The sequence below is a fragment of the Tripterygium wilfordii genome, chromosome 17, assembly GCF_013401445.1.
Source record: "Tripterygium wilfordii isolate XIE 37 chromosome 17, ASM1340144v1, whole genome shotgun sequence".
Classification (NCBI taxonomy): domain Eukaryota; kingdom Viridiplantae; phylum Streptophyta; class Magnoliopsida; order Celastrales; family Celastraceae; genus Tripterygium; species Tripterygium wilfordii.
Genome location: NC_052248.1, coordinates 5,391,598 through 5,463,365, shown reverse-complemented (window position 1 = coordinate 5,463,365; position 71,768 = coordinate 5,391,598). Strand labels below are relative to the sequence as shown.

The following is a 71,768-nucleotide window of genomic DNA, read 5'->3' as shown; positions in this document are numbered from 1 at the left end:
ACTCAAGACACAATATATATGTATGTAAACATGGCACATATACATGCACACACACGACCTATAATATATACACACACCATATATATATATACTCCACGCCATATATATATATACACACATACGGACACAAACAAACCCATATATATATACATACACACCATATATATATACACACACACAGACACAACATATATATACATGACCATATTGTACATAGACACACACCTGATATACATATACAAACCCATATGAACACATATATATGCAGAGACCAATGCATACACAAAATACAGGAGCACAAATACAGGAGACTGAGTCTCAAATATAGACAAGATCTCAAGTTGTTTATCATCAAATGAGATCGAAGAAATGGAAACAGGTTGATGTGAACAACACGCAGCATGAACAGATCCAAAAAGAAATCAATATAAGCATACAAATACACAAGCAAGAGCATATGAACACTATAAACAGAAGCCAAAGCTGGACCAGCAGCATGAACATATAGAACAAATAATACATGAAACCCGAAAAATCATAGAGAATCAGGGAAACTAGAAAAATCAAGGAAACCAAGTTGCAGAGTATGAATCAAAGATAAAGTCAGAGAGATATGGAGATACAATGATGTTTGCCGATTATTACCTTCTTAGAGAAATGGGATATGAAAAACGTCTTTGCTCTCTATGTTGCAGCGACTAAGTCTCCTCCAAGAACACTTCCTTTTGTTCCCTTTTCTTCCTTGCTCTCCCCTTTTCTCTCACACGAAAACCTCTCTCTTTCTCCTTTTTCTCTTGATCTCCCCTCTAATTTGTGCAGCTCTCCGGTATATGACCTCTTTCTCCCTTTTATCTCTACTGCCACTCTTACACCTTTTCTCCTTTCCCACACGTCTCCTCTCCTATTTTCTGCCAAAATCTCATCTCTCTTACACTTTTTCTCTTCTTACACGTTACCTCCTTTTTGATTTGCTCCTGTGCAGCCGCCCTCTCCTGCCACACGAGATCTCCTTTTTGATTTCTTTTCCTGTACGGCTGCCCTATTACCAAGAGCCTCTAAACCCCCTAACATGTCCCCTCAACTTTAAAATCTACTCTCCTTTTTATACCCCTGCCACCACACGTTTTCTCCTCGTTTATTTCATTTTTCAATTCATTATATATATTTTTTTATTTCATTTTTATAGTGTGTTGGCGCACACTATCACCTTTCTCTTTTTCCTTTTTGTTTTCATAATTGGGATTCTATTTTCCTTGTCTCAATGATATCTTCGATTTCATTTTTTCTTTTATTATTATTTTGGCTGGACGAAAATCAGTTTCTACAAAAACAAAGAGATTTTACGTGGTTCAGCGTTGAGCCTAGGTCCACGGTGTAGAACGATATGGTATTTTTATTTATCACTTGTGATTACAGTGTGAGTAAGAAATCAGAGTCTCCTCTCCTTCCTCAAAAGCCTCTCCCTTCCAGAAGCTTAATGAACTCCTTTTGTGCTTTTTTTGAGCAGTTACCAACAGTTGTAGCAATTGGAGAAGTTCATAGCAGTTTGGAGGAGTTTACGGTAGTTTGGAAGAGTTTGCAGTAGTTTCGACTGTTACCATTTAACTAGGAACTGCCTTATCTTCAGTTTCGTGCCTTAGTTATCGGTTCGGCCTTACTTGTATCGGCTTTGTATTGCCTTTTTAGGACCAAGTCCTTTTTGGACTGTATGTTCTTGTCTGATTGTTGTTGGGCTTCGTGGATCTAGCCTCTGTTGGGCTTTTATGTTTGGTCTAGCCCGTTTGTATTGTAAATAGATTGGGTTGAATAGGACCCATATAATTGGTTGGGTTGAACAGGACCCATGTAATTAGTTGAGGTTGAACTTGACCCCTACACTTTGCCTTCTATTTTTAAGTTTGATTTAAACTTAAAAATATTTTGTTTGGGGTTGTGTCTTCTTTAGAGTTCTTCATCTCTTCACTTCTGTTTGCAATTTTTGTATCTTCGACTGTTGAAGTTCTTCTGCAATTGCAATTTTAGAACAATGAGAGTAACAGTAAAGATATCTCTTTCAAGATAAATCATAAATACTTCATTCATGGTAATAAATATGCAATGGTATAACTTTTAACAAGACCAGGTACGAATAACATCATTTATGATATTCATTGCATTCCCAACATGGGCTGCAAGGTCTAAAAGGGATTCTTATAATCGATAAACGTTCTGATTTCGAGAATGACCCCAAGAGTTATCACGAACTCTGTTCAACGCATCTCTAGCTACTCGAAGCACGTTCGTATAAGATTGGTTTCGTTCGTATTAATTTTGCAGATTTCTTTCGGCCTCCTCCAGAAGTCCTTTCAAGCCTTCAATGGAGTTTTGAGGGTTTTCCTCGTACAATTCTTCAGATACTACAAATATCTCAACGACAGAATCGTCTGGTTCATCGTTGTTTCGAGATGTGGAACCTTCCCCTTTGGTCCCTGCCTTTTTTGAAGACGATGGATCTTTGTTTCTTGCCTTTTTTGAAGGAATGGGACTTTCTTTCTCATCCAATGCTCTTTTCACAGGAGTTGAATTAGAAGAACTCATTTTGCTAGGTGTTGAGAGATTTTTTGAAAGGAGGAAGGAATGTCCTCTCCTTCCTTCTCGTCGTGTATTTAAGGGTGAAGGAATCACGTTCAAAGAAGTAGTTATTTTTGAAGAACGTGGGGAAGCTAAACAGTTGGACCGTTTTAAGAGATTATAGTGTCTCTTCGTATTTTGGAACTGAAAATAAATGACTCAGATATCCCGCCTTCTATATTCATGGTAAATCATTTCTTTTCAAGAAAACAATATGGAATTTCATGGAAAACGTTTTTGAAATAAAATTGAAGGAAAGAGAAAATAAACAGGAACTTTAATCTAGGGTGTAAAGAACACCATCTATTCCATCTACAACAGATTTAAGTTGCACTATGATCTCAGTGATTGCTTCGTGTTATTTGTCTGGATCATGACTACTTACTTGTTTGCCCCATGACATATATCGAATGCCCTGTATGGCATACTTTGAAACCATGAGTTGTCTTCTATAGTCTTGAACTTTGTCGATTGTTTTCTCGAGTCTTCTTTTGGTTTCCATCAAAGCTCCTTTTAGAGATTCAATGGTTTTCTGGTGATCTTCTTCATATACTTCTTCTCTTATAAGAGAGAAGTTGAATCTGGGATCATTTCCATCTTCATTTCCCTTAGAAGTAGAACCTTTATCGATTTTGGATTTCTTCGCGAGTGGATAGTTGGGAGTATCCATCCTCAAAGATTTTTTGTGAAAAATATTGTTTTCTCTTAATTCCTTGTTTTGCATATTTATACAAAATGGAATATGAAGGAAGTTGTGATAGATAATGGGAAGATGGACGGTTATGAAATTAATCCACGTCTCTTCTCGAGGAGTTGTAATGCCTTTTGGTTGCTCGAGTGTTAAATGTTAATTTATTAGAATTGATGTTAATTTATTGAAGTTGAGTTATCTTTGGAACTTTGTGAAGCTTTGTCTTTCTTTAATAGAGCTTCATCTTCGAACGAGGAAATTTTTGTTTCGTCTAAGAGCTTTAGGTTTGACAAAGATCAAATAAACATGGAATAAGATTCAGAAAAAGTTAATATACAAACTACTCAAGCCTTTAGGGTCTTGACCATAAGGCGTGATACATTCTAACTAGATTATTTTTCATCAAAAGATTGATGTTTTGTAAAGCTCGTCGTAGCTTCTGAGGATCCTCCTCCATGACAGCATATTTTGACATATCCCGAAGCAGATAAAGTGAACTTCCTGCCAACTTGTAGGCTCTGGTAAGTTCCATTATCCTCCTCTCTGCTTCATGGAGGTCTTTATCCAAGCGTATCACCAGATCTTGCAGATCGGAGACATGTTGGTGAGGATCATATTCATCGGAAGGTTGAGACGGTCCTTCGTCTGAATTGGCTGACGATTTGGACATTATTTTTCGATACTCAGGCCTAATGGGAAGTTGGGAAGAACTCATGATTGTAGAAGTTTTTTGTTTTGGCAATGATAATTCTTTGGTTTTTCCTTATTGTATTTATAGGGAAAGGAGCACAACATTAGGAGTTAAATCGTGTTTCGATTCAAACTAGTCTTTAAGGAAATGTGATAATGTAGCACCGCCATTTATCGAGAAGTTACTTTTGATCGAACGGCTCTAATTAGTTCGGGGAAGAACGATTTTCGAGGAGTTTTAACTTTTGAATTTTGAATTTACTATTTAGTCCTTGAGGGTTTTTTAATGGGTTACTGTAACCACCCACTATCTCAAACTTCAAGAACACGATTCTTTTTTCGGAACGTTTCTTGACTTCTTCTTTTTCGAGTTTTCATTCATGGCTTGGCTTGGCTTGGTTCCGTTCCTCTGAAGAATTTATCGATAGGTTTGAGAAAGAAAATGAAAGGGACGAATCTAATTTTGGTCCCCCGATCATTTCAAGTGAAAGTCAGGCTATTATGGATACTCAAGATGAGTTTCCTGAAGGTGATATATCTGAAAGAGAACTAGGAGATCAAACCACTAGTCTTAGGGTTTCATCTTATTCCGAATCTGAAGGAGGATTGAGCAAAAAGGTGATTAGTCCTTCCAAGGTAAGTTTTTTACCAAACACTTGTTCAAAGAGTAAGATTCAAAAGGTTTTTGAAGAAGATATAATAGCGGATAAATTAGATCTGGATAGCTATAGAGCTGAATTTGAAATTCCTCCAGAAATAGAAATGTGAGTTCCTGCTCCTGGTGAGTCAGCTTCTTATGAACTTCCAGAGTGGACTGTTGTGTATGTGTTAGCATTGAGGTGTGGGTTAAAATTTTGTTTAGGATTAGTTAGATCCGTATTAAGATTGTTTGGAGTTGCCCCCTGTCAACTCATGCCTAATTCCTGGCGTATTCTGCTGTCTTTAGAAGCTGTAAGTATGAAATTCAATCTTACTTTTGGCCTTTACGAATTTCTTGCTGCTTATTCTTGGCAAGAGAATAAAAAGGATGTAGGTAGATTTATGTTATCAAAGAAAGATAAGGAAAATTTGATTGCTGGAACTACATCTAGTGATCATAATTGGCAAAAGAGGTATTTCTTGGTGAGGAAGGAAAGTCTTTTGGAAGATGACGATGCTATTCCTAGTTCTTGGAGAATTCAAGGTATAATCAATTTAAATTTTCTTTATATATAATTCCCGCTATGAGCAATTGTTTTGTTATTGCAGGAAAATCCCCTAATATTACTATTACTAAGGAAGCTCAAAGGAATTGTCAATTATTTTTGACGACGATTCCTCATTCTGAAAGAGATTGGAAACTTGTTTCATCAAAGTATCTTTTTGGAAGTAAGTTGATGAAACGTTTATGTTTTTGGTTTTGTTTCTTGTTTCTAACAATTTCCTTTCGGTTTTTGATAGAACCTCATATGGCCCCAAGAACAATCATTCCTTTGACTCTCAAAGAGATTGCTGAGAAGAAGAAAATCCAGAGAAGTTCTAAGGAAAAGAGAACAAAGAAGAAACATGAGTGTAGCTCAAGACTTCACAGTGAATTGGGAAAAATCGATGAAGTTATTAAGATTCCTGAAGTTCCTGAAAGCAATGTAGATGATGACTCTACACTTGTAAGGAAGAAGAAACTCAGGCTATCGTCTCCTTCTTTGGTAGGTGAAAGTATAGGATTGAGCAAGGAAGCTGATGACATCATTCAAGTTCCTGATAATGAGGTAAGAGAGGAAACCGTAAGAAGGGAAGGAAAAGATCCTGTTTATCCAATTTCACCTCTAAGAGCTCTAATTGAAAAGGAGTTGAGACTGTCTGGTGCTGATCTTCCATCGAATCTTCCGACGAGGAGCTTCGAAATGTCGATCCCTAACATTCCCCTTTATTCAAGGCATGCTGAGTTATTCCCTGATTTACGTAAATTGGCTTATCCCCTTGGTTTTACTCCTCCTAAGTTGGATCTTGAGGATGCTTCTCTTTATAGTGTTGCTCATGCTTTTCAGGTATTCTCAAAACTTAATTTACCTTTTTATTTCAATGTTAATTTAAGATTAACCTTCGTCTTTTCTTTCAGGCTTTATCAGTTTAGCTTTACGTTGATAAAGGAATCGGAAATTTAAGGGAGGAAATAAAAAGTCTTTGTCTTTCCAGCGGATTATTACAGGCTGATATTGAAAAAATTTCAAAGGCCGAAGAGCAAGAAAGGAAATTAAGGATGGAAGCCGAAGCTCAACTAGAAAAGATAAAGAGCGCTGCTGCTAACGCTTCAAAAAAAGCTGAAGATAAATTTAATGAATTGGATAGAAGGCACGTCGCTCTGAAAACTGACTTTGAAGATCAGGGTAGGCAATTGTCCAGCATAATGCAACAGCAGAAAGATACGGAAGAGGAACTTTCAGCTTTCAAAGTCAAGCTTCAAGAAAATGAAATCAAATTGAAGGATCTGCAGGAAGTTGATTCTAAATTGAAAGATTGTGAAATTGAGTTAAGCGCTTCTATCGAGAAAGCGAATCGGCTATCAGATGAACTGACAGAATCAAAGGAAGATGCCGATTTCTATAAAGGAGAATGCGCTCTTGCTGCTGGTAAGGAGATAATCAAGGCTTTGGGGGAAGTGATGATGCAATATAAGGCCGGTACCTTAAATGAGGAAGAAGTTGATCGAATGATCAAAGAATATGAAGAATTTAAAGTTATCGATGCAACGCAAACTTCTGCCTCCGAATTATACTTTTTATTGTTGCAATCTTGTATCTCCCTTTTTATTTTTGTAACCCTAAATACAATCGTAACTCTTTTACCTTTCTTATCAATTGAGGTTTATGACTTTAACTATTTGCTTAAGATTTTAACTATGATCCAAATAAAAATCTTAGAATAAAATTATGCTTAAATAAAGAGTTAAGTGTACATGACCTTTTAGGAAATTAGAGCACATCAAGCTTCGTCGCTTTGACCTTTGTCCAGATTTTGACATTTTATATAATGTGCCAATGGATCCTGCAATAATCAAGTATAGAACAATGGGGGTGATGTAATGCGGTCTGTTAGACACTTATATATGCTAAGCATATATATGTATATATTCAACTCGATTGAGAAAATATATACATTTTAGTGATTCATCATCCAGATCCCTATAATAAACATATATATATATATATATATATATATATATATTTAATTTTTTTTAGGAAAGATATAACCTGAGATGTTTTGCATTACAACTGTTGTTAAGTATCTTTCCTTCTTTGGTTTGCAATCTGTAAGCACCATTACCAATGACATCTATGACTCTGTATGGTCCTTCCCATATGGCCCCCAATTCTCTAGAATTCAACTGTTGCGTGTTCTGGAAAACTTTGCTCAAAATCCGGTCACCAATATTGAAAATTCTTGAGTTAAATGTTTTGTTGTAATATTTTACGATCCGATGCTTGTAGGCTGCTATTTTAACAGATGAGATATTCCGTCGTTCCTTAAGCATATCTAATTCTTCGGTGAGGATGTTGTTATTCTCCTCATCTTGCTTCCACTTAAATCGTGCTGTTAGGAGGCCAACTTCAACTGGTAGCACTGCTTCGGTTCCATAAGTTACAGAAAATGGAGTTTCACTTGTTGAAGTTCTTGTTGTTGTTCGATATGACCACAGAACCCCTGGGAGTTCGTCTGCCCAGGCTCCCTTTACGTTTTCTAGTCTCTTCTTCAAAGTGTTGACTATCGTCTTGTTAGTAGCTTCTGCTTGGCCATTCGATTGTGGATGTCTTGGCGATGCAAAACAGAGTTTTATTTTCCACGTATGACATAAGTCTTGGAGTTTATGACTTATGAACTGAGATCCATTATCGCAGATGAATTTATAAGGAACTCCAAATCTGTAAATTATGTTTCTCCAGATGAAACTTTTAACCTCTTTGTCCCGGACTTGTTTATATGCTTCAGCTTCCACCCATTTTATGCAATAATCTGTTAAGATTAATAAGAAAACTCGTTGCCCTGACGCTGGAGGAAGCTTTCCGACGATATCCATTCCCCATCTCATGAAAGGCCATGCAGATGAAATTGGGACTAGCTCCGTTGGTGGTTGATGTGGGATCTATGAAAATCTTTGACATTTATCACATTTAATCACATATATGGCTGCATCGCCACGAAGCGTAGGCCAATAATAACCAGTTTGCATGACTTTACTGGCTAAGCTTCGTCCACCTGAATGGTTTTCGTAGACACCTTCATGTAGTTCTGCTAAGGCATACTGCGCTTCTTCTTGAGATAAACAATGTAGCAAAACTCTTTGATATGATCTTTTGTAGAGAATACCATTAACTATCGTGTAACGTGATGCTTTACGTTTTAGTGCTCTGGCCTCATTCCTATCTTGTGGTAACACGTCATCCTGCAAGTATTGTATGAATGATGTTCTCCAATCATCATCGTCTTCAGTAATGACAAACGATTATTCCACCATGGAATCTTTGTTTATTACCGATGATTCCAAATAAATCAATGGGACCTTTTGAGTTGTTTGCACTTGGATTGCTGATCCTAAATTCGCTAGTGCATCTGCTTGCTGGTTCTCTTCTCTAGGAACTTGATTAATCTACAATTTTTTGAATTCAAGTTGCAACTACTGTACTAACTCCAGATAATCCTTCATTCTCTCATCTTTTGCTTGATATTCTCCATTCAATTGGTTGACGATCAATTGGGAATTCAAAGTCACGTGTACACTTTGAACTTTTAATTCTTTTGCTAGTTTCAGTCCCACAATCAAAGCTTCATATTCTGCTTCATTGTTTGTAGCGTGAAATCCGTAATGTATAGCTTGAGGGAATTGTTCTCCTTGTGGAGAAATTAAGATGATACCTAAACCGCTTCCCTTTGCATTACTCGAACCATCAACAAATAATTGCCAAATAGCTTCATCGTCTTTGTTGTTTTGATGCAATTCTTTGTGAGCATTATCCATCATTCCTGGGCTAAATTCAGCAATGAAATCTGCCAGAATTTGGGCTTTGATTGCTGTTCGAGGTTGATATATGATATCATGCTCGGTGAACTCAATTGCCCACTTCGTTAATCGTCCAGACAACTCTGGTTTATGTAGTATTGTTTTGATCGGAAAGCTTGTCACCACCATAATAGGATGACTTTGAAAATAAGGACGAAGCTTTCGTGCTGCAGTGATAAGTGCTAAAACAAGCTTTTCCATTAAAGGATACCTTGTCTCAGTATCTAGCAAACTTCGACTAAGATAATATACCGGATGCTGCCGACTGTTTTCTTCTCTTAGCAGTACTGCACTAATTGCAAATTCAGAAACTGTTAAATAAAGATAGAGTATCTCATCGGTTTTTGGCTTCACGAGAATTGGAGGATTGGTCAGATATCTTTTCAATTTCTTTAATGTCGTCTCACATTCCTCTGTCCATTCGAAATTAGCTGATTTCTTCAATGCTGTAAATAGATGATGACATCTTTTGGAAGATTTGGAGATGAATCGATTTAGTGTTGTAATCTTCCCTGCCAGCCGTTGTACATCCCGTATTTTTGTGGGAGAAGGAATATTAAGTATTGCTTGAATTTGATCAGGGTTTGCTTCAATACCCTTTTGTGTAACGATGAATCCCAAAAATTTTCCTGCTTTGACTCCAAATACACATTTGAGAGGATTTAATTTCATCTTATGAGCATCGAGAATTTCAAATGCTTGTTTAAGATGCTCAATATGATCTTTGGCTTTCAAAGTTTTCACTAGCATATCATCGATATATACTTCCATCGTCTTTCCGAGCAGGTTGACAAACATGCGATTGACAAGCCGTTGATATGTTGCTCCCGCATTTTTCAATCCAAATGGCATCACCTTATAACAATAGGTGCCTCATTTGGTTATGAATGCAGTTTTTTCTTGATCTCCCTGGTGCATCAAAATTTGATTATATCAGGAGAATGCATCCATAAAGCTAAGTAATTCATGCCCTGCTGTTGCATCCACAAGTACATCAATATGAGGAAGTGGAAAAGAATCTTTTGGGCAAGCATTATTCAGATCCGTGAAATCGATACAAACTCTCCACTTCCCATTTTTCTTCTTTACCACGACCACATTTGCAAGCCAGTCTGGGTATTGAACTTCTCGAACGAATCTAATATCTAACAGCTTTTGAACTTCCTCATTGATGACTTTATTTCTTTCAGGAGCGAACCTTCGTCTCTTCTGCCTCACTGGAAGGAAGTTATCATCGACTTACAACTGATGAGTGATGATTTTTGGATCAATTCCAATCATATCTGCATGTGTCCAAGCGAAAGTGTATTTATGATTTTGCAAAAATTGGATTAAATTTTCTCGGAATTGACGATCCAGGTTTGCTCCAATCTGAATCTTCTGTTCTGGATAATCAGGATGAATGATGATTTCTTCTATCTCCTTTTTAGCCGGTTCTTCTTGATTGCTCAGAATCGGCCCTTGCTGTAATTGCTATAAAGCTTTGGTTTTTCCTTTCAATGCTTGTTCATAGCAACTCCTTGCCTGACGCTGATCCCCATATATTTCTTGTTGGAAATCGTATCACTTGATGATAAGTTGATGGTACAACACTCATTGCATGAATCCATGGTCGTCCAAGTATCACATTATATGGAGATAAACATGAATAGTAAATTTACTGAACTGCCATCATCAATCATGATTCTTTTAACTTCACAATTGGCAATTTGCAAAGTAATTACCAAGGCATCATCATGTAGATTTAGTAATCTCGTCATCTCATTGTCTGTGAAACTGATGACTTGTCTCGTGAATTGTACCATCGGCTTGTCATTCCATACCTCAGAATTATCTGTTTGCTTGACATGTTTCTTTGCCGATGAGCGTGTAATTCCGCTAATTTCTGATTTGCCGAATATCATGTTAATCGTCTTTTCTGGGGGAGGTGGTTTTTGTTCTTCTTCTCGTCTTTCGGCTTGGACCATTGTTGCTTTTCCTCTTTCAGATAGTAAATCCCGAAGGTAACCTTTCTTTAACAATTGGATTACCTCCTTTTTTAGGGTAAAACGGTCATCTGTTGTATGCCCATAATCGTTGTGAAATTCACACCATTTGGAAGTATCCCATTGGTCTAACGGTTTACGAACTTTGTCGGGCCATCGAACAACGTCTCCCATTTTCTTCAATACTGATAAGACTTCATTTGGTGGGATCACTAAATTATATTCAAGAGCTCAGGGTTTTTTCTTGAAATCAATCGGCTTGGGATCTCTGCGAGGATAACGTGGAGCCTCCGAACTTACTTGCTTTTGCTCGGATTTCTTTGGCGGCTCTATTGGTCGTTCCGAAAGTCTTCCTTCATCTTCTTCTCATTTGATTTGAATGCTTGCTCTTGCCTGTACTTCTTGGAATGACTTACATGGAAAACGAGTAAGCTTTTCATACAATTTGCTTCCAGGAAGAAGAGCCATGCGAAATGCATTGACTGCAATCTCGTCTAAGCACCCCGGAATCTCCAGTTTCTCTTTATTGAATCTTGTTAAGAATGACCGCAGAGATTCTCCTTGTTTCTATCGTAGTCGATATAGATCATCAGATGTTGGAATTATTTTCTTACTGCTTGTAAACTGTACCACGAATGTGTCGGCCAATTGTGTGAATGAAGCAATTTGCCCTTTTGGAAGATTAAGATACCACTTCAAAGGATGTCCCACCAAAGTTGAACTAAATCCTCAGCACATGCATGCTTCATACTTATTAAATGGGAATGATACCAAAGTCAGTCGCTGACTGTATTGATCCACATGATCTTCTAGGTCAGTGGTACCATCATAGGGTTTGATATGTGGTATGATGAATTTCTTTGGGAGCTCTTCCATGGCAATGGCATGAACAAAGGGAGATTTGAGGAAAATGCGATTTTTCTTTATAGGTGGCCGCATGCCTGGTATCCTGAAGAATGCTAACTCCATTTTTTCTAATCTTTTGTCGACACTTCGCTGTGTCATAATTTTTGGTAATGTTGTGGTTATATTCGACCCTGCATCAACTGTGGGGATAGCCGAAGATGAAGTTGGTATTGGAAACAATGGTGCCATGGATTGTGCCGTTGGCCTTAGGAATTGAGTTGACATTGATGCCAATGATGATTCCGTCTGATGCACAAATCCTGGCAAAGGAACGCTTGCATTGGGAATTTGCGTTGTTTGTCCATCATTGGGTCGAACTGAAGTACTTGGGATAGTACTTGCAGGAATGGTTCTGGTTATGTGAGGACTTGAAGATTGATTCATAAGATAAAGTAGCTTTTGATTTTCTCTTCGAACGGTCAAGTTTTCTTGCTCCAATTGTTGGACCCTTCTTTCATGTTCGTCGAAGCGTTGAATCAAAGCTTTCATCTTCTCGTTTACAGCATCATCCAGTGAATCTTCTGAGTTTGCCATTCTGATAACACTTGCCCCCTATCTGGCGCACCAAATTATTGATGTAAATTATCGACAATCGAATTGTTGAGAGTGAGTGGGTAAATGTAAGACAAAACAAAAAGATTTTACATGGTTCGGCGTTGAGCCTAGGTCTACGGTGCAGAACGATATGGTATTTTTATTTATCACTTGTGATTACAGTGTGAGTAAGAAATCAGAGTCTCCTCTTCTTCCTCAAAAGCCTCTCCCTTCCAGAAGCTTAATGAACTCCTTTTATGCTTTTCTTGAGCAGTTACCAGTAGTTGTGATAGTTGGAGAAGTTCATAGCAGTTTGGAGGAGTTTACGGCAGTTTGGAGGAGTTTGCAGTAGTTTCGATTGTTATCATTTAACTAGGAATTGCCTTATTTTCGGCTTCGTCCATTAGTTATCGGTTCGGCCTTACTGGCATCGGCTTTGTATTGCCTTTTTAAGACCAAGTCCTTTTTGGACTGTATGTTCTGGTCTGATTGTTGTTGGGCTTCGTGGACCTAGCCTCTGTTGGGCTTTTATGTTTGGTCTGGCCCATTTGTATTGTAAATAGATTGGGTTGAACATGACCCATATAATTGGTTGGGTTGAACAGAACCCATGTAATTGGTTGAGGTTGAACTTGACCCCTACAGACTCTTTGCCTATACTATTTGTTTAAATGATCATACAAATTTCATTTGTTATGAAATATCATATGAACATTTTTACATATTTAATATGGTTTATCACTATTGAAACTTAAAGAAATTTCACTATTATGATTGAAAACCTCACTCATTTAAAGAAATTTCACTATCATTTGTATGTTTGCTATAAAATTTTCTACGAATATTCTTACATGCTTAATATGATTTATCATGATTGAAACTTAAATAAATTATACTGTTATGATTGAAAATCTCACCGATTTATTATGATTGAAATTGAATTTTCAATTATAAAATTTCACTGCTTTCAAAACAAGTAATATCATTATTTTTTTCTTTTTATTTTAGTTTTTTTTATTTTCTTTTTTTTCTAGATCTACAATTCTAGATGAATTTATATATATTGATATGTTTTTGTATGTGTTGTGGAAGAAAAAAGAAAGAAAAATTAAAACTATTATTTTTGTCAGATTTAATGGGGAATAAGTCGTTTTTTGGGTTAAAAATAATACCGCTATCACCAATAGGTAAGAGTCTTATAGAGAATTGAAAATTCTATGAAATCCATATATAATGGGAGAAAATCAGAGATCCTAACAGAAATTGCAGAAAAATATTAGTGAAATTTCTTGTTTGAGTGATCATATACACTCCTTTTGCTATGAAATTTCGTATGAACATTCCAATATGCCTAATATGATTTATCATGATTAAATTTGAAATTTTCAATTATGATTTTTATACGAGTAACCAATGCCAAAAGTAAAAAGTTCTCTTGTTTAAATTAGTGTTTTGTTTGACCAGTTTTTTCGGTTCGAAAGATATAGATAGTGGGTCTCATTGGAAAGAGCTTTCCACGCTAATTCTTGATATACAATTTTTTTGAATCTGATCGTATGATATTTTATATATTTTTATACCTCGCTTTACACTTATTTTTGTCTCTATTTATTTGAATGGGCATGGATATTACATAAATACTCTTAATTTTGGATTGTAGATTAATTTGTACAAAAGTGGAAAAGGCTTCTTTAAGCCCATCATATAAACCCATGTTCAATGCTTGCCTTGAGATGAATCCAATACAAATAAGGAATGAAGAATACTTGCAGATCAAGAAAGAGAGAAGAAAGGAAATAAATAGAAGAACATAATAAAAAGTCACGGCTTGCTAGTGTTACTCGTGAGAAACTGTCAAGGAAAGGACAAAGACAAGATTTTGGAAAGCGAAAGAAGTGGGGCTGGCTGTTGACAATAAGAAACGTGAGAGAAGGAAGGCAAAAAGGAAGCTTTGGTGTGAAGTTGAAGGAAATACTTTGGCAAGAAAGAAGGAAACAAAGAGACCGAGTCGTACCAGGAATTAGATTTGAATTTTGGCATTAATTGAAGGAAACATTGAGCTATTATAAAAGGGGAGGCATATTCTCTAGCTTTTGTTCTTGTTTTTGTCTCTAGCTTTTCTCTTTGTTATTGTTCTTGGTCATGGCGTTCCCATATTTAGTTTCCTTGTGTTCTTATAACATGAGTAACTAAACCTCTTTGCTAGGGCTTGATGTAGCCTAGTATGATTATTGCAAGTACTTCAATTAATTGAATGCATAATTTTGGTTCATAATTCTTGTCTTTAATTTCTATGCTTATAATCTATTGTTTGTTTGGTTGGTTGGCCACCAATTGAATGCTCAATTAGATTCATCTAGTTAGAACTAAGGAACCAACCGAATTCACATGTCTTAGTAAAACTGGAATTAAGGAAATCAATTGTCGACTGCCATGAACAAGGTTTAGGAGATTGATTGGTTGTTATAGTTCTTTAGATCATAATGCATTGTTAGCCTTGGGTTAAAAACTGCGAACCGAACAAGATTAACCCTTAGTTAATAATATTTGTTGGCATCACGAATGAACGAACTAACATATTTTAGAAAGAGTCAACCCTTGAATCGGAACCATAATTGTGTGTTTGTTAATTGAATGCTTGTGATAGGATTACTAGGTGAAATCATTGCCCTAGCGTTCTTCTCTTATTGGATACAAAATCTTAATTTTATTTCTTTGTCTTTATTTTATTTTATTTACATCAATCATTCTTCATTTTTCCCCAAATCTCAATCATCGACCTCATACTTCCATACATTGTACTATTCATAGACTCTTGTGCACTTGCGAGAAATATTACATCAAGTTTTTGACGATGTGTATTTTGAGAGAATGTTTTGAAGTTTGTTTAAAGGAAAAAAATTGACGATATCAGCATGACATCACATAATAAAACAAGGAAAACATGCTGTATACATGTAAGGGTGGTATAATATTTTTAATGAAATCCTTATTGATCTATAAACCTATGAATGATTTATTGATAATTAACTCAATATTCAATGAAACATGTGAATTGGAAGTCAGTGACTTTCTTATTCAAGAACTAAAATACTATAAATTCACATCTTATACTTTAACATCCTTTATATTGTTTATATATAATTACATTTCAACCTTACCAAAAAAAAAAGCACACACAACTTCAAACTTTATGGCAGATATTTACAAGAAGGTAATTCTCATCACTTATAAGTTCCATGTCCTTTTCACAAATCACAAGAGCCAAAGGAAATTCCTTTACTTGTTTGATCAGAAGTTGGAGAAGTTGAGGTTGATTCAGCATTTGGGTTCAGACCAGCCACCTGCATTATGTTCTCAATCACTTTCACCACCTCCCCCATTGTAGGCCTATCAACACCTGACTCTTGTACACAGTTCATTGCCAAATCCACGAACTTTTCTAGACCTTTAAGTTTAGGACCCAACTCCAGTTTTTGATCAAGAATTTCATGGAGGTTGTATAATTCTTTTGTTCTGTCCATTGCTATCCTTACCACTCTAACAATATATTGCCCTTGTTCTAACGGCCTTCTAGCTGTTATTAGCTCCAACATTAGCACACCAAAGCTAAAAACGTCACTTTTCTCTGTCAATTGCTGTGTCATAAAATATTCTGGATCCAAATAACCCTGAACCCAATGGATTTAAACAGATTTAATTTTCTGGGAAAACTTCAAGGGTAGAAAAAATGTTCAACAAAATCGATTTTAGTGCAAGATTATGAAGAATATAAAGTTACTAACCATTGTCCCTTTAACTTGAGTACTAACATGAGCCTTGTTGCCATCACTTGCAAGCTTGGAGAGACCAAAGTCAGCAACTTTTGCATTCAAATGTTCATCCAGTAAAATGTTGGTTGATTTGATATCCCTATGGATAATGGAAGGGGATGCAAGCTCATGCAGATAAGCCAGACCTCTAGCTGCACCAAGGATTACTTTAAGTCTTCTCATCCAATCCAGATTGATTCCAGTTTTCCCTGCTTGGATAGAAAAGGAATTCACAGACGAAAAAAAGTACGAATTAAGCATTTGAGAATTTACGTGAAGCATCAAGGGATATCAGATTTCAGATAAGACGCGGAGGATGAAGAAGAAATGCTTGCAAATACCTGATAGACAATCCCTCAGGTTACCATTTGTAATATATTCATATATCAGCATTTGGTCGCCTTGTTCAAAGCAGAATCCAATAAGGCTGACGACATTTTTATGATGGACTCTTGAAAGAAGTTCAATCTCAGTTTTAAATTCAAGCCCACCCTGCGTAGATCCTTGTTGAGCTCGTTTTATTGCAATCAGTTGCCCGTCAGGAAGAGTTCCTCGGTAAACCTGTAAGAGCATGTTGATAGATTCTACTTCTTTTGGGAATTATCTGCACTGGGAATAATTTAGAATACATAATTGCGAGATGGATAAAAAGAAGGAGAGTTAACCTTTCCATATCCACCAGTTCCAATCTCATTGCCCTCTAAAAAGTTATTGGTGTATTTCTTGACCTCTTCAAAAGAGAAGAATCGTGCTCCTTTTAATTGAGGAATGCTGCCACTACTCTTACTCGACTCCCAATTTGCTACACTCATGCAAAACAAAGCAATGAAAAATCCCAAGACATGGATCTAATAATCTGAAAATATAAGTAAATGGTAATCCCAACTCAAGACATTTACCGAAAGGGTTCTGTTCTGTCGCACTTTTCGCTCTCTTCTTCTGACAATAAGCATAAATCCCTACAAAGAGCAACAGAAGCAGCAGGAGAACAACAACACCAACAGCAGCTCCAATGACAATGTAGATGCTTGTTGACTTGTGTGATCCCAGAGATTCCCCTAGACAATGCATGAGAGAGATTGAGTAAGATAAAATACAAGTATTCATTTTTGTTCTACTTTGATTGTGTAAATACCTGAAAAATGCTTATAGGCATCAGCTTTAAAGTAGAAATTTCCAAAGAATTCTGAGGGCTCGAAATTATGGTTGCTAAGTATGAAACCAATCTCAAAAATAATAGTTCGATTGAAACTATCTTGGCCGGATGGGAAGAGTTCCAGAGTCAATTCAAGGTAATCAAATGGATTCTTTCTTGGATTACGTAGAGAAACTGAATCCACTGCAGCTTTAGGCAACTGAATAGAATTCATAAGAAACTGCTCTAGAGTAACATAGTACGTTTTGTTTCCCAAGTTGGAGAACGAAGGAGCTCTAAAGATTAGAGTTCCCGTATATGGAAATGCACATCGACAGTTGGGGCTCGAAACCTGGTCTGCACTGCAAGGGGCAGGGATGCAGTTGTTTGGTGGTGTCATGTATGGTGATGAATCAACTTCTGGAGTCGTGCAGTAACTCTTAGTTTGTCCAATTTCATCACAAATTGGGTTCCCAGCAAGTCTGCAAAAGTCAAAAGACTAGTCAGTTCTCCAGCATTCAAATGGGTTCGAAATTAACCAATATAAGTTGATGTCTATGGCTTACATCAATTTAAATTTGTCGTCTCGTGGTCTTTGTGTGAAGGCAGAAATGAGATTGTTCTGGAAATCAATGAGCTTTAGTTGATCGCTATGACTAGTTCCAATATCTAGAGTGCCATTGAGGTAATTGCGCCTCAACACCCTGTTGACATATTAGAAAGCATGCACATATATAATTCCTTTGCTTCTTGATCTTTTTATGTTTGTCGGTATCCATTTAAAGCAAGGCTTGAGATCAAGTTGGTACTCACACAGTCTCTAGATTGGGGAGGCCGAAAAGGCTGACAGGAACTTCTCCTTGAATTCTACAATCTTCCATCATTCTACCATATAATAATAGAGTATAGTTACATAGAAACTAAAAATATTTTCTTTATCAGCATGATATGAAGGGAGGAAAACAAGGAAGCCATATGCACACAGAGGGAGAGATAGGGAGAGAGAGAGAGAGGGAGGTACAATGTTGTCAAGGACTGAACGGTTGAAAACCACGATGGCACATCTGAGGTATCAAGACTATTATTGCTCAAATCCCTGCGAATCATGGTGTTACGGAATGAAAATGAAAAACAAGCAAAAAATGCCATAGAGCTAATTAACAGCATATTCTGAGAAATCATGGTGATGCAGAATGTTGTAGTTATGTCCATGTACTGAAGATTGCGGAAATTTCATGCTATTAATTTCTTTTGTTACTTACAAGTAGTTGAGAGAGTTCAAACCAGTAAGGTTTGGCAAAGGGCCACTCAATTTATTGTTAGACAAATACCTGGAAAGGATCAACAAATTACATTAAGAAAACTGATAAGAAAGGTCGGCATTTCGGACTCATGACAAAAAAGTATAAAATTCATAATTTTTTCCATATGTCCATTTTTTATTTGCTTACAGCTCTTGCAAACTTGTGAGATTGTTGAAATTTGAAGGGACAAAACCACCTAATGAATTCCTGTCTAAACGTCTGTGTAAAACACACAAAAGTCAACACCATGAACCCTCACAGAAAAAGAAAAATACAAGATAGACTTGTGTAAGAACGTAATCTAGATACTCACAGAACCTCCAAAGTCTTCACAAATACAAGGGTCGAAGGAATGCTTCCACTGAGTTGGTTGCTGTCAAGAAGCCTGCAGTTTGATAGGGAAAGATCATACATTGATAAGTAGGCAGAGCTAACATATGCTTGAAATTCTATGGGTTTGTTGTACATTTGGGACATGCGATTAATGAGTATAGGATAATGAGAGTTGACTCTATAAAGATATTTGTTTTGTTGTACCAATCCCTACATTCAATATAGTGAAAGTGATAAAGAGAATGGGAACGATTGCCATTTTTGAATTTCTCTCCCTCCTCCAATGTATCCGGTTTCCCTATTACACTTCCCACTATTTTGTTACAATCAAGTAACGTCATTTATTGCTTCTAATACAGTCTTCCATGAAAGGACCAGACTATTGAGGTTAATTTCCAGTTCATTTTTCACAAGAGATAAATACTAGATGGAAGTATCAAAATCTATTTGCGAATCAAGGGACTAGTTAGCTTGTGTGTTTACAAAGTCTTCGAGTAACAGTGAACACTGAATTTTTCCAAGCTCGAAATATATGGTGTATATGCTCCAGCTTGAGGAAGAGTCATCGACTTTATGGGGTTATTCGAATTACTGTATCAAGTTCAACATCATATACCCTACATAATGAAAGTGCGAGGGAAGGAAACAAATGCATGTCTCCAGGGAAATAATTTGAAACTTACACATGTATCAAAGTCATATTTGAACTGAAAAGCTGAGACGGGATTGGACCCGAGAGCTTATTGTTTCCGAAATGACTGCAGATAATGATGAGGAGGTTGCATGAAAAGGATGCCAAGACATAAAGATCAATTTGATCAAAATTGCAGGAATACGACATACAAGTGTTTTGCACGGACGAGCATATCAAGACCAGGAGTAGTCCCATTGGAGACGGGGATAGGTCCTTCGAGTTGGTTGTCAGTGATGTCCAGCAAATAAAGATTCGTCAAATTTCCAATGGTAGGTGGAATTGCTCCGCTGAATCTATTACCATTAAGATATCTACAAATGACAGCAAAAGAAAAATAGTTCGTTTTCTATTTCTGAATGCATTGATGATAAAAAAAGAATAGCATGTACATTTTTTGTGCAAGTTCAAATCCTTACAGAACGACAAGCTGCGGCAGAGATCCAATTGACTCGGGAATATGACCAGAAAAGCTGCAACCAATTAGGTTTCTGGAATGAAAGAAAAATCCTGCGGGCTAAGGATCAAGATTATATATGATTTTGATGTCTACTACTAATATGTCAACAATCAATTTTCTTACAAAGTTGTTAACTTCTTCAAATTCCCAATTGATGAAGGGAGAGAACCATTGAGGCCCTTGTTGGAAGAAAGGTCCCTATAAATAGACAGTGTTCATCAAAAACAAATCCTTAAGTGAAAAAGAAAATGATTAACTTGAACAGCAAGTGAAGGGTTTATCAGAAAAATACAATATCTGTAATTCCGACAATGTTGAAATATCCCCCGTCAGCTGACCCTCCAATCCCATGCTTGACAAAGTTCTGAAATTGAGAGCAAAGTTGGTTAATACCACAAGCTGAAAAAAAAAAAGCAGTATCAGCCATCGTCTGGCAGAAACAGAAGGCTAAAGATCACCGTCATCTTACATGGAAGTCACACGTGATTCGGTGCAATTTATGCCTACCCAATTCTCTCCACATGGATCTATCTGTCCCCAACTAGGTGGGGTGTTGTGCCAAGCATCCTTGAGAGACTTTAAAGCAATAACTGCATCAGAATCAACCATTGAAGTGAACTACATTGAAAGATCAACCATATCCATAACAGAGCAAAAACAAAAAGTAGAGCTCAGTAAGGAACTGAATTAATACTTACAATCACCATTATCAGTCTGTGATGCAGCTATAAGAGAAATTTGGAAAAAAACAACCAGCAGAAAAACTTGATTTCTTGTTCCCATTCCTCAGCAGAACCTCAAGAGTCTTCTTTTTCCTAGTCTTTGATATTCCAAAATTTAATATCAAGCCATACTAAATGGTACTTCTAATATATCCAATCTTCTAATTTCCTTTTTTCGTGGGGGGAAATATCCCTAGCGTCTTCTTCATTTCAGTTTCAATATCTGTCATAAAGAGTGAATGGTATTTCATTGTAGGGTCTTACTTCAAGTCTGAAGATGATAGGGAGAAATTAAGAGGTTATCGCAGTCACCATGGTCTGCCATATCTGTTTCAAGAGAGAAAATTATTGTAATGTTCATCAATCATTTGGCTCTGAAGAATGTGTTATTCAGTAGAGGAAAGTTCCTTTACAAAATTATAAAAAGCAGTTGACACTAGACAGAAATTTTCAATTCAACAACCTACCACAAGCAGAAGTGCCACTGTGTTGAAGACTTTTTACTTGAAAGAAATTACGCATTGACCTAAGTAGTTGAAGAAAGTAAACAAAAATGAAAGGAAAACATTTTTTTTGGGTTATCCAGACAGATGCTCAGCTGAGCATTCAACTTCCAACTTTTAATTGCAAAAAGATTCCTTCTTGACAAGTCTAAGGTTACCCAAGTTGTCTAGATCATAAGCAACATCTCCTAGAGAAAAAATGTCCAGTTGATTGAATGAGACAAATGCTCAATTAATTATCGTTTAACAAAATAAGAAATGTAAACCAATCAATCAATGTGTTTGTTTGACAATATTTTTTAGCAATTAAAACTAGTTTGAATCCTTCAATAATAGTTCTATTATCATGGGGCCAAGAAAATAATGTGATCGTGACCTGCTCATGTCTTTATTACAAAGTAGAAACAGCTAATTAACTTAAATTTGGGCTTTTCACTTTCCAATTTAACTTTAACATGCAATGAACGGATAGATTTGGTTGGCATAAACATGTAGATTCTTTTTCTCAAGCTTATTTGGTCCTGCTCATGTCTTCACAAGTTAGCATTTTGACATGGCTCAAGATAGAATCAATTTTGGACACCACCAAAAATATGCATGGAGAAATAAATAAAGAGGATAGCTCTTCTCTTCCACCAAATCCAACAGTTAATAAGCCTAACACTTCTTCTAGAAAAAGATCGTGGGTGTGGAAACGTTTTGATGTACATTAAAATTAAATTGGTAAAAATAGGGCACTTTATAAATTATGTAGTAAAACTTATGCTGCTAATACAAAACAAAATGGTATTGGATATTTGGGTAACCATTTGGTTAATGTTTGTTCCACTACAACAATGATGTCTTTCACAGCACTTTTAATGTGCCGGGAATAAGCAAAAAACATCGTTAAAGGTATTTATCGACGTTTCTCTAAACGCCGAACAAGCGCCGTTAATATTCATGCCATTAATGATAATGTGCTGCTTCGACAAAACGTCATGATGATGATATTTAACACGACACTTTAGACACCGTCGTAAAAGAGAAAGAAAGCGCCGAGATCTATAGAATAAGATTGTTTTTCACAGACGGGTAAGGCGACGTTTATTTTTTATGTTACGACGCTTCTCAAACGTCGCAAAAATATTTTTTAATTTTTTTGTAACGATGCTTAGAAAGCGTGGTAAAAATGTTAAATTATTTTATTTTATTAATTTGAAAACGCTTTAAAAATGTCGTGAATTAATTAAACTTGTAACCAAAAATAACAGATTTAATGGTTCCTCACCTTGGTTTTTGTCAGATTTGAAGGAAAATAAGTCATTTTTTGGGTTAACAATAGTGTGGCTATCACCAATAGGTAAGTCTTATAAAGAATTGAAAATCCTATGAAATCGATATATTATGGGCGAAAATAAGAGATCCTAACAGAAATTGTAGAAAAATAACAGTGAAATTTCCTCTTTGAGTGATCATATGTACTCCTTTTGTTATAAAAATTCATATGAACATTCCAATATATATGATTTATCACGAATAAATTCGAAAATTTCTCAATTATGATTTTTATATGAGTAACAAATACGAATAGTATGAAGCTCTCTTGTTTAAATTAGTGCTTTTTAGTTCCGAAAGATATTGATAGTGGGTCTCATTAGAAATAGCTTTCCATGCTAATACTTGAGATACAACTTTTTTTTTAATCCGACATGCATTTTTGGGAGAATGTTTTGAAGTTTGTTTAAAGGGAAAAAAAAAAACTAATGTTGTCAGCATGACATCGCATAGTAAAACAAAGAAATACGATATTTTTAACGAAATCCTTATTGATCTATAAACCTTGCATGGTTGCATGCATGGCTTTTGATAATTAACTAAATATTCAATGAAACATTTCAATTGGAAGTAAATGACTTTCTTATTACAAGAAATAAGATACAATAAACTCACATCTTTTACTTTAACATCCTTTATATTGTTTATATTGTTAATAATTACATTTCAACCTTACCAAAAAAAAAAACACACACACACACAGCTTCAAACTTCATGGCATATATTCACAAGAAAGTAATCCTCATCACTTACAAGTTCCATGTCCTTTTCACAAATCATAAGAACCAAAGGAAATTCCTTTACTTGTTTGATCAGAAGTTGAAGTTGATTCAACATTTGGGTTCAGACCAGCCAGGTGCATTATGTTCTCAATCACTTTCACAACCTCCCCCATTGTAGGCCTATCAACACCTAACTCTTGTACACAGTTCATTGCCAAATCCACGAACTTTTCTAGACCTTTAAGTTTAGGACCCAACTCCAGTGTTTGATCAAGAATTTCATGTAGGTTGTATAATTCTTTCGTTCTGTCCATTGCTACCCTTACCACTCTAACAATATATTTCCCTTGTTCTAACGGCCGCCTTGCTGTTATTAGCTCCAACATCAGCACACCAAAGCTATAAACGTCACTTTTCTCTGTCAATTGTTGTGTCATATAGTATTCTGGATCCAAATAACCCTGAACCCAATGGATTTAAACAGATTTAATTTTCTGGGAATTTAGTGCAAGATTATGAAGAATATAAATTCACTAACCATTGTCCCTTTAACTTGAGTACTAACATGAGCCTTCTCGCCATCACTTGCAAGCTTGGAGAGACCAAAGTCAGCAACTTTTGCATTCAAATGTTCATCCAGTAAAATGTTGGTTGATTTGATGTCCCTATGGATAATGGAAGGGCATGCAAGCTCATGCAGATAAGCCAGACCTCTAGCTGCACCAAGGGCTAGTTTAAGTCTTCTCATCCAATCCAGATTGATTCCTGTTTTCCCTACTTGGATAGAAAGAAATTCACAGATGAAAAAAAGTACAAATTAAGCATTTGAGAACTATGTGAAGCATCAAGGGAGATCAGAAATGCTTGCAAATACCTGATAGACAATCCCTCAGGTTACCATTTGTAATATATTCATATATCAGCATTTGTTCACCTCGTTCAAAGCAGAATCCAATAAGGTTGACGACATTTTTATGATGGACTCTTGAAAGAAGTTCAATCTCAGTTTTAAATTCAAGCCCACCCTGCGTAGATCCTCGTTCAGCTCGTTTTATAGCAATCAGTTGCCCGTCAGGAAGAGTTCCTCTGTAAACCTGTAAGAGCACGTTGATAGATTCAACTTCGTTTGGGAATTATCTGCACTGGGAATAATTTAGAATACATAATAGAGATGGATAAAAAGAATGAGATAGAACCTTTCCATATCCACCAGTTCCAATCTCATTGGCTTCTAAAAAGTTATTGGCGTATTTCTTGACCTCTATAAAAGAGAAGAATCGTGCTCCTTTCAATTGAGGAATGCTGCCACTGCTCTTACTCAACTCCCAATTTGCTACTCTCATGCAAAATAAAGCAATAAATAATCCCAAGACATTGATCTAATAATCTGGAAACATAAGTAAATGGTAATCCCGACACAAGACATTTACCGAAAGGGTTCTGTTCTGTCGCACTTTCCGCTCTCTTCTTCCGACAATGAGCATAAATCCCTGTAAAAAGGAGAAACAGAAGCAGGAGAACAACACCGCCAACAACAGCTCCAATGACAATGCCGATGCCGATGCTTGTTGACTTTTGTGATCCCAAAGATTCCCCTAGACAATGCATGAGAGAGATGGAGTAAAAGAGAGAGAGGAAAAACAATACAAGTATTCATTTTTGTTCTACTTTGATTGTGTAAATACCTGAAAAATGCTTGTAGGTATCAGCTATAAAGTAGAAAGGTCCAAACAATGCTGGGGGCTTGAAAGTCTGGTTGCTAAGTATGAAACCAATCTCAAAAACAACAGTTCGATTGAAACTATCTTGGCCGGATGGGAAGAGTTCCAGAGTCAATTCAAGGTAATCAAATTGATTCTTTCTTGGATTACCTAGAGAAACTGAATCCACAGCAAGTTGATGCAACTGAATAGAATCTATGAGAGACTGCCGTAGAGTAACATAGTATGTTTTGTTTCCCAAGTTGGAGAACGAAGGAGCTCTAAAGAATAGAGTTCCTGTATATGGAAATGCACATTGACAGTTGGGGCTCGAAACCTGGTCTGCACTGCAAGGGGCAGGGATGCAGTTGTTTGGTGGTGTCATATATGATGATGAATTAGCTTCAAAAGCCGTGCAGTATTTCTCAGTTTGTCCAGTTTCTTCACAAACTGGGTTCCCAACAAGTCTGCAAAAGTCAAAAGAGTAGTCAGTTCTCCAGCACTCAAATGAGAAATTAACCAATATAAGTTGATGTCTATGGCTTACATCAATTCAAAATTGTAGAGTACTGGTCTTTGTGTGAAGGCAGAAATGAAATTGTTCTGGAAATCAATGAGCTGCAGTTGATCACTAAAGCCAGTTCCAATATCTAGAGTTCCATTGAGGAGATTGCGCCTCAACACCCTGTAGACAAATTAGTTACCACCAACGTTTTCATTTATTAGAAAGCATGTACAAAATTCCTGTGCTTTTTTTTATTTTATTTTGTTATGTTTATTGGCATCGATTTAAAGTTAGGCTTAAGACCAAGTTGGTACTCACACAGTCTGGAGATTGGGGAGGCTGAAAAGGCTGCCAGGAACTTCTCCTTGAATTCTACAATCTTCCATCATTCTACCATATAATTAATAGACTATGGTTACATAAAAACTGAAAATATTTTCTTTATCAGCATGATATGAAGGAAGTAAAACAGGAAGGAAAAAAAAAAGAGCCATCAAAACCATAAAGCACTATAAAGGGAGCATTACATGTTAGTATAGTTAAACATCAATGAAGAACATGTTGGCATGTAACGTGGTTAAATTTGCAAGGAAGCTATACACACACAAGAGAGAGAGAGAGAGAGGTACAATGTTGTCAAGGACTCTATGGTTGAAAGCCACGATGGCACATCTGAGGTATCAAAACTATTATTGCTCAAATCTCTGCAAAACATGGTGATATGGAATGAAAATAAATAACAAGCAAAAAAAAAGCCATAGAGCTAATTAACAGCATATTCTGGGAAATTTAGTATTCTCTAGAACTCCTAGGAATGTTGTAGTTATATCCATGTACCAATGACTACGGAAAATTCATGTTATTAAGTTCCTTTGTTACTTACAAGGAGTTGAGATAGTTCAAGCCAGTAAGGTTTGGCATAGGGCCACTCAATTTATTGTTAGACAAAAACCTGGAAATGATCAACAAATTACATTATAAAAAAACTGATAAGAAACCCATTCGTGCCTACAAGGAAAAAAAGAGTATAAAACCATTTTTTTTCCATATCTCCACTTCTATCTGCTTACAGCTCATGCAAACTTGTCAGATTATTGAAGTTTGAAGGGACAGAACCACTTAAAGAATTCCTGTCAAAACGTCTGCATAAAACACACGAAAGTCAACATCATGAACTTCACAGAAAAAGGCAAATACAAGATAGACTTGGGTAATAATGTAATCTAGATACTCACAAAACCTCCAAAGTCTGCACAAGCACAAGGGTCGAAGGAATGCTTCCAGTGAGTTGGTTGCTGTCAAAAAGCCTGTTTGATAGGGAACATCATACATCGATAAGTAAGCAGAGCTAACAAGTGCTTGACTTCATTGTGTTGTACATTTAAGGAATATATACAAAGCATAAACACCATAAATTTCTGAATAAAGCAAACAAGAGAACTTGAGTATATTTGGGATATGCAATTAATAAGTGTAGGATAATGAGGGTTGACTATATAAAGATATTTGTTTTCAATATAGTGAAAGTGACAGAAAGAATGGAAACTGATGTCATTTTCGAATCTCTTTCCCTCCTCTAATGTATCCAGTTTCCTTATTATAATAACCTTGAAATTCATTCAGATGTATCAGAGCACAAGGTTTAACAAAAATGATTTCTCTCTATCCCTGAATCTGATTTTCAATGCATTCCTTCTTCTCATATTTCTTAAAGTTATTTTTTTTCCTTGATTGTGTGCGTGAGACCAGTTTCATGGTGTGATCTGGTTGAAGGTTTGGATAGAGAGTAACCATATTTCTTAGACCTTGGGCCCCTATGTTTGTCACTTTATACCTGATTATCATGTACATAATCAGTAGCTGCTAACACTGATTGCACTACATTTCAGTTGGATATAAGAATGTTTTCTTAAACGGCTATATTCAAAATGAAGTCTATATGGAGCATAAAGGCAAAAAACTCCCGTGCACAAGATGTTGGGTGAATTGACCTTTTTTAGTGTTAATCTAACTTGTGTTTACTTATGTCCTTTTATGTCTTTTCCTCTAAGGAGGTTTATGTCTTTTCCTTTGTATCCTGTCTAGGGTTAAGCATGCATGTTGTTACGTTTTGATGTAAGCCGCTCAACTAAAGATCATGCTAGGGTTGTCAAAAACTATCCAGCAATCTACAAGATAATCTTTTGGGCCCTGTTCTTATTTTTCTGTGATTAATACCTAATAGTGGTATCGGAGCAGGTCTCAAAGCTGTGATTTGAAGACTAGGAGATGTCTAGCTCAACTGATAAAGCGTCATTGATACCGGTGTTCGCTGGGGAAGATTATTTGGCATTGAAGGTGAAGATGCGAACTTACCTGATGTCAGAAGGGCTCTGGAGCGTCATTACAAAAGGATATGTGGAACCTGAAGATGATAGCACACTTGATGAGACGAAAAAGAAGGAACTAGAAGTTGTTCGAATGGTAAATGCAAAAGCTCTCTCGCGTATGTAAAATGGGGTTAGTTCCACTATGTTTTCAAGAATTATTAAAGCTACTCAAGCAAAAGAAGCCTAGGAAATCATTGCGAAAGAGTGTGAGGGTGATAGGAAAACTATTGCTGTTAACCTTCAAAACTTGAGGAGAGACTTTGAAAATCAGAGAATAAAGGAAGTCGAATGTGTGTGAGACTTTTATGCTAAAGTAATTGAAGTTGTCAATCAAATGCGAACCCTAGGGGAAGAAGTGCCAGATCAGAAGGTGGTGCAGAAACTCTTGATAAGTTTACCCGAGAGGTACAATGTCGTTGTGGCTGCGATCGATGAATCCAAAGATCTTATAGTTCTAAAACCAGAGGAACTGATAGGGTCTCTTGAGGCACATGAACATAGAAGATCAAGAAGGGACGAACAAACATCGTCTCTGGAATCAGCATTTCAAGCCAAGGTGAATGTAAGAGATGAACAAAGAAGGGGGAAGTCATCCAACTGGAAAAAGGAAACTGGATCTGAAAGAGGTATGGGTTCTGGTTTTAACTCTAAATTACCTTGTGATATTTGTAAGAGGTCAAGCCATGTGGCTGAGGACTGTTGGTTCAAGGGTAAACCACAATGTCATAATTGTAAGAAGTTTGGGCATCTGTAGAAGAATTGTCGTTTCAAACGAGGAAATAGAGCTAATTTTGTTAAGGCTAGTTCAAAAGTTGAAGAGAATTTGTTCTTAGGAATTGAACAGAGGTCTGGGAAACAGTTGAATGCCTGGTACCTTGACAGTGGGTGCAGCAACCATATGTCGGGGAACAAAGACCTGTTTGAAGAAATTGATTTCAGAATCACATCCAAAATTCATTTGGGAAATGGATCAGTGGTGGAGGCAAAAGGCAAAGGGAGAGTGAAAGTGCTCAATGAGGGAAGCACTAAGTATATCAACAATGTATATTTTGTTCCAGATCTCAGCTATAATCTCTTGAGTGTTGGACAAATGATAGAAAATGGTTACAAATTAGCATTTGAGAATGATGGATGCAGGATTTTTGACAAAGAACATGAAGACAGTGAATTTATGTTTGTTGAGATGAGAGATCACAGGAATTTTCTGGTGAATTTTCAGTCGACAAGTGGTTTGGCACTCAAAACTAGTGTTGAAAAGAACAAAGTCATTAAGCTATGGCACAAAAGATTTTGTCATCTGGATGTGAATGGTTTAAGGCTGCTTCAACAAAAGGAAATGGTTACTGGTCTGCCACAAATTACTGATGATGGTGAAATGTGTGAAAGCTGCATACTGGGGAAACAACATCATACACCCTTTCCTAATCAAGGAACCTGGAGAGCATAAGGGATTCTTGAACTAATTCATACTGACCTGTGTGGTCCCATGCAAGTTCCTTCATTCAACAATTGCACGTATTTCTTGACCTTTATCGATGATTATTCAAGAATGATATGGATCTTCTTCCTTAAAGAAAAATCAGAGACATTTGTGTTGTTTAAGCAATTTAAAATCCTAGTTGAAAAACAATGTGGGAAGTTGATCAAGAGAATTAGGAGTAATAGGGGAGGGGAGTATACCTCTGATAGTTTTGAAAAATTCTGTCAAGAAGAAGTGATTAGCAAGCAACTTACAGCGGGTTTTAGTCCCCAGCAAAATGGGGTGGCTGAGAGAAAAAACAAAACTATCATGCAAATGGCGAGGACTATGATGAGTGACAAGAAATTACCTAGGAAGTTCTGGGCTGAGGCAGTTAATACTGCAGTATATATTTTCAATCTTTGTCCCACAAAAGCGGTGAGCATGAAAACCCCTAAAGAAGCCTGGTGTGGATTTAAATCCTCTGTGGATCACCTCACGGTGTTTGGGAGTGTATGTTATATCCATATACCAGCAGAAAAGCGAACCAAGTTAGATGAGAAAAGTAAGAGATGTATCTTTGTGGGATATAGTTCCAACTCAAAGGCATAGGGTGTATGATTTAAAATCAAAGAAATTACTAGTCAGCAGAGATGTTGTAGTTGATGAGGGATCAAGATGGAAGTGGAACAATGATGATGAAGCTGATTTAACTCCAGGGGGAAGACTGTGTAATGAAGATGAATTGCTTATTGAAGTTTCTGCTGATCAAGAAGCTGTCACAATTCCAGAAGAAAATGATAATGTCAAGTAATCACAGAGGAAGAAAATGAAGTTGAAGAAGATGGATCCCCACCTAGAAAGATGAAGAATCTATCTGATGTGTATGAGTCTTCTCCACCTAGAAAGATGAAGAATCTGTCTGATGTGTAAGAGTCTTGCAATTTGGCTGTGAAAGAACCTGAAAAATATACTGAAGCTAAAGAAGATCCAGCATAGCGCAAGGCAATGCAAGAGGAGATCACAATGATTGAAAGGAACCAGACTTGGAGCTTGGTGAACATACCACAGAACAAAGAAGTGGTAGGTGTCAAGTGGGTTTATGAAGCCAAATTGAACCCAGATGGAGGTATTCAGAGGTATAAAGCTAGATTGGTCGCAGGGGGTTCACTCAAATTCCAGAAGTGGACTTCCATGAGACTTTTGCCCCTGTGGCAAGATTAGAAACTGTTAGAATTCTTCTGTCTATTGCTGCTCAATGTAAGTGGAGGGTTCTTCAGCTTGATGTAAAGTCGACTTTCTTAAATGGCACATTGAAAGAAGAGGTGTATGTGGCACAACCAGAGGGTCTTGTGATTGAAGGAAGTGAAGATAAGGTGTATAGATTGCATAAAGCCCTGTATGGTCTGAAGCAATCACCTAGAACTTGGTATGCAGAGGTGGATAAATACTTCAAGGAGAGTGGACTTCAGAGAAGCAGGAATGAAAGCACTCTGTATAGTCTGAAAGAGAAAGATTATGTGCTAGTAGTATCTATTTATGTAGATGACCTCATTATAACAGGAAATGATGAGAGAATGATTGAAAGTTTTAACGAGAAATGAAGAACAAATATGAGATGAGTGATTTGGGACTACTGAAGTACTTTTTGAAGTAGAGCAGAAACAAGACGGAATTTTCATCTCTCAAGCTGGCTACATCAGGTCTGTCTTGAAGAAGTACAACATGACTGATTGCAATTCTATGGTAGTACCTCTCTGTGTGCAGGATAAATTGAAAAAGGAGGATGGGCATGAAAAGGTGGACTCTGGCAAGTACAGAAGTCTAATTGGGAGTCTCTTATACATAACAACTACAAGGCCTGACATTACATTTGCTGCAAGTTTACTCTCTACGTTTATGCAGGAGCCTAGCAAAAAACATTTTGGTGTTGCTAAACAAGTTCTGAGGTATTTGCAGGGCACCAGTGATTATGGGATTTGGTATGAGTCTGAGAAAAAGGTTGGTTTGATTGGTTATTGTGACAGTGATTTAGCAGGCTGTATGGATGACCAGAGAAGTACATCAGGTAGGTTTTTTGGTCTTGGTACAGGGATGTGCACATGGAGTTTAAAGAAACATAATAGTGTGGCACTCTCCTCTGCTGAGGCAGAATATGTGTCTGCATCAAGAGCTGCCACACAAGCAATCTGGCTTAGGAGGATTATGGAAGATATAGGGTTTGTTCAAGAGGAAGCTACTGGGATTTATTGTGACAGTAAGTCAGCCATTGCAATAGTTAACAATCCCGTGGATCACAAGTTAACAAAGCATATTGCCATTAGGTATCAATTCGTTAGAGATGTGATAGAAGAAGGAACAATCAAGCTGGAATTTTGCAAGACAAGAGAGCAGTTAGCTGACATCTTAACCAAGGCTCTTCCTTGTGATCAATTCTGCAATCTGAGAAGGCAACTAGGGGTGATATCAAAAGCTCAATTCAGGGGGAATGTCTTTACCTTTTTAGTGTTAATCTGACATCTTTACCTTTTTAGTGTTAATCTGACTTGTGTTTACTTATATCCTTTTATGTCTTTTCCTCTAAGGAGGTTTATGTCTTTTCATTTGTATCCTGTCTAAGGTTGAGTATGTATGATGTTCTGTTTTGATGTAAGCCGCTCAACTAAAGATCGTGCTAGGGTTGTCTGAAACTATCCAGCAATCTACAAGATAATCTTTTGGGTCTTGTTCTTATTTTTCCGTGTTTAATACCTAACACAAGACTCACATAATGAGTCGGGTCTATGCAGACCTTACCCCACATATTATGTGGAGAGGTTGTTTCTAGAAATTGAACTCGTGACCTCTAAGTTGCACCACTACAACTCTACCATTGGGCCACATGTTCACTATAAAAAAGAAACTGAGAAGATTATAGTAGAGACATGTCCAAAACATATATTGAGTTATATAACAAGTTAGATACAATAGATGAAAAAAAATATATTTATAGCCAAGCTAAACACAAGAAAAGGAAACTAGGGACCAAGATCATGGAGAAGTTACTTCAATGAGCTGCTTAATGGCGGTCACAGAAAGAACATCAAAGATATTCATCTCTCATGAGAATAAGAATTCTTAGTATATAAGATGTATTATGGTAACTGAAGTGAAGGATGCCTTAAGCAGGATAAAAGGGTAAAGTTATGAGACCTTATGGAATTCCAATTGAAGTGTGGAAATACGTAGGAAATGTAGGTATAGTATGAATCACTAAGCTATTTAATCAAATTATTAAGACCCGTAAAATGTCTAATGAATGAAAGATAAGCACTATATTACCGATATACATGAACAAATGTGATACCCAAAGTCATAACAATTATAGAGGCATCAATGTAGAGCTAGCGGTGCAATGGTGAGAGAATTTGTATAGGAGAGTAGGAATCAAAGAAAAAGACTTAAAAAACATTACTTGAAGTAGTAAAAAAGAATACAAATTCAATAAGAGTTGATGAAAATATGATCCTAAAATGAACAAATAGAGGAGACAAATACACGCGGTGGATTCCTTTAATTTTCTCATATACTCATATAGCCAACCCCAAATTTTTGGGACAATGACTCAAATGAAGTCTATATGGAGCACCCACTTAGGTTTGTTGCTTAAAATGAGTATCCTATCACTATGTGATGTCTTAAGAAAGTATTGAATGGTTTGACGCACTCACGAGGCATGATTCGAAATTTTTTGATATTCTATTGGAGTTTGGGGTTGAAAAATGTCACATTATTCTAATTTGAAAACTTTGATGGATGATCTAGAATTAATTGATAATCCTAAAAAATATTGACTTAGTTGGTGGTTTAGAATTCTCACCATTAACAGGTCAAACATCTCCAATGTAGGTAGTGTTATCAATAAGTTTTTTAGGCTCCTTGAGCACACGGGGAGGCTGTTATTCAAGTTATTATGTATTTGAAGAAAGCTCCGAGTCTTCGGATATTGTACAGAGAAAATAGATATCACAAAACAGAAGGTTTTATGGGTATAAATTGGGAAGACTCCTTTCTGAATTGACTATCTACCATAGAAATATTGTACCTTTTCAGGTGGCAATCTAGTCACTTAGAAAAGAAGCAGACAGCAGTGGCAAGATGCGGAAGAAGTTTGCACATATTTCTAGGGAATTGACATGGTTGTTTGAGAAAATTGGTGTTTCTACTCGCCCACTTCGCACTCTTTTGTTACAATCAGTAGCTCTATTTATTGCTTCTAATCCAGTCTTTCATGAAAGGACCAGACTATTGAGGTTGATTTCCGGTTCATTTTTCAATAGAGATATACTCAATGGAAGTATCGAAATCCATTTCCAAAATCAAAGGACTAGTTAGCTGATGTTGGTCATCAAGTAACAGTTAACATTGATTTGGAAGATTTGTTCCAAGCTGGAAATATATGTGTATATGCTCCAGCTTGAGGGAGAGTCATGGACTTCATAGGGGTATTTGAGTTACTGTATTAAGTTCTACATTATATACCCTATATAATGAAAGTGATTGAGAGAAGGAAACTAATGACATTTTTGTTCCCTCTCTCCATTCGCTAATTTCTCTGGTTTCCTAACTATGCAGACGCATTTTTCCTGAAAAGTGAAAAGAATGCCTAAAAGAAGGAAATATTCCAAGAAGCGTGCAAGTTATCAGTGCCAAATATCTCCAGAAAAACAAATTTGAAACTTACACATGTATCAGAGCCATATTTGAACTGAAAAGCTGAGGCGGGATTGGACCGGAGAGCTTATTCTTTCCAAAATGACTGCAGGCAATGATGAGGAGGTCGCATGAAAAGGATGCCAAGATATAAAAAAAATTACAGAATAAATATCAATTCGGCCAAAATTGCAGAAATACGACATACAAGTGTTTTGCATGGACGAGCATATCAAGACCAGGAGTAGTCCCTTTGGAGAAGGGGATAGGTCCTTCGAGCTGGTTGTCAGCGAGGTCCAGCCAATAAAGATTCGTCAAATTTCCAATGGTAGGTGGAATTGTTCCGCTGAATCTATTAGAATTAAGAGATCTACAAATGACAGCAAAAGAAAAATAGTTTGTTTTCTATTTCTGAATGCATTGATGATAAAAAAAAAAAGGAATAGCATGTACATTTTTGGTGCAAGTTCAAATCCTTACAAAAAGACCAGCTGCTGCAGAGATCCGATTGACTCAGGAATATGACCAGAAAAGCTGCAACCAACTAGGATTCTGGAATGAAAGAAAAAACCTGTGGGCTAAGGATCAAGATTATATATGACTTGGATGTCTACTACTAATATGTCAACAATCAATTTTCTTACAAGTTTGTTAACTTCTTCAAATCCCCAATTGATGAAGGGAGAGAGCCAGTGAGGCCCTTGTTGTAAGAAAGGTCCCTATAAATAGACAGTGTTCATCAAAAACAAATCCTTAAGTTAAAAAAATGATTAACTTGAACAGCTAGTGAAGGGTTTATCAGAAAAATACAATGTCTGTAATTCTGACAATGTTGAAATATCCCCCGTTAGCTGACCCTCCAATCCCATGCTTGATAATGTTCTGAAATTGAGAGCAAAGATGGTTAATACCACAAGCTGAAAAAAGCAGTATCAGCCACCTTCAGGTAGAAACAGAAGGCTAAAGATCGCCATCATCTTACATGAAAGTCACACGTGATTTGGTGCAAGTTATGCCTTCCCAATTCTCTCCACATGGATCTATCTGTCCCCAACCGGGTGGAGTGTTGTGCCAAGCATCCTTGAGAGATTTTAAAGCAATAACTGCATCAGAATCAACAACGTTATACTTTTGATAGAATCGCTGAAAAGATGAATTCTCCATAAGAGTCCGTCACAAATTTTATGTGAAATGGAGTTTCAGAAACAAAGAAAGGTAACAACTAGTTATAGCTCTTGAATATAAGCAGGATCCATGTTAAAGCAATTTTCAGAAAAAGAAAAAAGAAAACAGAAGCTAAAGCGATGCATATTATGGGAGCATATCCTCTTTTGAGGTTTGAAAAAGTATTTTACAGTCATAATGCCTCGTCGGCATTTATGCATGCATGAACGTACTTAACCAACCAAAATCTATTGAAGTGAACTGCATTGAAAGATCAACCATAACAGAGCAAAAAGAAAGTAGAGCTCAGTAAGGAACTGAACTAATACTTACAATCACCATTATGAGTCTGTGATGCTATAAGAGAAATTTGGAAAAAAACAACCAGCAGAAAAGCTTGATTTCTTGTTCCCATTCCTCAGCAGAACCTCAAGAGTCTTTTTTTTCTTAGTCTTTGATATTCCAAAATTTAATATCAAGCCATAGTTAATAGTACTGATATATCTCAAGGCCTGTAATTTCCACAAGTCCCTTTGTTTTTCAGTACAGCTATATCATATCGCTTTTGTGCTTGTTGTCTTATTAGAGGACTCTTGTCTTATTAGAGGACTCCTGTCTTATTAGAGGACCCAGGAAAGACCATATCCAATCTTTTAATTTCCTTGACAGAAATTTTCAATTCAACAACCTACAACATGCAGGAGCAGTGCCACTGTGTTAAGACTAATTACAGTAGCATTTCCCCCCATTTCCAATCATCTGTCAATGGCCATATACATATCTCTCCACAATCATATGTGGTGGTGCCATCGAAAAATTAAGCATTTACCTCAGTAGTTGAAGAAAGTAAACAAAAATGAAAGGAAAACATTTTTTGGGTTATCTAGACAGCTGCTCAAGCATTCAACTTCCAACTTTTAATTGCAAAATGGGTTCCTTTTTGGCAAGTCTAAGGTTGCCCAAGTTGTCTAAATCATAAGCAACATCTCTCGGAGAAAAAATGTCTAGTTGATTGAATGAGACAAATGCGCAATCAATTACCCCTTTTGAGGGTAATTCCCAACTGGCCCCATTTCAGTAGACAAGGGCACATGGATGTTGAAACTGGGCTAATCTTGTGAGCTTGAGTTGGGTTTGGTTTGACTTTTCAATAAGAAAGACTCGCTAAGCACAAAGATTGAGCTGATACTTCTCTAAGCACACGCATCTGGATCCACAATGGAGCCTTGCTTCTTTGATTCTATATATTTCATTGACACTCTTGTGATTCTTGTTTTTATTCTAGGAAGTTTATTTGGCTTGAGAATTGGGACTTTGACTTCTTTGAGAGAGTAAAAATGTGGGCATCATTTGCTGCAATGTTTTTCAAGTTACGAATAAAAAAAGAAGTTACCTTTTAACTTCAGGAAGTTGCAGTTTTGGAGGCTGAATGCAAAGCAGGTGTGGATAAGAAAGTGAACGGGTTGTTATAGCTGTCGTTGGCGGCGGAATTCGACCTGGAGAAGATGGTGTACAGCCACGGCCTGTTCATGATGTCATCCAACCGCTGGGACTCTCTCTCCAAGACCTTCTCCCGCCCTTTGGGCCTCTCAATCTTTGATGACGACGACGATGATGATTCCTCGGTCATGATTCGCATCTCCCACCGTATTGGCAGCCCTCAGTCGCTCCATATCCGCGTTCGAACCGCTCACTCTCTTTCCCCTAAACAGCGGCGAACCATCCTGGCTCAGGTGGCCGGGATGCTGCGGTTGTGCGATGAGGACGAGGCTCTAGTGAGAGGGTTTCCAAACATGGTGAAGGCAATTTCATTGCGGAGACAGTGTTTGAAGTGATTTGGTGGTCGATTTTTCAGGTCTCCAACCTTGTTCGAGGACATGGTCAAGTGCATTGTCCTCAGCAAGTGCCAGTAATATTGCTTTTGCCTGTTCATATATGCTTTCACCGTTCTTGCTCTTATTGTGTATGACAAAATCACCAATCGAGTTTTTTGATAGCGGCGTACACTACGTATCTTTGATACCGATCATCATAGTTTGTCTGAATTGAAAAACTCAATGCCCATATAATGTTTAATCCATTTTTACACAATTCATTATCCGCTTTGTAAATCATCAGTTCTTCTATATCTCTATTTCCGCGTTTCTGTTAGTTGTCTTCTGTGGACAAGGAGACCTTCCTATATTCTGTCTCACGGGAACAGAAGTTTGTAATTCTAGGATGGGTTGAAGTGTGTTGCACCCCTCGATCTTAACAGAATAAGAATAAGGTTGAACCATTGGGTTGAGAAAAAACTCTCGTTTAATTTCTTTATTGATAAAAGGACAATGTTAAAAATCTCCAAAAGTCCCTTAAATCTATGTGTCATTAAAATAATCATTAGTCATTGATTAAAAACATACATATAGGTTTCATTTCACATCCAACACTCCTTATTAAATATGGGTATTTTAGAATCACTTTTTGGGGATCTCAAGTATTATTTTTGATAAAAATAAGTACAACTCCATCGGCTTATATAGTCAAAGCAAACAACCCAAAATCAAAACTACCTAAGCTAGACTAATTAAAAGAAAATATCAACAATAATATAAATACTAAACAAATACTAAAAAATAAATACAACTCTACCGGCTTATATCGCCCAAACAACCCAAAATCTACTCTAACTAGAAGACCAAAACTATATAGAAAACTATTTTATACCTAAGCTAGAAAAATTAAAAGAAAATACCAACAAGAATATAAATATTAAACAAATACTAATGGGAAGTAAATATTAATAATATAGGAAACTAGACTAATTAGGACTTGTCTTTCCTTGGTTCTCATCAACGTGTCAAAACTTGCTGTCAATCCAAATATGTTTTTGATATGGGATTTTGCGCATCAATTTCAAGGGTTGCCTTCCTGAAAAGAACTTGAAATGGATGCATTGATATTTTCATTGGAAATACACTATGCAAGAGCATGCTTTACAAGCTAAAATGAACATAATGGTGCTGATAATATCAAAATACCCCTCTAGTAGTACACTGACACATGTTCTTCTCAACGGATATGCCCTGGGGAGCACCTCGGTAGGGTTAAAATGGGTTACCAAGAAAATTGTGCATGATAGATCGGTAAACTATTCAGTAATTAATATAAGTGAATTTTTAGAGGATCAAACCCCACAAAACAAGTCCACGATCACAAAAAAAAAAAAAAAAGTTACTATAGAACAATATAGAAGGGGAAATTCACACAGGTAAAACTCTCTCTCACATTTCATTTTTCTACTATTTGACTAGAGAGAGAGCTCTCAATACCAAGCAATATCTCTAGCCTTTTTTCTACTAAACTTACTGAGCATTGGAGTGCCCCCTAAGGTACACCTCGGGGAACCCATAGTTCATGTTTATTATCTATGCAGAGAAAAATAACTACTCAACAGTTCCTAATCTAATCAATTGAGGCGACTGCAGTACCAAGCAAAAATCTATGAGCAATCAGTTATGTGGTCCGATTCTACACATCATCAGTTTGGCGCCTTTTGTGAAAAGGGACTAAGTAACTTCTTCACAAAACAACTCACTATAGTTAGACCAGGAATACACACACTACCACCTTGGGACCAAGCGCTCCCCAAGAAACTAACCTCCAAGGAGAAAAACCCGAGCAATCTAATGCTCTCGTCACCTAGGAACAGTTTTCTATGCTAATTGATGGTCAAAAAAATCCAAAATTATCGACTCGATCGACCGAAATGATCGTTCGGTCGGTTCTAATAAATTTTTTCAAAATCGACTAATTGGTTTTTTGCAATTTGAAACAATAAAAAATTAAGGTGATTTTTAATTTTTTTAAAAAAAATTGAATTAAAATCAAACCGACCAAATTAATAAATAATATATATATAGTTAACTTATATATTTATATATTTAGGTAATAGGTATAAAAAATTGAATTAAAATCGAACCGACCAAATTAATAAATAATATATGTAGTTAACTTATATATTTATATATTTAGGTAATAGGTATAATGTAGTCTTCTTTGCTACGGACGTTCGTAAACAAAAATTTTTACGAACTCCTGTTTCAACCGCACGATTGGCATGTCAGGACTTTTGTTGTGGCCCACACTTGTTGCAGTAGTTTATTATAACACATGATTGCGGACATCTGCATGTGAGAATTGGTATAGGTATAATTTTATATATTTATATTTATATTTTAAACATTAAATATTATGAATATGCAATATGAACCATTATCTTTTGAATCAATAGCCCAAATTTTAAGGCAAACCTAAAAGGATACAAGCCTAAAACTCTTCCTAACAATGCCAGCGGCGCCTAACTTTCTCTCTAAGACTGTGATAGAGACACTAGGGAACAGTGCTTCACTGTTGCTCACTCGCTCAAAAGTATCTCATACTCCTCTACGAGTCTACAACTCCGTCTCTCATAGTCGCATACGCATCGACATACGGTTAGTCCCCATGTCTCGCACCAATTCACGGTCAGTTGCACTCTCACCGACACAACGGACCTCCATTTTCAAAATTTCCCAATTCGTAACTCGTAAGTTTGCTTCAATTAAATCGAGTCTTTGATTGTTGTGCTGATGACTTCTAATTTTCTATTGGATAGAGTCAATGATAAGGTTCCTGATAAAATATTGGATATTGACATATTTATTGGTGGTGGACATGTGTATGTTTTGATTTTTCTACTGGTGACTTGTTGTTTGGTTCATATTGTTTTTGACATTTTGTTTGTTTTACCAGAGAAAATAAGAAATGTAAACCAATCAATCAATGTGTTTGTTTGACAATATTTTTTAGTAATTGAAACTAGTTGCAATCCTTCAATAATAGTGTTATTCTCATGTGGCCAAGAAAATAATGTGACCTTTGGTCCTCTTCATGTCTTTATTACAAAGTAGAAATAACTAATTAACTTAAATTTAGGCTTTTGATAGCCCTAGAGAAAACCTTTCACTTTCAATTTAACTTTACCATGCAATGAACGGATAGATTTTGTTGGCAGAAATATCTTAGTCTGTTTGGTAGAGCTTATAAGCTAAGTTATAAGCTTCAAAATAAGCTCTGCCAAACACCCAACATAAGTTAGCTTATAAGTTCTAATAAGCTCCAAAAAATAAGTTTCAAATTGAAGATTATTTTAGAGTTTATGTTTGTTTTTTTTTTCATTTTTTTGTTTCTTCTTTTTTATTAGGATAATATTACATATAATACTATAAATTTTTTTATTTTATTTGTTAAATTAAACTTAAATAGACTTTTTAAGAGCTTATAAGCTAGCTTATTCTATAAGTTTTGATTTAACTTTAACATGCAATGAACGGATAGATTTTGTTGGCAGAAACATGAACGGCCTAGTCTGTTTGGTAGAGCTTATAAGCTAACTTATAAGCTTCAAAATAAGCTCTGCCAAACACCCAACATAAGTTAGCTTATAAGTTCTAATAAGCTCCAAAAAAATAAGTTTCAAATTGAAGATTATTTTAGAGTTTATGTTTGTTTTTTTCATTTTTTTGTTTCTTCTTTTTTATTAGGATAATATTACATATAATACTATAAATTTTTTTATTTTATCTATTAAATTAAACTTAGATAGACTTTTTTAGAGCTTATAAGCTAGCTTATTCTATAAGTTTCGCGAAACACCTAAGAGTTTATTATTTCACAGCTTATAAGTTAGCTTATTTTGACAGGAAATAAATTTTGACAAATAGAGCTTAGATTTTTTTTCTCAAGCTTATTTGGTCCTGCTCATGTCTTCACAGGTTAGCATTTTGACATAGCTCAAGATCAAGAACCAATTATGGACACCACCGAAATATACATGGAGAAATAAATGAAGAGAATAGCTCCTCACTTCCACCAAATCCAACGGTTAGTGAGCCCAACACTTCTTCTAGAAAAAGATCGTGGGTGTGAAAATATTTTGATGTACCTGAAAATCAAATTGGTAAACATAGGGCGTTTTGTAAATTATGTAGTAAAACTTATGCAGCTAATACAAAATAAAATGGTACTGGATATTTGGGTAACTATTTGGCTAATGTTTGTTCATCTCTAGAGAATTCGTTTAGGGCTAAAGTCAAAGAGCCTCAATTGATGAAGGGGCACACTACATTGAGTTTTCAAACCTTAAAGCCTAGTGAAGCACCACCTATATTGTTGACAAAATCATTTAATCCTAAAAAAGCAAAGCGAGCCTTAGCTCTGATGATCATAAAAGATTAATTGCCTTTCAGACAAGTGCAGGGTAAGGGGTTTAAAAAAATTACACGTGAAATTTTTCCTAGAATAACTAAAAAGTGAAAACTAGATACTAGAGGGTGGTAGTGTGATGACTTTATTATTGTTGTCTGACCGATTGTGATTTGAGTTGTATGAGTATTGTGATAGCCTTGTTGTTGTCGGACTTTTGCAGTGATTGTGCTCGCGACACTCCATCATGAAATGTGATCCCTGTACGAGATTAAAATATCATTTTTTGTTACCCACGTGATGATACGAGGTATTTGAGCGTCACGACCTCCAGTGGTGGTTTCAGATTGCCATGTGCTACCTATGAATGTCGTGGATGATTTTGAGTGCTACGACCTCCGATGGTGGTTCCAGATTGTCATGTGTTGCATTTGATTGTTGTTGATGGCTTTGGGTGCCACGGCCTCCAATGGTGGTTCTGGACTGTCGTGTGTTACCTATTGTTGCGTTGGATTGATTGTTGTGCTGGAGGTGTTGTGATGTGTAAGATTGCATAATATATTGCATGGTGATATGTAATGCATTGTTGATATTGATTGTGGCACGATCATATGCATTATTGTTTGTCATATTTATTCTAGTTGTTCGGTTATTTGCTCTTTATCTAGGAAGCACTAGTATGATAGTTACCATAAGGCACCCACAGTAGGTGCGTTTGGGTCGAGATACGTATTGGGTGTGGCAACTGTCACATTTAAAATTTTTTGATACGGGATATAGCTTCAATTCAATTGATCAAAAGAGCAAGTAGTGGAACAGAGTATGAAAGAGAGAGAGAGATTAGCTCACATTGAGACTCTATGAATAGTAATATGAAACAGAGCGAAAAGAAAGAGAGTTGTAAACATATGTGAAAGTATTCTTGTTAGGGTTGGAAGCCAATGACCACTCTGTTCAGATTGCCGTGTAAAATTGATGAGGATCAAGGTCGCAAGCTCAAAAATGCTTACAATCGGGCTAGTCGCTACAAGATGAAGATGGATCGAGCCCAGTCGAGTCAGTCGGATCTTGGGCCGGTTGGCCAACAAGCTGGGAAGGATGTTGACTAGGACAATACATCAGTTGTTGATGTCTTGCAAAGTTGCTAGTATTGTGTTACTGAGTATTCTATTACTATTATAGTTAAGAGTAGTATGAGTATATTTAGTTTCCTTATTTGCTAATAACAACCGAGTATAAAGCTGCTTGATAGGAACTAGTCTTGTTTCAATTCTATAAGTATTAGGAGTTACCTTTGGTTGTAATAGCTATAAATACGATCGTCAACAGTAATGTATTCAATTAATTAATATCAAAACTGAGAACTCTTTCTCAAACTCATGTCCCTTATGCAAAAGTTCGGTTTGAAAAATAACAATTGGTTTCTTAGGTTTCATCAAAGATGCACAACCAAGCAACTACTTTTGTAATATTGGCTGAATCACCTACGTTAAAGGTTGGTTCAACAAATATAGTATGGAAGTGGAGAAGCTAAACATTGAATATGATCTTCACACTGTTTTACCAGTACCTATAGAAAGTAATAGGTTGTTTTAGTTGTTGAAATCGCCGTTGTTGTAAGCCGATGTTGGAACTTGGTGATGAAAACCTTGATCTTCATCACTTGGTCATCACCAAAAAAAGTGTTGAAACTTGGTCTTTTTTATTTATGCACATTATTACTATAAGATTTTTGTTCGTGAGAATCATGCTAGCCATTGAATGAATGACACATGGAAATTTTGTCAATATAAGATAAACTTGTCAGAGAGACTCTTTTTATGGTGACCAATGACACGTGGTTTCCATTTTCATTTTAGGGGGTATTGACACCCTAAGATTTAGATTTGCACTAGGGCTATCCAAATTAATCGCTCGGATCGAATCGAACCTAACCTAACCGATTGGTCGGTTATCATCAAAGATATGTTAATGAAGACAAATCGAAAAACAGATCGAAACCCCAAAAAAAGGGACCAAACCGTCAATAACCGACTGATTGATTGATTATTTTTATGTCAAAAAATCGAAAGAAAACAGTGGACCACCCTAATTTTCACCCCAAACTTTTTTGAGATACGTGCCAATACCAAATTTTGAGATATCCTACATATATATAATTAATTTCTCAATTGTTGAACACGTGATATATATATATATATATGTATGTATGTATATAATTAAAACTTACATTATAGGATGACTCAGTCTTACATTCTAGGATTCAACTTTTGTTATGATGTTGTCGTTTGAGCTTCCGCATGATGGACTTTGTTTTGTTTGTTTTGAACATTTCTATTATTTATTTTTATAATAAATGTACCCTGAGGATTTTGACAAAATTTTTAGTAGTCGATGTAGTTTAGTAATTTGGCAGACACCCCTCCGAGATCTGAGATGGGCATACCACCTCTCCAAAGAAAGCAAATTTTTCAATCATATTCTTTGAACTTGTTGATTAATTTAACTATTTTGGTTGAACTTGTTGTCCATAAGATTCAATAGTTTTAGATCCCTTGGAGGCGGTTGTTGCTTTAATTTAGGGATTCATAATCAAATCCTCTAGCTAGGTTACAATAGTTGTCCATCAATATGACAAATTTTGATGAAGATGTGTGATATTACGTAGGTACCTAAAATTGTTTGGATACAAAAGTGTGGTGAGAGGAAGTTTCTAGGCCCAAGCGTTGATTCTTGGAAGCTCACCCCTTACCAATCTTTGGCCATGAGCCTTGCTTAAGGTACTGTCCGCTTTGGGCTTGGGCCCTCCTAGATTTATTTGAATGCAAAGCCCTGCCTCCCACATTGCTAGAACCCATAACCTCTTGGTGATGGGAGAGTGAGTACATATCTTAGGGGTTATGATAAGTGTCCAAATGTACACTTTAATTAATAATTTATTATGGACATTTGTCATACAATTAGGGTTTAAAGTGATTATTACATAATTAAAGTACAAATATCATTTTTAGTCACTTTTATATTTATTTCTATATTTTTAGGCCCAAAAACTTATGACCCATTTTCAGTTATGGTCTGGTTCCATAAACAAACCATATCAAGCCTAGTTCTGTTTAGTCATGTATCATCATACTAAGTGTCAAATAAACCACTTGCATCATCTGTATATTTACATATCACCATTTCATTTAATTATCCTATCATGTAGATAAATATATATACATATGTATATAAGCTTACCCCACATCATTTATCTCCTTCTGCATTTGGTTCCAAAAGTCCATGCATAAGTTGTGTATATATATAGTTTTGTGTGTGTATATATATATATATATATATATATGTATATAGTTTTCATGACATCAATAATGTAATATCACCATACACCACATCTATTTGTATTGGTTTTCACGTATGCATTAATAATGCAGCTTATTTTATTCTAAAGTCTTCAACTCTTCATCAATACTGTAAAATACAGCACTGATGGGACCTATGTGCAGACTATCATCAGTATTCTCTATCTTACCAATAGATTTTCACTTCTATAAATTGAGGCACTGAGACAATTCAAGGGAGATTTTTCCAGAGAAACAAAGAACAGAGAGGCAAAAAGTGAGGAAGTTGTTCTTGGACAGCTGAGAGAAAGTTTAGATTTCCTATACGGGGGTGTTCTTATGAGTATGCTATATTATTTGTGTAAGCCTAGCATGAGGAACTAATCCTCTTACTAGGGTGATAATAGATCCACTCTATTGTGTTGAAATAAATTTGGTTTGATTAATTGTTAGTTTATTTATGTTATGTCAAGTGTTAATTAGCTATGCTTTATTGATAATTAAATCCTGATGTTTATCTACCATCTAGGTTTGATTACCATGATGCAAATTGAGGCATATGCCCATGTCCAATTTGAGACCAGCTTCTTGCAGTTAACACCGGAGTTATTTAGACATAGATGCCATACGATAGGGACTTTGTGATCGCTACGTAAGTTACCATAGATCTTAGTGCGTTCTTGATTGTCCTAGCCAATCCAAATGCCCATGGATGGTTGCGATTAAGGATAGACGTGGTAAGTTAGATGCCCATGACTATTACATAAATTAGAGGACTTGATCTTTGACATACGTGAATGAAATGATAATTGTCGGCTAATTGTGTTAGTTATTATTCATTTTGTTTTCACTGATAATTACGAAGAGTTGGAATTGTCGATATTTAATATTCAGTCCTTGTGGATACGACACTCGTATTTGCCACTTCTATACTACAATTGATTCGTGCACTTGAGAGTATAATTTGGGTTTAGAATCGCTTATTTTTAACGAGTCTTAAATCTCACATCAGGTTCTACCTTGGGCCGCAAGTTACACACCTTCTGATGATTACTAGAATCCTCTTTGTCACAAGCTAAATTCCTGCCAAAGAAAATAGTTAGCAGGTCCGGCGTTCATGGTGGTGATCGAGGACGCTCCGACACTCAAGTCAGATTTCCAAGTTCTGAGTAAGTGTCCGTTTGGTTAACCATTTTTGACAACAATTTATTGTTGTTGTAGCATATATTGTTTAAGGACACCAAACGGCAATTTTGGGGCACAAAATCCAAGACCATTTTCAGACAATTTTATTACACTTTGAAAATTGTTCTCGTTTTAACCATTTTGGAACAATTGCAATTTTCTTCCCCGATATATCCTTGGTTTGTTTTGTAACTGACGATATTGCCCCCTTATCACCAATGCCACTGACGATATTTTACCCCCTTATATGTAAAAAAAATATGTTTGTGATTGAAAAATATATTATAAGTATTTATATTTATGTGTAAAAAATAAATGAAATTGTTAATTATAATTATTATATTAGTTTAAATGATTAATCTTAATTTTATAAATTATTTATTATTTACTTCAATATTTATTTACATATCTTACAACTTAAACACATAATACCCCTGTAAGTAATTTGTCACTACAATTTCAACAGTTTTATGCTACCACCATAATTGCAACCAAACACTATCAACATTTCAGACACCATATAATCTACCACCATATATACTATCACAATATATACTACCATATATGCTACTCCCAAAATTGTTTACCAAACAGACCCTAAGTGTTTTAGTAAGCAAGAATCTCTTCTTTACCTTGTGTTACCTTTCTCCTTTTATAGTCCTCTTTCTCCCTTGAATTTAGGGCTCTTTATGTCCCATTTTCTTTAATTAATGACTTAATTCCACGGTTAGTGGGATTGGGGGGTTGGGCCGGTTGGCTATCCTAGCCAATCGGCTTGAAGTTTGATCTTGTGCTTTATCTGCTTTATGCTTGACACAAGTCCATATTTCGCTAGTTGTATCTTTGACTTCTTGATGTGAATTTTATTCCTCTACAAAAAGGAACTTAATTTCTCATAAGAAGAAGAGAGAGAGGAGATAAGAACATGTTCTCGTGAAGATTTGTGAAATTATGTATGCACTTAAACTGTGTCTGTATGTACTTACAAAAAAAAAAGTGTCGATATACACTCATCAAAAACAACTGTGTGTTTCACTTTAATGATCAGAGTTCGAATCACCTCTTATTTCAAAAAGAAAAAAAAAAAAAAACAAGTGTGTACAAAAATAACTTCTCAGAAGAGGAGAGAGGCGATGAGAACAATGACGAGGGTTACGTAATAGATGAGGTGATGTGTCATTAAATAACCTTTTGATAAATCTTACTGACTAAATTTACAAAAGAGGAGGGACTACTATTTCAAAGGACTAGCAGCCTACCTCAGTCCGGTAAGACGAAGAGAACTAGGACATCACGAAGTGACTAATTGACTGTTTTCATTGTACTACACACCATATTCACATGATTAATGCCAACATTTTTGGGATCCTTCTGTTGTTCTGGTATTCGTAGTTATCTGTGTTTGAATTCTCTTCTTCATTTGATGGTTGTAGATTGTGACTGTGACCAAGTTAACATATCACATTCACAAGGCTAATTCCAACATTTTTTTTGACAACCTGCCGTAGTTCAGGCATTGTAAGTTATCCGCTTTTGAATTCTCTTTTTCTTTTGATGGTTGTAGATTGTGACCAAGTGATTTCCTGAACCCGATTTCGAACCCATCTGCTGTTCTATAAATTCATATCTTGATATAATGAATCTGATGGAAGAGACTCCATTCTAACACACAACATATCAAGACATAATGTTGGCCCATAAAATGCTCATAAGATGGCACATCAACCTAACCCTTTATTGCAATGCAGTTTTATATTGTAGCTCCATCATACAGAGACCTCCATTTATACAATAAAAACAATAAGATTTTAGCATCATGGTAAGAACAAGCTTTTTATTCCAAGCATCGAGGCATAGACTGCAAAATGACGGGCTTTGATTCTGCAATGTAACCAAATACCTACTCAGAGTCGGACCATTCATTTATGTAGTGCTTGAAGGAGGAGCGTCTGGCTGCTTCTCTGGCATAGCATCTTGAAATGCTTGGTTCTCACCATATGCCTCATATAACCTTAGTAGTAGTGGGAACTGAGACTGCACAAGGCTTCAACGAATTAGAAAATCGGGAACTTTAGCTAAACCAAAAACATAACAGAAAATACAAATTCCATGCCAAATAAATGCTATATGGATTCATAGAATGGGTATTACCAAGTCAAGCTTAAACCTATTGAGCGCTCCATGAATCTGGGGTGCTAAAAACAAATCTGCCTGCAATGCTCATCAGAAAATAGGCTTATTAACTAAACAAGTGTATTTCAGGTATTCCAGAGGTTAGGCTTCAGCAGGTGCATGCAACTCAAAAGTATAAGTAATATTGCAGACATCAGCACAATAATCATGTATTCTTCCAAAACTCACCCTTGACAAATAAAAAGAGTTCACAGAAATCAATCTGACGTATTTTCCTTGAAAGAAAATTGTTGCTTGGTTAGTGGAAAACATTTCGACATAGAAAAATAAAAAGGAAAAAATATATTATAGGTGAATAATTGTATGCAAAGAGGCGCACATATTTAATCCGGACATGGATCAGGAGACAACATCTAGGAGTTGCCAGCACACAACAGTGTATATAATACATAAGAACTTAGACCCTAAATACAAAAAATTGAAAGACATACCAAGTAAGCTTCATCTCCAGTGGCATACCTTCCAGCATAGTCTTTTAGAAGCTTCTCCAGTGCTAAAACAAGTCAGTAGTAACCATATCAAGCCTAAGAACTCGATGATGGACACAGAAAAAAGCAGAGAATAACAATTCATACTTGGTTGATTTTGTTATGCAAAGACTACAATTCAGTGGATACCTGACAACTGATTTGTATCTAGTTAGACAACCCTAGTCTTGATTCTCATTTTTAGACAACAGACACTGAGATGTGGGATTTTCGAAAGTATAAATATTGATATCATGTCATAATTTTATGTCTAACACACTTCAAGGTAATCTAATCATGCACACTGAAACGCTCCACTAGTTGAATTGGTGTAGCCATCCCAAAAGAGGTCAAGGGTTGAAGTATCCCCTCCCATAAAGCTTTCCTAACAAAATAAAAAAAAAAAATTTGAATGGAAACAAAATTAAAAATAAAAAGAATAAAAGGGTTCCAAATTCCACTTACCATTATGATAATAGCTAATGCAAATGACAGGAGTTTAACATAAACCAATCTATTTGTCTGACTAAACAGGAAATAAAATATTTCATTGCTACAGCGGGACTTTTAGATACTTTGCCAACTCAAAAGGTATCCTGACATGGTCTAGGGGAATTGAATTTAATGGAATGAGGTGGGGAATAAAGCTTCGTAAATCCCAAATGGCCTTTTCACTCTACTACAAGTCTACAAAGAAGTAGAACAAAAGAAATATATGCATATATGTAACACAAACATGAATTCATATCAGAACTGGAAATCAAGTTTACTGACTTCAAACTGCACTATTTTTTACCTACTGGGCAGCTATTAATTAGAAGGTGCAAACTGCAAAACCATAACTAATATCGAAACAAATGGGTTTTTTTTTTCCTCTTTTCATAAGTCATTTTGTTTTTTTTATTGTTATTATTAGCATGTGCCCAACTATGTAGCACAGATACAAACATGGGACACGGTTACGACACGACACGAACAAGCAGATACTTGATTTTTCAAAAAACTACGATACGGATACGTTGGAGACACGTTGAATAATTATATATATATATATATATTATTTTTTTTCTTTTTAATTTCAATCAAGATAGTGCAAAACAATACTAAATCTATTGTAAAATATATGCATATTAATTGTTGACTTGCCAAGAAAGAAATATAATATCTATTTGAACTCTTGACCTAGGGCAAGAGTAAAAAATGAATAAGACACAATTGGAGGAATCGCAGCTAAAGAACTGAAGAAGACACAAAAGGGACTCTGGCGACCTAGGGCATAATCATACTCTTCTTCTCTGTTTTTGTTTCGATCTGCGCTTGGGATGTTGACCAAGGGTTTGCGTCTTCCTCGATTTCTGTTGAGTGTCAACCATTGGTCGATGTTGCGGAAAAAAAAAAAGTGTCCAAAACGTATATGAGCATGTTAGGAACGTGTCAAATAATTTAAAATAAATCAGATACTCTAATCAACATATCCCGGACGTATTTTTAACGTGTCTGAGCGTATCCGCGTCCAACACATGTTGGACACTGACACTCAATCCAAAAGAAAGTGTCAGTGCTTCTTCGGTGCCCTAGTTCAAGTCCTAAGGAGTAGGCTACCACTAGGAGAATAGCTCCTTATTGAAACAAGTGGTTATATTCATCTGTTGAACAAATAAAATGACAACTTTACAAGTGACCCCTCAACTTTGTCTGAAAATCAAGACAATCTTACCTACTTTCTTAAGAAAAAAAGAGCAAGAAAAGTAGCCCTCCCAATTTCAAGTTCAGTCCAAAAGAGCCCTCCAGTCGCATAAACAATGTTCTAACTCAGAATATTTTTCCAACCGGTGTAAGACATCGCTCCAGTGTCCAATCCTAATTTCGTCTGTCTTATTTATATGGCAATTACCATAGACGAGACCTTGCTCTCAGTTGTAGCAAAAACCATTGCATAAATCTTTATGACAGACAATTGACAAATTGAGGGGTGTTGCCTCCATTAAGCAAAAAACACAAGCTTCAATGCAGTGGAAATATCATTATTAATTGTTGGCTTAAGCCCATGGAAGCATCTAATTTTGAAGTAGTAAATCAGATTTTGATTATTTATAAATATTTCAACAATTTAAGTTTTATTTTGCTTTCTTCTTTTCCTTTTCATTGTGAGTGCAACAGAAGAGAACAGGCATAAGCAATGCTCACTAATGAGTTGTTTGAACCTACCAGTAAAACCTCTCTCAAGATTATACTTGACCCAGTTATGTTCCTCAGCTGGACCTATTTTTTCCCGTATGTACTTCTGTGCATAGAAAGCAGCCAACAATAAAACTCAGATACATAATAATATAACGTAAACACCATCTGACTTTGAAGATCAAATGATACATATAGAAGCAGTCATTCCAGACACTTACCAGGGTAATCAGATTTTGAAAAGGCTGTATGCTCGAGGAAACAATATTTGCAGCCTGAAATAAGTTGATAGTGGAAAATCAATAATAGCACAAAGTGAAAAAGAAAACTTCATAGAGCGCTTGGTGCGATATTCAGATCCAAGAGCCATGCTTCCCAGACTTGGTAGTATTATAAGAAAATCTAGGCAACATTGGATTACATTTAGAACATTATGTCATGTGGATACATATACGTGTCATACATTGTAATTTTCATAAATATATGTGTATTATATCCACCCGTTAGGAATGTTTAAGATGATTTTTTATAGATATATGCAGTGTGTGTGTGTGTGTGTGTGTGTGTGTTTATAGGTATATGCACTGTGTTGTGTGTGTGTGTGTGATTCCCATTACCATTGCAATACCAAATGGACCCCTATTTCATTAGCTTGAATCTAAACAATGTGACAGGTAAAAAACAAACGGTCTTGTATATTGCACCTCGGCCAATGCCTTCCCTCAGACCCCACTATAATTTTTCGAAAGTGCTTAGTGCTTTAAGGAATCTATACTGGTAAACTCATTCGCATGCTCTACAATAAAAGAATGGCTACCAAAAAAACCAGAAGCAGTATCAAATCCATCGATGACACCATGAGCACACTAGTTTTTCAATGAAAGTCCCAATTGTTTATTCACTTGCAATTCACCTGGTAATTGATAGCTCTTTTCTGTGGATCACTCGGCAACAACGAGTGTTGAGGATATTTTTCTTCCAAATACTGTACAAGAAAATAAACACCAAGAAACTTTTTAGAGAAGTCCAGAAACCACAGCAAACAGCATGCCCTACACAAGCTAAAGGAAAAGTCTTATAGTGAGAGCAAACGACTCACCATTAGAATGGCAAATGAGTCAGAAACCACGGTGTCACCATCAACCAGCACCGGTACAAAGCCACTAGGATTGAGCTTTGTAAACTCTACGCAACAGAAAGTAATTTGAAAACTCAGATTTCATTCATTTGGTCAACAAAATGTAACTGAGACAAGAAAAAAGGATCCTTGACCCAGAAAACCATTTTTATTCAGTTCAATAGTCTCGTGGCATACTTTATCAGGAACCAACCACTGGGTTATCAAAAATAAAAAGGAACCAAATACTGTAACATGCTCTTTTACAAAAATTTCCAGAATATAATTTAAAAGAAATTGGGATGCATTGCCGAGTTGTTGTCAAAATGTTTGCACAATACAAGAATATTTCATCATGTCCCTATTCCATGAAGCACACAAAAAGGATTCCATGTTTTACACAATACAATGAAACGAGTACTCATCTTGATAAGGAACCGTTGTTGATTCCTGACAAAAAAAAAAGAAACAATGAAAGGGCGAGGGGTTGTGTCTCACCATCACTGAACTGCTCTCCCTTGACCAAGTTGACAGGAACATAATCGTAGCTGAGTCCTTAAGAACCCATCAAAAGATATATGAGCAATAATTCAAAAAACCCATTAACCAAATAACAAAGATAATACGAAAATTGAAGAAAGGAAGAACCTTTCAAGTTGAGGCCAATTCGCACCCGACATGAGCAAGAGCTCCTCCAATATGAATACAGTTTCAGGTTACTCGTTGACATGGCGTCCGCCTCCTATTAATCAGTACAAGTGAAGTGAAAATAGAGCGCAAACATACATATATATTGACAGTGATTAAGAGAAGGAAACATACCACCAGAGCAGAGCTCGATCAGATTCAGAGAAGCAATCCCGCCTGCACTTTGTCTTCTACTCTTGTTACAGACGGCTCCCTATATGACAAATTTTATGCATTAATTTAAATTATTTTTTTAATCAATTTTTGAGTGAAAAATATGTTTTATGAAGATATCCATATCATATCATCATCATAAAATAGTAAAATACAACTGCCCCACGATCTGACAAGCCTTGCCGCAGGATTGCAGCTGCCATCTGCATCAAGTCTTCTGCTGTCTTCATCTGAAGTCTAGATCCTGAAGGGTTATTGGGCTTTGGCTGTTCAAGAAGGAGTTGGGCCGGGCATGACACGGGTCCAATAATTTGTTCTAGCACGTGTGGGGGTGCGGGGCATGCAAGACTAAAATGAATCATGATTGAAACGGTGCACTTAAACAAATGGAGCCCAAAACCGCCTGTTTGGCAGGACTGCTCCACAAGCGGAGCCGCCAGCGAAATTTTCTTTTAAAAAATGGGTGGGGCCTCACTTTAAATTATTGTCAATATTTATATTTTCTAAAATAAGTATTTTACAAAATTTTCAAAAGGCAAAACATTTTTTCTTATTTTTTAAAGTCCTGTGGGTCCACAACTTAATCATTACACAGTTTATTAATTTTTTTATAAAAACAAACTTAATCTTAGTTTCTCCACATTTTTTATTAACATTTCTTTATTTACTTTAGTAAAAAATAATTTATAATTTTAAAATATTATATTTCATACTTCAAAAACAAAATAAGTCATTTAATAAAAAAAATTCTTCATACAACAAAAGTCATTTTATTAATAAATCATTGAAATTTTTTAAAAAAATCTAATTAATATTTTATTAGTAAATCATTGCATTAATATTTTAGGATAACCATTTTAATTTTGATATAAAAATATTTAATAATTTATACTTAAAATTAATTTTAATAAACATTATCTTTATTACATTAAATTTAATATCAAAATTTTGTATAAAAATTATAAAATCTAATATTTTAATATTTTAATTCTTCAGATAGCATCAGCTTTTAGTTTGCCAAAACATCTCACTGCATATTACACAGTTTTAAGCTCAGTTTTTTCGCTAGTATTGAAAATCAATCTTTCCATTCTAACAAACGGAACCATATTCTTGTACATTTTAGTCGTTTGGCTTCAAGCAATTAAAAACTCATTGTTTTTTCTCTCTAACTTCTTCTTTTATCTCTGAATCTTCTTTCTTCTTTGAATCTTCACTTTATATCATTGTATCGAAACAAATGGATCCTCTAGGCAGGGGTGAACGCAAGAATTCATGTGAAGGTGGGCAAAAACAAGTGGGGGTCCAGGGACAATGCTCAAAATTATTATTTTTTTGGTTATGTATTAATTATGCATTCGAAAATACGAAAAATAACAATTCAATCATATAAAAACGAAAAGTAATAATTGAAATTTAAAAATGTCTTGAACGATTTTTCATATTTTGAAGTCATTTCATGATGACCTCATTTGAAATGGCATCAAAAATATAGTTCTCAATATACACAACTAAACTATCATTCAACCATTGGTCACCCATTCGATTAAATAGTCGATTCTTAACAATCTTCATGATAGAAAATACTCTCTTTACTATAGCAGTGCGAATGGTAGAATCAATATCAACTTCAGAAGTTTATAAACCAATATATATACAATATGTCTTCTACTATCAATCATTTGTGGAGAAAGATCATTGATTCCTTTTATAGTCTTAAGAAGTCAATGATAGAGTGCGCACATCAATAATAAAAATATCAAGTTGATCTGAAAGTGTCAAAAGCTCTATATTGAAGAAGTTTCTTGGATAAAATTGAACAAGACGGATCAACTTTTGTTTTTCAAAAACAACACATGAATCAAAAAAATATAAGAATGAAACATATATAAGCAAGCCATCGCTAACTTCGCTAAATCGAGACTTTAGCTCTTGAATTTGTATATTATCTACTACTATGTTGAATGTGTCATTTTGGTAGTGATGAAGATTTGTATCTCCATGAACTCTTCACCTAGATTTTCCTTGAGGTAAATACACATCATCCATGCTAAAAAGTTCAATATTATTTTTGCCACAAAAAGAAGAGACTTCATTCATTAAAGAGGTCGATCCTTCATTTCTCATTAATCAAAGTTGTTCTAGCTTTTACTATATCTTGCTCTTTCCTTTGTAATACCTGTAACAAATCATCTGTAATTCCTAACAAAATTCTCATTAGATGCAAGTTAAACACAAACTCAAAAAATTGCATAACTTCTAATAAGTTAAAAAGCTTGGCCTATTTATCTATTGTAGCATAATCATTAACTATTGCATCAAGCACATCCACCACATGAAAACAAACTTATCAAGCTAAACAAAGTATCATGATGTGAACCCCAACAAACGTCACTAGCCCTCCCAATAGTACTTTCTTGTTATAGACCCTTCTCACTAAAAATCTCACCACTACTTAGAACTTCAATAATTTTTGTTGTTGGACTTTCTCGAAGTATATCACGACACTTGCATGATGCCACAACCACATTCATTATAAGAGATATTAGTCAAAAAGCGATGAAATTGAATGGTGTTCCTTACTACTGTCACAAGAACTAACTGTAGTTGATGAACAAAACAATGAACATAATATGCACTTTCATTTTTTCTCAAAATTAGTGTCTTTAGGCAATTGAAATTACCATGCATATTATTTGCTCCATCGTAATCTTGTCCATGCAAACTAGAAATACGAAGGCCATATGAAGAAAATGTTTCATTCAATGCTTGCTTAGGGTGAATGAGCAATAGCATTTGCAACATGACTAATGCCTAAAGATGATTCAACTGTACACATCCCTTTTTATCCACATATCTTAAAGCAATAGTCATATGCTATTTCATAGATGCACCTTGAGCTTCATAAATAATAATTGAGTTTTGTCCAATGATTCACTAATGCACTGGTTGGTAATTGAAAATATCTTTGGCACAACGAAATGTGAACATAAACTCATGTAACAATCATTCTTATAACAACCAGAATTGGTGTCTAACAAAACCCAAACTTCCAGCAAAGTCAAAATTCTGCAATACTACCAAACATGTTATTGATCTATCATATAAATGAATTTGAGTTGTATTGAATTTAAAAAAAAAAAAACCCTACACAATCTAAATAATAATCTAACATTTCATCCTACATCTACTCATTATCCAAATCAAAACTTTACAAACTTTATTTGTGATAATCTACAACCTACACAAAAATCACACACATGCTTAGAGAAATTTACTGAAAAATAAATCATTGAACACAACTTGATCTGATTTAATCCTCTACCCCAACAACAAATAAATCAAAGTCAACACCTTGTTCAACAAATCCTAATACATGACAATACTTCATATTAAATCAAATAAGAAATCCATCTAATCCAAATACCAAAATACCTATACAAAAATAGAGTCATTCAAGAATCTCACCTTTTCTATATCTCGATCTCTACACCTCCACACACATCTGTAATACTCCCTTTAAGAGGGTTTGTACAATAACAAATGAATAACACATCTCTTTTTTATAGATTCATGTTTAATTGAATTCTTCAATCCCTTGAAATGCCCTATAACTCTCCTTATATTTAAAACCACTACTAACCCTATTAATCTAGCTCATAATCACACCACTAATACCTTAAACGAACCTTTTAATTTTTATAACTTAAGCATACTAAACGATATACCCTTAAATCTACTTAAAAGACTAAATCTAAAATAAGTGTCAGAACACTTACTCAAGGTGTTCGGACACCTGCTGTGTGAAAACAACATTTGTTTAATCCCACTTATTTCCTATTTAACCCACTTAATTATATTAATTTCAATTATAAAAATAAATATATATTCTACCATAAAATTTGAATTTTATCATTATTGGTATTAAGTCAAAATATTGTATATTCGACTCCGTCAACAATTGTTTCAATATGTTGTTTTTCATTCAATAAGTTCTGACACATACTCGAAGATTTGCAATGAAGACTATTGACTGCACCAAGATTTGCAATGAAGACTTTGTTTGCTCTTTCAATTTCTAAACTTATCACTACCCCCTTAATCTCAAATTTCTCATTTCAAAAAATAACAACAAAAGCAAAATGTAGCATTTTTCTTTATATTGTACTCCAACCAGTTAAGAAATTCATTAAACCAAAAAGATTTGAACCTTATTCATAAGTCTCCAATTGTGGTTTGTGGAAACTTGCGATTACGAGGTTGACAATTACCATTTAACAATTAACTCGACGAACTTCCTCTCGAATATTAAGGTTGTATTCTGAAATTTGAGGATGCTCACCAGGATCTTTAGGAAAATCCGATATCTCAATTGCAACATGATTTCGTTTTAAGAAGTCTTTTTGGTTCACAGGTGTTAATAATGGTTGAGATTTCCACTTTGTTAAATATTTATCCATATTTAGTGTAATGCAATAATTCAGCATAAATAATAACTATGACAAATGCTCAAGAAAATGACACTCCAATGTAACAACATATCATTATCATCCTTGTTTTGCCCTCTTCCTTTGCATTCTCTCAAGCTTCACTATTATTACCTAAACCCCCAATATTCTCAACCATTCCAAACACAATATATATACCCATATATCCACATCAACTCTAAATCATAATCTTTTTATAACCCTAATAAATTTTTAACAAATTGCAACATATTGAATGTACTTAAAACTAGAAACAAGCTTGACTTCGTAGATTGATCTCTTGTTATTCCACATCTGCAAGATCCAAATCACCAACTTTGGAAGTAGGGCAATATTTTGATAAGAACTTGGATAACTAACTATTTTTCTTCACAAATACTAGAGAGCATATTAAATTGAAAGACTGTCAAAGAATTGTAGTAAATGAAACAAGAGTTTTTGAGATCTCTAGGAAAGAGTTCATTATTAAAGAATGAAATACTTCAGTGACAAATTTTTATTCCAACATTAAGAGTTTTTGGGATGAACTACAATATTATGATGAGTGTTTTATATGCAAATGTGGTAACTACATATGCAATACACTCAATTTCCTATTGACTTAAAAGGAAAACATAAATGTTGATACAATTTCTCAAGGGGCTGAATGTGTGACTAGGCAAATTCTACTCAAGACACCCTTTCCGAATGTGAGCAAATGATTCAATACTAGTTGATGACCTCAATGTGATAGTTGAGCTCTTGTATCTTGTCAGTGTCTTTGTTCTTTTCTTCTCTCATGGCATTCATGAGTTCAATCATTTTCTCCTTTTGATTCTTCAGTCTTAATTCACATGTGTTCAGAGTGTCTTGATAATACAAAATCTAATCGAAGTTGAGATCGTCTATCTGAAGACCAAATTTGTTTTTCGTGATTGCAAACATTGATTATGAGTCACTTCTTTTGCCTTTTCTATGCCATCCGTTATGATGACCTCTATTTTGTATTGATTACTTGTGGCAAAGTCATAAACGTCAAGGGTTAGGACAACTTTGCCACCCTCATTCGCTCCTTGAATGACCATGTACGTTAGAGTGAGAAGTGAAATGTCTCTGTCATTTCCTGAAGTAGTTGCTTTCTTGATGAGCGGAAGACGACCATTTTTTTTTCGAGAGTGGATATTTTGTTGCAGGCCAAGGGAGGGATCAATCTACCTTATATAAATACATTATTCATGGGATAATATATGGGAATGGGCTTTGCAGGGCAGTTTGTTGATTGCGTGGATTGAACATCCTTTCTTGGGGGATTATCTTTATATTTGGAAGTAACATTTAAAGCATATGTTCTCTTGTGTCATAGTTGGTGAAAATCGCAGGGATAATGAAGTCAGATGCATCTCACAATCATAGATTTTTTTGTGTTCTCATTGTTTTTGGACATATATAGAGAGTAATGAAGCCTGATGCATCCCACAATCATAGATTTTTTGTACTTGGATCCTAGTCCTCTCAAAAAATGCGTTGGAATGTCTGAATTTTGATTTGTTGTCCTCTATCTACTATCAATGTGCAGTCTTCCTTGCTTGATCAAGCTATTATCATGGTGCACACGAATTAAAATTTTATTTCAAAACTAGCAATTTTAAAGTAAAAAGAACAAAGTGAAGGATTTAAATAATAACCCTTGACATGAATGAGAGAAAGTTGTCTCGAAACGAGTTGTGAGCATGCATGCAAGCAAGGGATCTTGATGGCTTCTTTCATGGATTTACATTTGATGCTTTTTTCATTTTCATCAGCGGCATTATCCAGGGTGTGTATCCACCAATTGTTCTAAAATGGGATTTGTTGGTGCTATTGATTCTCTAGAAGAGGCAATATTCTTAGGAATGCAGAGACCAAGACCCGCAAAGATATCAAAATGAAATAGAGGATGGTCTTACGTCATGATTTTCTGAGTATTCAAATGAAAATTGTCATTGCGACACATTCATCCCTTATATTTTAAAGAAAACAATAAGATATATGTATATCACAATGCTTCCATGATCCAATAAACATAAAGTTATTATAATACTCACAATTAGATTTGTATCTTCAACAACAAAACACATCTATTTTTGTTAAATACCGCTTGTCCATTTACGTTGGAGGTCTCCCTCAATCTTTTTTCCCTCTCCCTTCTTGCCAAAATTTTCCACTTCTTTGTTTTCTTTTTTTGCTTGCGATATTTGTTCTTCATTTGGATTGCTATGCTTCTATAGTAACCAACCATTCTACAATGAACGTGGGACTGGTCTTAGAAGCAGCCTTGACACGTTCCTTATACCAAAATATAGCACCACAAAAATGACAGCTAAGCTATAATTATAGTCTGAGTGAGCAAAAGACGATAGCAATGGAGAACCAAAATAGCCAAAGCAGAAAGCCATTGGGTCATCCCTAACATCTCCCCCAGAAATTTCACCCTCGTCATTTCCAGGGTTTTTTTTCACATGGATCATGACACGTTTTCTTTTAAGCCTTTTTAATTTAGCATTCGATAAACAACCGCTCGACATAATAAAAAATACAAGGCAAGGTTCCACACAAAAAGTGAGCGAGTGAGGTGAACCAATAACGATGATTAATTAGATAACACGGCTCAATCATCAACGTAATGATAGCAAAGAAAATACGATGAAGCCCCAAATAACACATGCATGACAAAGAAAACAAACAAAGATATGGGAGACAAACCTTCAAGAAAAACAATAGAGCCACGGGAACCAACTTGAATAATAGCACCAGCGAAGGCAATTGCTGCACCAAAGAAAAATAAAACATAATCAGAAACGAACCATCCCCAAATAATCAAGGATAACAACAATGAACAACAAGAACAAAGAAAATAAATCAAAGACACAAAGACAAACTTGCAATAAAATAAACAGAACCAAGGGAGCCAACCTGAATAACAACACCAGCAAAAGCAATTGCTGCATCAAAGAAAAATAAAATATACTTAGAAACAAACCATCCCCAAATAATAAAGGACACCAACAACGAACAACAATAAAGAATCCACCAACAATAAACCTTTTATTTTTGGGGAAATATAGAATCACAAACCAAGACAACGAACGACAACACACACATAAACCACTAAACATCACAGGACAGACGATACCTAAATACGAACGCGTCTCGTCCCCAAATGACATCAATAACACATCAATCTAAACCAGCCAACAAAATCATGGTGGAGATGATATCTAAAGACGGACACAAACCATCCCCAAATAACAAATGATGGCAACAACGAATCACCAAAAAATTCCACCAGCAACAAACCTTTTATTCTCGAGGAAACATAGAATCACGGACCAAGATAATGGACGACAACACACACATAGACCATAAAACACCACAAAAGGGACTATACCTAAACACGGACGCGTCCCGTCCCCAAATGACACCAACAACACATACATCTAAAACTGTAAACCAACCAACAAATGACGGTAGACACCATATCCAAAGACGAACGCGACCCATCCCTAAATAATAAAGTACGGGAACAATGAACAACAAGAAAAAATCCACCAACAAACAATGATACACACATGGACAATACTAAGCCAAGAATTCTAAAAAGCAAACACAACAAAACCAACAGCCAAAGCACAAACCAAACACGAAGACAACGAAAAACAAAAGTAAATCCCAGGAGAAATCATAAAAATACATAGATGCCTTAAAATCAAGACCCAACAACATAACATCCCAAACGAAACCAACCAAAATAAGCCCAAAGAAGAAATCAAGACCCAACGATAAAACATCCTAGATAAAAACAACCAAAATAAGCGTAGAAGAAGTAAATCCAGCACATCAAACACAGAAGACACAACCGAAAATAAGACGAACAACACAGCAAAGAAAGAGCACCCAATCCACTCGAGGGAAGGAAGAGGAACAATATCAACCCAAACAACAAAATGCCAAATCAACGGACAGAGGACTCACCAATAACAGGAAGAATGAATGCCAAACAAACAATAAACAAAGACGAACGAAGACCACGAACAGGATCCCATATACACGCCATCGTGCCTAGAACAAATACAATCGAAAGACGTTAGCAGACAACCCAAAAAGCAGATAAACAGAGAACAACTGATAAACTGTAAGAGATGCAATGATGATCGAGGCTCCACCAAAATGAGAAGCAAAGGAAAACACACAAAGAGCTGAGCCGAGGGAAAAAGAGAACAAACAATCAGTGCCAAGACAAAGTCACAACGAAAACGTGCGAAGAAAAAAAATTAACCCACCCACGCACAAGTACACGATACCAAACAAACTTGCCATAAGGTGGCGATAAAACCACACAATTTACACAATTTTATATATAGATAGATGATACTACAAGACGAAAGAAAGCAAAAGGTCACATAGATAGAGAAGAGTATGCTAGAAGATGCTTTAGCCATAGTAGTCAAGAAACCTAATTATCAAGGCAAAACAACTCCAAACCAACTTGCAAAGGTTCTTAGCTATTCAAAGATTTTGATAAATAAAATAAATGCAAAACGAACAAGAAATTCCATCAAGAAAAAATAGAGCAAGTGGGTGAGGGTAAAGTTTTTGAATTTTAAATTTTTTCTAGCTAGATTGTTGACATGGCCATGATACATAGATTTGGGCTATTTGGGTTTGGGCTATCTAACACTATTGTTGATGGAAAATGAGCCGAAAAGGCTAATATGGTCCACCATTCAAAGTAGAAGGTCTTTGACACTAAAAAACGTTCAAAGGTTTAGTTGGCCCATTTTGGAGAGTATAGGGGCTTTATGACTACCTATCTAGGATGGGAGGGACTCTAATTGTTATCTCCAATTTTGACTCCAATTCTCTCCCAAAACTCATGTTAAATCATGATTTTTTCTTAGAAAATTGACATATTAGAGTTTAGGAGTTCGGAATTAGTGTTTAGGGTTTAGAATTTAGGTTTTTAGGACTTAATTTTTAATTTTTAGGGTTTAGACTTTATGATTTAAGTTTTATAGTTTAGAATTTAGTATTTAAAAAATTTCAAAAGTATTATACTATAATATTATAAACACCAAAATGTTCATATACACATTTTAATTTAATGATTTAACATGATTTTGATAGAGAATTAGCTCCAAAAATTAGAGCAAGAATTGAAGCTCGCCTATCTTGCTTGTCTCCACAATATATGATGACTGGGTAGTTAGGTTATATGTCTCAATCCCTAACCAATTGCTTTTCTCAAAACTTATTTTTTTATAATTTCGGTTTTTTTTTTCTTGGAAGACCCATCTAAGATAAAATATTAGCTTATGATTTTAATTTTCTCTGCTTTACCATGGATTTCGCCATATCATTCCGGACATAGGAAATTAAGGTTGTTGCATAGTTCCTAGATAAAATTAGTGCCTTTGTTTCCATGGATGACCACTCAATTAAAGAACCTTTTTTTCCCAGTCAAGGTGTGAAGAAGAAACCCCCGTTTGTTTCATTGGTCAAATGGGTTCTCAAAACTGTGATGTGGGCAGTTTTTGTTTCTTGGGTTGCCCTGATCTTTCTGTATCCTACACAATTTGGGAATGATTTGTTTGAGAAATATGTTTTCACAACTGGTACTGCTTTTGGGCTCACAGGTTTGTCACTCTAAACCAGCAAACCTTTCTTATGTTGCCTCCTAATCACCCAAACTTTGGTCTCAATTTGATTATGCAAAACTGCAGGAAGTGTATTCCTGGTATTCAGTGGCCCAATTCTTGTTATAGCATTTCTTGCTATAATCCGCCTTATCATTTCAGGAGAAGAGAATTTCCAGGAGTATGTGATTTTTGACAGGACCGGTTCTTTATAATCCCTTCTATATTTTCTCTCTCTTTGAACTAGACTTGACATCTTATCTAATGTTTTAGCTGGAAACAAGCTTCAAAACGTCCAAGTGTTCGCTTGTGGACATTTCCTGTTCTGGTAGATGGACCATTTGGAGTTGTTTCTGCAGCTGAAATTATTGGGATCCTCCTCTTTGCCGTGTATATTATCTGGGCCGTCTATGCTTACACAATGAGGAATCTGAGTTTTATGTCCAAATATGATATTTCCCAATCTAGAAGGTACAGAATTTTGATTTATTAAGTGCAAGTGCTATGAATTCCCTCCATAAATTAGTTGCTTACTCCAGATTTCATTAATTTAAATTTAGTACAGGTAGTTGCTTACTCTTTGCTTAATTTCCCACCTGTTTTTGCTCAAGAATTCAATTCTTAAATGATCCTTCAGCTCTTGATAAAAAAAAAAAAAATGATCCTTCCGCTGTTCAGGCAAAAGTTTCCAGCCTCGAGAAAGCATATATCTAAGTTACGTCGATATATTAATGAAACAAAAAGAGCTTATGGCGTAGTGATAGACAACTCCTTGAGCTTGCACAAGGTGCGAAGTTCAATTTCCCTTCCCTCAAAAAATTTAAGAATTTAAGCCCATAAGTTACGAGGTTTAAGAGCTGGGATAAGAAAATTGGCAAACAAGATGTTTCGCTTTGCTCAGTCTATGTTGTGGACTTGCGTATAAGAAGATTTTATATTTCAAGCACTTGAAATTCTAGAGATGTAGTAATGTAGTAAATCTTTGTGCTCCTTGAGTATAGAAGTTTAATTAGATTATTTACCTTTGCAGTTCTCGCAATCAGATCTATTTCTATGTATGTAAGAATCTGCTTAGAGGAGGATATGCGATAATTTTTGAGAATTCTTGAGCTTTCAAGGCTGAGTGATAGAACGATAAACAAATGATTTCTTTTTTGCTTAAGTTGTCCACGAATATATAGCAAACTATCCAGGTTTCCTCTAGTCATTACTTAGGCAGAAACATCTAAATCTATTTTTACGTATGATATTTTTCTTTCTGAAGCTTCAATAATCTACCACCACGCATAATAATGGAAATCATTTCATTAACAAATGTGCATACAGCTGGTAAATCTTGAAATTAGATATTCTAAAATTGGCCCCATTTCCCTACTCATTTTTCAGCATCTGGTTGGTGAAACACACGGGACTTGGCTTTGGGTCAGTAGGACAATTTTGCCTGGCATTTTTGTTTCTTCCAATTTCAAGGGGTTCCATACTTCTCCGCCTCATAGATATTCCATTTGAACATGCAACAAAATATCATGTATGGCTAGGTCATCTGACAATACTGCTTTTTACTCTCCACGGGCTGTTTTATTTGATAGGATGGGCAATGGAGGGGAATCTACTACGTAAGGTGAGTTTTAATGTTTTATGATGATTTTGGCTCCATTGATTATAGATTCCTGCTCATATACATTGTAGACAGTTGCTTCATAGTATTGATGTATATACTTAAATGATTTGCCTATAACAATTCAGGATATGATCTGCCTATTTGTTTGCTATCCATGCAGGCCTGACATTGCATAAGTTTACTTCCCCAATTTAAAGTACGCTTATTAAATCATTTGTCTTCTCTGGCGTCTCAAACACAGGATGCCCTTAATACCGGGCTAGTATTTATTTGACAAAACCATTTTTACTCGTTTTCTGATGTACACATCCGCATAGATAGATGATCTCATTAATATAGATGTGTATGTTTGTGTTTCAAATGACTAGGTAGTCCTCTCATGTGCAATCAGTGAAGCCCTTATCCTCCGCAATGGTATTTTAGGCATGTTTGTATGTGATATTGTTGAATTTTGTGAAATTTAGATTTCATCCCCCAGTTTATAGTTCAAAATTTCACTGTAATGATTGATAAATTCAATGTATGATTTGCCGGAAAAATAGTCAACGTACATAGAATCCTTCTTTTTTCTATTGTTTCCTGAATAGTGAGCATCAAATTTATTTGGGACCTTTTGGAGAGGTGCGTCTACTCACCGACCTTTCTAAGTTTTTTCATGCAGATAGTACATTGGAGAGATATTGGCATTGCCATTCTTCCAGGAGTTATCAGTCTTTTAGCCGGTCTGTTTATGTGGGTGACATCACTTCCCGGTGTAAGAAAATGGAATTTCGAGTTGTTCTTCTACACCCATCAACTGTATATTATCTTTGTCGTCTTCTTTGCATTGCACGTTGGTGATTTCATATTCAGTATATCTGCTGGAGGAATATTTCTTTTCATGCTTGATCGGTTTCTGAGATTCTGCCAATCACGAAGGACAGTTGATATAATTTCAGCCTCATGCCTTCCCTGTGGAACTGTAGAGTTGATTGTTTCCAAACCTGAAAGTAATGATAGTTCTCAGAAATTTATGATTTTTTATATATCTTATGTGCGACATGTGTTACTGTTTCCTCCTTGACTCTGTAGATCTCCGGTACAATGCCCTTAGTTTTATCTTCCTTCAAATTCGGGAACTATCGTGGCTTCAGTGGCATCCTTTCAGTGTTTCATCTAGTCCTCTGGATGGTAAAACTCATCTGGCCATTCTCATAAAGGTTCTTGGGAAGTGGACGGAAAAGCTTAGAGGAAATATTATCAATGCATCTGACGAGGCAAAACCTCAGGACCTACTTCTTCTACCTCATCCAAAGATCACAGCTTCTGTCGAGGGGCCTTATGGTCATGAGTTTCCATACCATTTGATGTATGCATCTCTCTTCAATTCACACATAGTATAAATAAAATATTATTGCCAGTTTCAAAATAATTCAATCATTTGAGAATCAAACTTGGCCATTTTCATTTTTCTTGCAGGTATGAAAATCTTATGTTAGTCGCAGGTGGCATTGGGATTTCGCCATTCCTTGCTATCTTGAGTGATATTCTCCACCGTATTAGAGAAGGTGAATCTTGTCTGCCAAAAAACATTGTGGTTGTTTGGGCAGTTAAGAAATCAGATGAGCTTCCTCTTCTTTCGACCATTGACATGGAATCAATCTGCCCGTATTTCTCTGAAAAAGTAAATCTTGATATTCAAATCTACGTCACTCGAGAATCAAATCCTCCATTGGTAGGTTTCTTCATATTTTCAGCCCACAGTACTTGATGCTTTCTTTTCCCTACATGTTAAAAAGTTAATTGGCGTTCTCTGCAGGAAGAGGGTAAAGTTCTCGAGATTAGAAGTTGTTCCATTTCTCCTTTGTCCAATGGATGTGGCATTTCAGTTTTGGTTGGTACAAGGCACAAGATATGGTCTGGCCTGTATGTTATTGCATCTACAATAGGCTTTGTTGTTCTTTTTGGTTTGCTGGATATCCTTTACATAAACCCACATAAGATATCGACATGGTGGTACAAAGGCCTTCTTTTCCTACTCTGCATGTTTGCGAGTATGTTCATCTTCGGAGGTCTTGTAATTGGTTTATGGCATGTGTGGGAAAGAACAAATGCTATAGAGCAACATACGCATGATAGGATAAAAAGTGACCAGCTGCCATGTAATGAAGATGTGGCAAAGAAGGATTTATCTCAGAATGAGTCTACAAGTTCTACAAGTTCATCTGCCATTCAGTATGGTTTGAGACCGGACTTCAAAGGTATGCACTACTCATGCGTATGGAAACTCGTGACCATAAGCAGTCATCAGTATTACAGTTTCTTGTGTTATTCATATTTTTACTTTATAGCGCTCAGAAAGCAGTTATCAGTATTACAGTTTCTTGTGTTATTCATATGTTTACAATGTACATACGGACTGTTGAATTTGGTAGGAAAAGATCGAAATTACAAAATAAATGCTGGTGGTTAATGTTCGTAATACAAGAGTAGCAACTAATTACACATAAGAATAGGCTCTGGTACACTGCTTTTGTATTGCCTCTCGGGTACACGCATAAGATTTGACATCTTAGATAACAGAAGCAATGTCTCGAGTTTGCTTCAGTTTCATAATGTTAACAGATGCTAATATTTGCAGAAATTTTTGAATCTTTGTCCAAGCAATGGGGAAATGTTGATGTGGGTGTGATAGTGTGTGGTCCTCCAAGTCTTCAGTCAAGTGTTGCCAAGGAAATCAGGTCACGTAATATGAGGAGACAGAGCCCTGATCCAATCTTTCATTTCAACAGCCACAGCTTTGATCTGTAGGCACCAGCACTACTTTTTCCTTCTTCACACGTCTGTATACGACTCATGTAAATGGATGCCTGTTTGTCAGCAGATGTACTTTGATTTGAACTATAAAAATATCAAATCCTCTTCAATGGTTTTCTTTACTGCCAAGTTAACGTCTATAATTTGAGCAAAATTTGCCTTATCTTTGTAAGAGAGAGCAATTTCATTTATATATGTATTGTCAGTTACAAGGTTACAAATCAGGATGTGCTTGCAACTGCCTAACTCCACTTGTGACTGTATGAAACTATCCAGAACTGGCCAAACACTTAATTTTAGGAGAATGAATTTTTGCAATATTATTCTTTTCACAATCGGAGGTATATATAACATGTACATATCTCTTAAACACAAGGAAAAAGAAGTAAATCTTGGGTAAATCTTTGACTCCCTAACTAAATCTTGGGTAAATCTTCTAACACTCTATTCAACATAAATCTTTGACTCCCTAACTAAATCTTGGGTAAATCTTCTAACACTCTATTCAACACTCCCCCTCAAGGTGGTGCATAGACATCGTACATGCCCAGCTTGACAAGTGAATCAGCAAACACTGAATTTGACACTGCCTTGGTTAACACATCAGCCAACTGATCTTCAGTCTTCATATACGGAACTTCAATTATTTTTTCTTCTAGCTTTTCATACACGAAATTCCTATCAATTTCCACATGTTTAGTCCGATCATGTTGCACTGCGTTCTCAGTAATTTTAATTGCTGACTGATTATCACAATACAATTTCATTGGTCTTTTAATGGACAAACTCAACTCCCCCATAAGCCGTTTGAGCCATAACAACTCACAAATACCTTTCACCATTGCTCTGTATTCGGCTTCTGCACTAGACAATGAGACAACTTTTTGCCTTTTACTTCTCCAAGTAACCAGATTTCCTCCAACAAAAGTTAAATACCCGGTGGTTGATCTTCTTCGGTCTCCTTTACCTGCCCAATCTGAGTCGGTATAGCCCCATACGTCTGCATGCCCATTCTTAGAAAAGAGTAAGCCTTTTCCCGGTGCAGATTTTAAATATCTCAGAATTCTAATAATTGCATCCATATGTTGTTTACTAGGATTGTGCATAAATCTACTCACAACACTGATCGCATATGCAATATCTGGCCTCGTATGAGACAAATAGATTAAACGCCCAACTAACCTTTGATATCGTAATTTGTCTATTGAAGTTTGATTCGAAGACTCTTCCAATCCATGATTTTGTTCCATAGGAGATCCAATTGGCTGACATCCAAGCATACCAGTTTCTGTTAATAAGTCAAGCACATACTTTCGTTGGGACAAAAATATGCCTTGATCAGAACGAACAACTTCAATGCCCAAAAAATATTTTAATCCTCCCAAATCCTTCATATCAAATTCAGTTGACAAATAGTCTCTCAGTTTACGCATTTCTTCAGAATCATTGCCTGTCACTACCATGCCGTCAACATAAATAATGAGAGCTGTTAATTTATCACCAACTCTTTTCAAAAATAAAGTGTGATCTGCATCACTTTGCTTATAGCCGAATCTTCTCATAGCAAGTCGGAATCGACCAAACCAAGCTTGAGGAGATTGTTTCAACCCATATAAGGCTTTCTTCAGTTTACACACAACACTTTGATCACCTGAAGCTTCATATCCTGGGGGCAGAGACATATAAACTTCTTCTTGTAGGTCACCATGTAAAAAAGCATTTTTTACATCATATTGTTGTAGAGGCCAATCAAAATTTGCAGCTAGGGATATTAGGACTCGAACTGTATTAATTTTTGCAACAGGAGCAAACGTTTCCTGATAATCAACCCCATACGTCTGGGTGAATCCTTTAGCCACAAGCCTAGCTTTATACCTATCAACCGAACCGTCAGGCTTGCACTTGACGGTGTACACCCACTTACAACCAACAGCTTTTTTTCCTTTCGGCAACTCCACCAATTCCCAAGTTTGATTTTTCTCAAGTGCTGTCATCTCCTCAATCATTGCAGTTGCCCATTTTGGATCCAACAACGCCTCTTGCACTTTAGTAGGAATATCTATGGCAGTCATATTACTGACAAAGCTTCGGCATTCCTTTGACAGTCGGTGAGTGGATGCATACTGAGCAATAGGATATTTCACTTTTCGCACAACCTCTGGTGAAAATCTATTTGGTGGTACACCACGAGTACTTCTTGGTGGGATTGCGTATCTGTCAGTTTCAATCGAGACACAAGTATTATCACAAATATTGTTAGTATTAACATCAGACTCAATGCTTACCTCAGGAGGATCTGTACGAGGAGTATCGGGAGTGGGTACTAGCGAAGATGAGAGAGAGGGAGCTTCAGCAATAGTATCGGGAATTTCAGAATTAGGAACTTCAACACACAGTGGATCAGGAAACAACTCCATCCAATTCGGAGCTTCAGCAACAGTATCACCACTCGAGCCCGGAAGCTTGGAATTGGGTGAAGAAAAAAACATTTCATGTTCAGAAAAGGTGACATCCATAGTAACATAGAACTTACTTGTAGGAGGATGAAAACACCGGTAACCCTTTTGTGAAGGATGATAACCGACAAATACACACTTGAGGGCACAAGGATCAAGTTTCGTGCGGAGATGTTTCTGTAAATGTACAAACACAACGCAACCAAACACCCGGGGAGGAAGTGCGAGGTGCGATGGCAGTGTTACATAGGATGCCAATTTATCAAGTGGTGTCTGAAATTGTAGAACACGAGTGGGTACCCTATTCAAAAGATATACAGCTGTGGTAACAACTTTTTCCCAAAAACGTGGTGCCATGTGGGCTCCAATAAGGGCAGCACGTGTAATCTCCAAAATTTGTCTGTTTCGGCGCTCAGCAACACCATTCTGTTGTGGTGTATAAGGACAAGTGGTTTTATGCAAAATTCCATGAGTCTGAAAATAAGCTTGTAACTCCTGATTTACAAATTCACCACCATTATCAGATCGAAGAACTTGTAAATTAGCAGAGAATTGTGTTTTGATCATGGTATGAAACGTGCGGAAGCAAGCAGCCACATCACTCTTATGACGCATAAGGTAAAGCCAAGTCATACGAGTGCAATCATCAATAAATAATACAAACCATCTAAAGCCAGTAGAAGTAGTAACAGGGGCAGGTCCCCAAACATCCGAATGAACCAACGCAAAAGGCACAACTCTTTTGTTAGAACTATCAGAATAAGTAGCACGATGACTCTTGGCCAAAATACATGTATCACACTGAAAATTGGAAGGTTCACATGTAGAAAATAAAGTAGGAAATAAATATTTCAAGTACCCAAAGGAGACATGACCCAAACGATGATGCCATAACCGAATCTGATCTTCTGATGCCCGAGATGACCCTTTTGCTGATAGAGATCGTCCCATACTAACATCTTCCACATAATATAATCCCTCTCTCTTAGTACCACGCCCAATTATCTCCCCGCTGCAGAGATCCTGAAGGAAACAAAAAGTAGGATATATTAATACTAAACAATTTAGTTGTGTAGTAACTTGTGGCACAGATAAAAGATTATTGGAAAGAGTAGGAATCAATAAAGTGTGCTCCAAGGATAATGAAGGAGTTAAGTTAACCCTTCCAGCGCCCGTAACCGGATATGGGACACCATTGGCATTGGTGACAGTAGAGCAATTTGGTAAACAAGTATCATATAATAAGGACGCATCAAAGGTCATATGATTAGTCGCACCAGAGTCAAGAATCCAACCGGGATCTTTTTCAGAATTTGTTGCAAGAAGGGCTAGACCAACACTACCTGACTGTTGGAGAAGAGTAGGATCTACCACAGAGTGAGTGATATCAACTGGGGTAGTGGAAGCCATGGTATCCATTGAAGAAGGAGTCGGTGCCACTGGGACTGTAGATGAGGATGAAACAGTTACGGGAGACAGTGAGGTGCATAGCGCAACTTTACCACCTTTTCGAGCCTGTAATCGCTCTTTGTGAGCCTGCCACCACTCGAGATATCCATGCTTTTTGAAGCAAGTATCTACAGTATGTTTGGTGTTGCCGCAATGAGTACATTTACCACCAGTAGGTACAGAAAGTGACAAAGAACTTGTTGGAGTTCCATATTTTCGAACTGCCATAGCCATCTGAGGAACTTCTGAAGACATCATTGTATTCCGACGAAGTTCTTCACGTCTCACAGTTGAGAAAGCATTATCAGGTCCAGGTAGAGGATTAGTACGAAGAATATCTCCTCGAACAGAATCATATATATCATCAAGCCCAGCCAAAAAAGAATAGACTCTATCTTCATCAAT

At 36.0% G+C, this 71,768-nt stretch overlaps 4 protein-coding genes and 1 long non-coding RNA gene across 10 annotated transcripts; 1 reads left to right on the top strand and 4 right to left on the bottom strand.

Moving 5' to 3' along the window:
- Nucleotides 1-15,542: 15,542 nt before the first annotated feature.
- LOC119982693 (probable leucine-rich repeat receptor-like protein kinase At5g49770) lies at nt 15,543-21,281 on the bottom strand. The gene is made up of 19 exons (XM_038826190.1): nt 20,885-21,281; nt 20,656-20,776; nt 20,479-20,550; nt 20,310-20,384; nt 20,146-20,217; nt 19,879-20,040; nt 19,719-19,793; nt 19,016-19,087; nt 18,850-18,921; nt 18,661-18,729; nt 18,420-18,494; nt 18,212-18,283; nt 17,965-18,102; nt 17,399-17,880; nt 17,163-17,321; nt 16,929-17,065; nt 16,605-16,824; nt 16,237-16,472; nt 15,543-16,122 (listed from the first exon to the last, which is right to left on the bottom strand). The coding sequence occupies exons 1-19, from the start codon at nt 20,967-20,969 to the stop codon at nt 15,700-15,702; spliced, it is 2,817 nt and encodes a 938-aa protein (XP_038682118.1). The 5' UTR covers nt 20,970-21,281; the 3' UTR covers nt 15,543-15,699.
- A 2,011-nt stretch (nt 21,282-23,292) lies between these two features.
- Nucleotides 23,293-37,571, bottom strand: LOC119982692 (probable leucine-rich repeat receptor-like protein kinase At5g49770). 6 transcript variants are annotated; one of them, XM_038826186.1, is made up of 19 exons: nt 36,733-37,571; nt 35,158-35,278; nt 34,986-35,057; nt 34,820-34,894; nt 34,656-34,727; nt 34,384-34,545; nt 34,207-34,281; nt 26,891-26,962; nt 26,726-26,797; nt 26,539-26,607; nt 26,285-26,359; nt 25,974-26,045; nt 25,698-25,835; nt 25,136-25,617; nt 24,881-25,045; nt 24,647-24,783; nt 24,325-24,544; nt 23,989-24,227; nt 23,293-23,911 (listed from the first exon to the last, which is right to left on the bottom strand). In XM_038826186.1, exons 3-19 carry the CDS (start codon nt 35,042-35,044, stop codon nt 23,498-23,500), a joined length of 2,598 nt encoding a protein of 865 aa, XP_038682114.1. In that variant the 5' UTR covers nt 35,045-35,057; nt 35,158-35,278; nt 36,733-37,571; the 3' UTR covers nt 23,293-23,497. The 6 variants fall into 6 exon arrangements, with proteins under 6 accessions (XP_038682114.1, XP_038682112.1, XP_038682113.1 ...); XM_038826184.1 differs by lacking the exon at nt 36,733-37,571 and adding an exon at nt 35,673-35,860; XM_038826185.1 differs by lacking the exon at nt 36,733-37,571 and adding an exon at nt 35,673-35,858 and having other exon boundaries at nt 23,989-24,224.
- A 10,219-nt stretch (nt 37,572-47,790) lies between these two features.
- On the bottom strand, nt 47,791-53,077 carry LOC119982914 (glutathione S-transferase zeta class-like). Its single transcript, XM_038826516.1, has 10 exons — nt 52,865-53,077; nt 52,691-52,784; nt 52,541-52,597; nt 52,025-52,110; nt 51,839-51,910; nt 51,147-51,200; nt 50,956-51,031; nt 48,712-48,773; nt 48,239-48,298; nt 47,791-48,121 (listed from the first exon to the last, which is right to left on the bottom strand). The coding sequence occupies exons 2-10, from the start codon at nt 52,770-52,772 to the stop codon at nt 48,011-48,013; spliced, it is 660 nt and encodes a 219-aa protein (XP_038682444.1). The 5' UTR covers nt 52,773-52,784; nt 52,865-53,077; the 3' UTR covers nt 47,791-48,010.
- A 7,065-nt stretch (nt 53,078-60,142) lies between these two features.
- LOC119981736 lies at nt 60,143-61,708 on the bottom strand. Its single transcript, XR_005464241.1, has 3 exons — nt 61,381-61,708; nt 60,322-60,350; nt 60,143-60,174 (listed from the first exon to the last, which is right to left on the bottom strand). It is a non-coding gene; the product is annotated as an uncharacterized LOC119981736 (long non-coding RNA).
- Nucleotides 61,709-62,656: 948 nt separating this feature from the next.
- On the top strand, nt 62,657-67,584 carry LOC119981983 (ferric reduction oxidase 7, chloroplastic-like). Its single transcript, XM_038825121.1, has 9 exons — nt 62,657-63,041; nt 63,129-63,222; nt 63,315-63,512; nt 64,428-64,662; nt 65,324-65,651; nt 65,734-66,010; nt 66,121-66,376; nt 66,461-66,902; nt 67,283-67,584. Exons 1-9 carry the CDS (start codon nt 62,828-62,830, stop codon nt 67,450-67,452), a joined length of 2,214 nt encoding a protein of 737 aa, XP_038681049.1. The 5' UTR covers nt 62,657-62,827; the 3' UTR covers nt 67,453-67,584.
- Nucleotides 67,585-71,768: the final 4,184 nt, after the last annotated feature.

Excerpts from the sequence above, each read along its gene's own strand:
- LOC119982692 (XM_038826184.1), bottom strand. The coding sequence starts at position 35,754 with ATGGGAACAAGAAATCAAGCTTTTCTGCTGGTTGTTTTTTTCCAAATT. Across the intron at positions 26,046-26,284 it reads ATAGAGTCCTTGACAACATT|AATGATGGAAGATTGTAGAA; the intron begins GTACCTCTCTCT and ends ATTATATGGTAG. Across the intron at positions 24,545-24,646 it reads GAACTGGTGGATATGGAAAG|GTTTACAGAGGAACTCTTCC; the intron begins GTTCTATCTCAT and ends GTGCTCTTACAG.
- LOC119982693 (XM_038826190.1), bottom strand. The coding sequence starts at position 20,969 with ATGGGAACAAGAAATCAAGTTTTTCTGCTGGTTGTTTTTTTCCAAATT. Across the intron at positions 20,041-20,145 it reads CTGCCGCAGCTTGTCGTTCT|ATATCTTAATGGTAATAGAT; the intron begins GTAAGGATTTGA and ends TGTCATTTGTAG. Across the intron at positions 16,473-16,604 it reads CCTGAGGGATTGTCTATCAG|GGAAAACTGGAATCAATCTG; the intron begins GTATTTGCAAGC and ends CTATCCAAGCAG.
- LOC119981983 (XM_038825121.1), top strand. The coding sequence starts at position 62,828 with ATGGATGACCACTCAATTAAAGAACCTTTTTTTCCCAGTCAAGGTGTG. Across the intron at positions 63,223-63,314 it reads GGAGAAGAGAATTTCCAGGA|CTGGAAACAAGCTTCAAAAC; the intron begins GTATGTGATTTT and ends CTAATGTTTTAG. Across the intron at positions 66,011-66,120 it reads GAGTTTCCATACCATTTGAT|GTATGAAAATCTTATGTTAG; the intron begins GTATGCATCTCT and ends TTTTTCTTGCAG.
- LOC119982914 (XM_038826516.1), bottom strand. The coding sequence starts at position 52,772 with ATGTCAACGAGTAACCTGAAACTGTATTCATATTGGAGGAGCTCTTGC. Across the intron at positions 52,598-52,690 it reads AATTGGCCTCAACTTGAAAG|GACTCAGCTACGATTATGTT; the intron begins GTTCTTCCTTTC and ends TGGGTTCTTAAG. Across the intron at positions 51,201-51,838 it reads AAAGAGCTATCAATTACCAG|GCTGCAAATATTGTTTCCTC; the intron begins GTGAATTGCAAG and ends AACTTATTTCAG.